Genomic DNA, 72,089 nt, shown 5'->3' with positions numbered 1-72,089 from the left:
CAGGAATGTTTCGCTGAGCAGCTGTGGTTGCAGCTCCAATCCTGAAGGAATGGCACAAACAGTTTGAAGAAAGGTCACCTTTTGGAGAAGATCTTGGGGTTCTTGCAGAAAACCAGGATCTGGAGACTGGCAGGTTCTGCGCAGTTAGAAACAGCAAGTCCTGAGGCACGGATCGGGGTCTGGAGGCCAGATATCTCAGAGTGGAAGCGTGGGGACAGAAAACAGGATTAGTGCGAGCAGTGTGAACAGTTACTCCTTCCCATAATTTATCAGATTTGCTTTGTTTAAGAAAGAACCCCCCCCCCCTTGAACTGCAGCAGTGCCTCGATAGGTAGCTAGAAGGAGCAAATACAATTAGTACAATATTTTACATGCTTTAAATGTACGAATATGTGATCTGAGATTGAAGTTTAAAGTCTATATGAACTGCAGCAGGATGCCTCGATATGTAGCTAGAAGGAGCAGAAAAGGCAATTAATACAATTAGTCAAGGAACTGGTTTCGGTGGTGATTTCGCCATGCCAGAGGAACCCATGCTAGCAGAGGCAAAAGTTGCTTCTAGATTGACATCCTTGGGTGTGAAGAAGCATCCGGAGAGCAGTGTGTTGCAGCGACATTTGTATCCGAGGTGGTGAGTCCCGCAGCAACATTTGTATCCTGAAGTGTGGAGCATTTCCTTGAATGTCTCCGAGGTAGTAAGTTAAATGAAACATTAATTGCGAGTAGCAAATGTGATGTGTCAACCTGATTAGTAACCCATATCGTAGGGCGTCATAAATCGCATTAAGCGAAAGCCATCGATTTTATAGTAGAATTTTGAGTAGTCAACATGACCGAGCATGACTGAACTGCAATTAACAACTGATACTGTAATCTGATGAATAATGACTATGTGAAAAGAAATACTAATTGCGCTGAGTAAAGCAATAGTAGAATTCCGTAATAGTATTTTTAGTATTTGACCTGACATACAGAGTGGGGTGCACTGTAATGTAGACACACTGGGGGTACAGAAAATGAAGTTACTTAAGATTTACGTCACTGTAATAGCAACACTACTTTTTACGTCAGGAGTCTAGTTAAAACAGCCATTTTCCCTTCATTTTGAGGTGCTGGGCACACTCAAGACCCACTCCTGACTAAACTAACAATTGTGCATCTATGAAAGTGGGGTGCAATGTAATGTAGACCTAATGGGGGTACAGAAAATGGGGGTATAGCCGCGTGGGCCACCGCTCCCCCCTGCGACTAGGAACAGATCAACCAGTTGTCGAGGTAATTCATCACTCTGACGTGCGAAGATAGCGTCTACGCACTTTGAAAACGTACGGGGAGCTAGGGAGAGGCCGATCAGCAGCATGGAAAACTCGTAAGCATTGCCCTGACAGGCAAAGCGGAGATATTTTCTGTGCTGTGGTCAAAGGTGCTTCCACCAAGTATTAACTCAGGGGGTGGAGACTTATCCAATTATGATTTTTCAGTTCTGTATTTTTAATATATAATTTTTTTCTCAATAAAAACTTTTTTCCCCTTAACAATGTGGAGTATGGTGTGTACATAAGTGGGAAAAAATACTTATTTAAATGCATTAAACTCTGAGGCACTGACACAACAAAATGTGAAAAAAGTTCAAGGGGGTGTAGACTTTCTAGGCACAGTATATGCAGAGAGTAGCCTATTAATAATCGAGCAGGATTCTATTTGCAGATTTCACATTTGTGAATTTATTTATTTATTCTCGTGAATAACAATCACTCAATTCTGACAATGACAGCACCCTTCCCCCACGAGAGGACAGAGCGCGCATCGCCAATGCAGCAGTCCCAAGTCGATGAAAGATCATCCCAACATTAATTTTTGAAAACATACACATACCTCAATAGAACTTTTTCTCCTACGCGGTGTCTCAAAACATTCAGCATGTTTATGTGGTTCCACGTCTGACGCTCCGAGATCCCTGTTATTATCAGGACGTAGGATCAAAGGTGATGGAGTCCAGTGTGATAAGTTAACAGACTCAGCTGAAATGATGTACTAAAATTCTGTTGTGCATTGGTTAACTTATGCGTCACGGGGCTGTGTCTGAGAACGAGCTGAAACAGTTCTAGAAAAGTTTTTTTTTTTTTTTCCACAAGCAAGGTGACGCAGTCCTGAACTTGACGTCGTGCATTTGGAGGAGAAGTAGCAATATGACTAAATTTACAGTGGCTCTCAAAAATATTCACCCCCCTTGGACTTTTCCACATTTTATTTTGTTACAGTATGGAATCAAAATGGATTTAATTAGGAGTTTTTGCCACTGATCAACACAAAAAGTTCATAATGTCAAAGTATAAAATTAAATCTATAAATTGTTCTAAATTAATTACAAATATAAAACAGAAAATAATTGATTGCATAAGTATTCACCCCCTTTGCTATGACACACCTAAATAAGCTCTGGTACTGGTATTGTCCTTAGAAGTCACATAATTAGTTGAATGGAGTCCATCTGTGTGTAATTAAGGTGTTTCACATGATTTCAGGTTAAATACACCTGTCTCTGGGAGGTCCCACAGTTGGTTAGTACATTTCCTAACAAAAACTACATCATGAAGACGAAAGAACATTCAAAGCAAATCTGGAATAATGTTCTTCAAAAGCACCAATCACGGGTAGGAAATAAGAACCTTTCCAAGGCATTGAATATCCCCTGGAGCACAGTAAAGTCCATTATTTAGAAATGGAGAGCATATGGCACTGTGAATCTGTCTAGAACAGGCCATCCTCAAAAATCTATCCAGGCTAGAAAGGCATTAGTCAGGGAAGCCACCAAGAGGCCCATGGCAACTCTAAAGGAGTTACAGTCTTCCATGACTGAGCTGGAAGACACTGTGCATACGGCAGCAATAGCCCGGGTGCTTCAGAAAACTGGCCTTTATGGGAGAGTGGCAAAAAGAAAGCCATTGTTGAAAAAAACTCACATCAAATCTTGGCTAGAGTTTGCCAGAAGGCATGTAAGAACATAAGAATATAAGAAAGTTTACAAACGAGAGGAGGTCATTCGGCCCATCTTGCTTGTTTGGTTGTTAGTAGCTTATTGATCCCAGAATCTCATCAAGCAGCTTCTTGAAGGATCCCAGGGTGTCAGCTACAACAACATTACTGGGGAGTTGATTCCAGACTCTCACAATTCTCTGTGTAAAAAAGTGCCTCCTATTTTCTGTTCTGAATGCCCCTTTGTCTAATCTCCATTTGTGACCCCTGGTCCTTGTTTCTTTTTTCACGCTGAAAAAGTCCCTTGGGTCGACACTGTCAATACTTTTTAGAATTTTGAATGCTTGAATTAGGTCGCCACGTAGTCTTCTTTGTTCAAGACTGAACAGATTCAATTCTTTTAGCCTGTCTGCATATGACATGCCTTTTAAGCCTGGAATAATTCTGGTCGCTCTTCTTTGCACTCTTTCTAGAGCAGCAATATCTTTTTTATAGCGAGTTGACCAGAACTGCACACAATATTCAAGATGAGGTCTTACTAGTGCACTGTACAGTTTTAACATTACTTCCCTTGATTTAAATTCAACACTTTTCACAATGTATCCGAGCATCTTGTTAGCCTTTTTTATAGCTTCCCCACATTGTCTAGATGAAGACATTTCTGAGTCAACAAAAACTCCTAGGTCTTTTTCATAGATTCCTTCTCCAATTTCAGTATCTCCCATATGATATTTATAATGTACATTTTTATTTCCTGCGTGCAGTACCTTACACTTTTCTCTATTAAATGTCATTTGCTATGTGTCTGCCCAGTTCTGAATCTTGTCTAGATCATTTTGAATGACCTTTGCTGCTACAACAGTGTTTGCCACTCCTCCTACTTTTGTGTCGTCTGCAAATTTCACAAATTTGCTTACTATACCAGAATCTAAATCATTAATGTAGATTAGGAATAGCAGAGGACCTAATACTGATCCCTGTGGTCCCTGTGGGAGACTCTGAGACCAAGTGGAAGAAGATTATATGGTCTGATGAGACCAAAATAGAGCTTTTTGGCCTCAACGCTAAACGTTATGTTTGGCGCAAGCCTAATACAGCACATTATCCTGAGAACATCATCCCTACCGTGAAGCATGGTGGTGGCAGCATCATGCTATGGGGTTGCTTCTCTGCATCAGGGCCTGAAAAGCTTGTGAAGATAGAGGGCAAAATGGATGCAGCAAAGTACAGAGAAATCCTGGAGGAAAACCTGTTGAAGTCTGCAAGAGACCTGGGACTTGGGAAAAGACTCCTCTTCCAGCAGGACAATGACCCCAAACATACAGCCAAAGCCACACTGGAGTGGCTTAAAAACAAAAGGTCAATGTCCTGGAGTGGCCCAGTCAAAGCCCGGACATCAATCCAATTGAGAATATGTGGAAAGAGTTGAAAATTGCTGTTCACCGAAGGTCCCCATCCAACTTGACGGAGCTTGAGCAATTTTGCAAAGAAGAATGGGCAAAACTTGCAGTGTGCAGATGTGCAAAGCTGGTAGAGACTTATCCAAATAGACTCATGGCTGCCAAAGGTGCCTCTACCAAATATTGACTCAGTGGGGTGAATACTTATGCAATCAATTATTTTCAGTTTTATATTTGTAATTAATTTAGCACAATTTATAATTAATTTAGAACAATTAATTTTCACTTTGACATCATGGATTTTTTTGTGTTGATCAGTGGTGAAAACTCCTAACTAAATCCATTTTGATTCCATGTTGTAACACAATAAAATGTGGAAAAGTCCAGGGGGGGGGGGGGGGGAATACTTTTGAGAGCCACTGTATGTTGCTACATTTGTGGATTTTGAGCATGAAGTTTACTGGAACAAGGACGGTTTGGTGACAAAGTGACTGGAATGAAGGACTGGTGAAAAATGAAACATGCAGTGTTTTTAAGATGGAACGCATATTACTCAGACACCTACCTGGCTTGTTTAAAAGTACAGACTCGGGACTTTCTAATGATGTATTCATTGTATTTATGCGGTACACCTAGCAGGAAATATGATCACCTGAAGTTAAGCCCCTCATCATGTGATATAGTTCACACAGGAGCTGTATGCACTATGCGGTGCAGTAGCTGTCAGTACCACACCGTAGCGTATGTACTCGAATATCATTTACATTATGGCCAAAATTTTTGCATCAGCTAACAGAACATTAGGAGGCAGACATAATTAAAAAAACAAACAAAAAAAAACCTTTATGAACATAATTTCAATATTTTATTTAACATCATGCAATCTAAGAAATTACAAAACGGTATCTCAGAAGTCTACCAGAAACTACAATATAGTACAGTATTTCATGTTAGACTTCGAAATGTTACATTTTTCAATTTTTGGAAAACTACAAAGTGATATGTAATTTCAATATGTCAAGATAGCATCAATAATTCTATAGGGCATGATGCAAAACGCAATGTAAAAAATACTGACTTGCCTGCCCTTGTATGAAATATGGGAGGTACTGCACACTTCAGGGTGCTTGGACACCTCTGTAGACAACATTTTCATTCATGATTTTGCCTGACAAGCACGTGTTGTCAGCACTTGGCTGTGATTGGTTAATCCTCCAACGGTACTGCTTGGCAGCCATAAAAAAATCGCTCTAGATTCGATTTGAGTGGTACTGCTCAGTGTCATCGGGGGACTGGCAGTATCGTCCTGCACTGATCTGTCCAACACCACATGAAAGCAATGGCAGCGATACAGACAGCAAAATTCCTCTAATGCCGCCCTGTGCCTGTCTATCCCGGGCTTTACAGTTGTTACAAAAGATTACAGTAGAAAATATTTCATTATAGAATATCCTATTACAGATAAGGGCAGTTATAAAGTGCAGTAAAGTCAGTAGAAAATAACATCAATTTCAAATAAGAGCTCATAGTAAGCTCATAGTAAGTACGATAGATGGATAAGAACGATTTCAAATAAGAGCAGTTACAAAAAAATGTGAATACAAATACCTATAAGAGTAAAATCAAGTACACAATACAGGAAATAGTTACAATTAAGAGCAGTAGTAGAATACGGCAAGGTATGGAGCAGTTCAGTGCAAGTACAATCTGATGCAAGTACTGGTACAATTGGGTGACATATATAGACCAGTATAGTTGAGAGTTGTGAGGTTTACGGAGGCTGTCTGAACAAGTGTGTCTTGAGGAGGCGACGGAAGGTGGTCAGGGACTGAGCAGTCCTGATATCCGTGGGTAGGTCATTCCTACACTGAGGGTGGAAGGGTGGAGAAGGATTGGGCTCTGGAAGTGGTGGAGCTATATATTTCATGCAAGCTTGCAAGCTTTATAATATTTGCTGTGACATGGTCAATGTTGTCCTCTCACAGTACATCTCAGTTCTTTAACTTGGCAATCCAGTGCTTTTGTATTTCCTGTGTTGATAGTACAACATGGTAAGTACTTGACTTGAAAATGCATGTATTAGACTCCCGGATGTAGTTAACTTCCCCCTAATCTATTGCCTTGGAACCACGTTCAATCCAATTGAGACACACTGAGCCAAACACTGGCAAGATTTGATCAGCAGTGTGAGAAATTTAAATCAAGCCAGTAATGTGTTGGTCCCACCAGAGCGGTTATATGACAATAACACCTGCAAAAACCCTCAGGACTATTGAATATAATAGGCTGTTTTTACATATTTAAACCCTACCCTTTTTTTAAAATCAGCCCAGATGTTTTGTACAAGCTCTCTGCTTTGGTTACTCAAGTACCTACATAAGCTAATAATGTCCATATTTTGTATCCACCTATTACTTCCATTGCTTTACTCAACAAAGACGGTTCTTCTTGACAGTATTACAATTTTTTACTTATTTGTAAAGAGGATCCTACAAAGGCTAGAGGAACTAATGTGTTTATATTTCATATGATTTTCATTTTGGTTCTTTTAAAATCTCCATCCATCTATTTGCATGCATGTAAACATGGCAGTATCATGAATGACACAGTGTGTACTGTTCCATACATTGTGATTTTATTGTTATGTTTAAGTGATATATAGGTTATCAGGCACAGGGTTGAAGGGCAGGCCTAACCAAGGACATGCATAAGAACAAGCCTCTTTTAGGACACCACTTGAGAACCCTCATGCTCAGTCATTGATTTTTATTGGCACACACTCATTAATTAACACAGACGTTCAAACTAGAGTTGAAGGGGCACTACAGTTTCACATCAGTGGAGACACAGAGCCCCGCACCTTCACATCAATTGGAGCTGCAGCCACAAATCACAACTTTGTGTGACAGACGATTGAGTGATCAGGATTGGCTAGGGTCTTGGGGACAGTTGCAGGTCAGCGCTCGTGGCATATTTTGTTTTTTCTGCAGTCATTCAAGATCTCTCTGGGGTCTGCCAATGGATCAAGGTAGCTGACAGCAAGCGTCCAAGTGCAAATACTGCAGTTCATCTAAAGCTCTTACTAGGGCTGTTTTTATCCCTTATTGGCAGTGTCCCAAAAGAGTTTATTAAAATCATGGTACTTTTCAATTTATTTAAAATTGTGCACACACTGTGTACAGACAAGGCCTCCCATTTGAATGCCAGTGTGTGTATTTATTTATTAATTTATTTAATCATTACTGCTATATAACAAAATGGTCGAAGTTTAAGATACTTTTTAATCTAAAGTTATAGATCATTTGTCACTGCTGTATTAGATCCCAGCTCAGCCAATTTAATTTTTGTATATCTGTATTACTCACATCTTCTGACATATTTTTTTCTAAATATTACAGATTTTATACTCTGTGTTTATACAGACATTTCCTTTATTCGTGGTAAAGTTGAAAAAAAAAAAAAACACTGAAAGCTTGAGGCATTGTTGGTGTTACATTGGGAACTGATCTTTAGCTAAAATGACAAACAAATACAAACAAGAGTCATGCCAAAGGTTTCGTGAAAGACGCTTATTTTATCTATTTTGCTTATAAGAATGAGGAAGGGTTTGGCAGTCCCAAAGAGTTTTAATCATTACCCAGATTGGAATGACCTAGATCAGATTAAAATGTTTTGTTTCAGCTTCAGTTGGTTAAACATTGATTTCATGAAAGTATGTAATATCTGGTGATAGACAGTGAAATAAAGTTAACCCACAAAAGTCTCATGTTCTTGTTCAGTTACTATGACATTGTGATGGAATGTTTATGGACAAGAAAAATCTACATACTTTTAACACAATAAATGATCTGACCTTTCAGATAAACTGAGCCTCCTGTCTTCAAAGGCGCGCTCATCATGACACAGTCATTGCTCCAGCTTAGTGAAGTGCAAATATTATTTTTCAGGCGATGATGGTTGGTTTGTACTTCTTTAGTTTAATAGTAGCCAAAATAATAAAAGATTTAAAAATATATCTTGGAGATTCTAATGTTGCCTCTCTCTGCACAGAAAGCAAAGGACGTAGGGTTTAAGTAATTTACAATCAAAGAAAAAACACAAATAAGGTCTTCACAGCATGTAAAACATTCTCAGTTGACCATGGGGATGCAATGGTCACTAGGCGCTCATCTGTATGAACAGGGATAGGAAGTGTCTTGCTGTGGAGGGTAGATGTTATCTTTTTTTAAATACCCAAAGAATTTCCTAGTCACAAAGCTGGAATTGACAGAAGCCATCAGTCACGCTTAATCAGACATGTTGGAAAAAGGTCATGCCCACAATTCATCACAATTAAATACTGTTTACGTTGGTCTACATAATGTGAAGTTAAGTGAGGAAGATAGTTTTCTACTAATAAGGGAATTCTATTGACATATTTAGAACTACACTGAAACTACACTGTTAAATTATATATATATATATATATATATATATATATATATATATATATATATATATATACACATACACATACACACACACTGCTGTGCAGAAGTCTTAGACATGTTGCATTGTTCTACTCTGATGCATTTTGAGCATCAACAGCTTACTACTATTATAACAAATTGGCTTGCATAAAGAAGGAAAAACACTGAGTGAAGTAGCTTGCATCACTTGATTTTCAAGGTGTGGTATCCAAAGCATAATCAACAAGTACAGAGAAACATCATCTGTAATTGACAAACCTAGGACTGGAAGACCCAAAAAAGCTGTCTAACAAGGATGAGCAATACTTGAAGATAATATCTTTAAAGAATAGAAAGAAGACAAGTGTTGACTTGACAACAGAACTGGAAGAAGGCACAGGTGTCATTGACCATACAACAGCTGTCCAAAGCACCTTTGACCATTGTTCCATAGTCCAATTTCTGTGTTCTTGTTCATATTTTAGCCTTTTGGTCTTATTCCCCTTTAACAGAGGTATTCTTACTGCAACACATCATTTAAGTCCTGATTTCAAGAGTTACCTTCGTATTGTTGATTTGATTGTTGCTTGGGATAACAAAATACTGAGCTCAAGTCATGAGATTTTATAAAAACGCCATGTGCTCAGCGTTTGGTATTTGAGTTGAGTTAAAATTGTCAAAATGAGTTGATTAAGAATCTGTATAAATAACCATTCGAAAATACATGATTTTAATTAATGCAAGAACAGCAAAATATACGCCCATGCCCCGCTTGAGTAATGAAGATCACCTGGTTGCTATCGACATGATTGACGCGGCCTGTCTGTTAGAGAAGTTGCCTGGAGAATGATATGTTCTATGTCAACAATCAGCAACTAGTCCAGAGAAACCAGGAAAAAAGCTCTGTGAGGGACAGACCACATCCTGGAAGGCAGAGCATCACCACACAGGCCCACCACGTCATGGTGAGTGTTATGATGACTGTTACGATGTTCAAGCCAACCAGTGGGGCAATGGAAGTGTGACGATGTGGGGAGGAATCTCCTTTAACACAAGAACGCCTTTGGTGCAACAATACATTGATGAAGTCCTTGAGGCAACAGATTTTCTGTTCCTGCAAGCCAATCCAGAAGTGTCAATTTTCCAGCAGGACAATGCAAAACCATACAGTGCTAGGATTACAATTGCACAACTTCAGGAAAACAATGTTGAGGTCTTGTAGTGGCCAGCTTTTTCTCCTGACCCGAGTCCAATAGAACATCTGTGGGACCAAATCACCAGTGCCATCCACAGGAGACAACTGCATCCAGTCAACTTTCGCCAGCTGGCTGCAGCTGCACAGGAAGAGTGGTGGAACATCCCACAGCAGTCTATCCAGAGGCTGACCAGGCCTTCGTGTCAACGCTGCCAGGATTGTATTAATACTCAGGGAGGTCATACCGACGCTAACTTTGTAATATTTTTATTATTGACAGTGTGCACGTTTCATGCTGAAAACTTATGATTCTTTGATCTGTATTTTTTCACATTTTCACTGATTTTGTTCTAATCTCTGTTTAAAATATCTAATTAAATCCATTAGATCTGAGTTTTGCGTTTCTTTTGAGCATCAGTATTTATTAGGGCTGCAAGGAAGGGTACATTTTGACCTTCGATGGTTCGGAATACATTACAGACGATGGTACTAATTTGCATAATTTACGGGTGATGTCACCATAGCTACTTGTTTATATTTGATAGAAAATTCTATTATTTTACAGGTAAGCCATATAAATAGAATAAAACATTAACATGTATTTTAAAGATATGTTATATAGAACAGTAATTATATTTTTATAATTTAAGTAAAGAAACACGTTGTTTATTTACACAGAATTGAGGCTGCTTGTGAGTCAGCTTGCATTGCAGCAGCACGAACTGCAGTGGACTTAGGCAAAACAAACGCAATTTAACAGTCACCGTTCCAAGCAGGTTATCAGTCATATTCTACTACTACTAAAAATATTAATAATAACCCTAACAATAATATGAACACGCGTGTCAAGTGACCCCAGAAATTGGTTATGACTCCTTGATAGCAGAGGGATTTCGAGACATTTCTTTCAAAACGGCTTATTACGCTATACAACGCTTTGCTGTCGAGATGGCGAATGAAGAAATGAAAGGTTTGCCTCTCGATAACATGTATACCACCTGCAAAACTCTATAGCCCAGAGAGGGTCTGGTTCGGTTTGTCACATCAAGACGCACAAATGTCTGACTACCTGTCCATGTAGCAGCATTGCACAACTTATCTAAGGAGGCACCATGAAGGAAAGCCCACGAAGTTGCCTGACCCCTGGTAGAATGGGCCGTAATGTCCCTCGGTAATGGGAAGTCTGTCTGTTCATACGCCAAGCGTATCGCATCTGTCACCCAATGCGTTGGACGTTGCTTCGATGCAGCCCGACCTCTAGAGCGGGACCCATAGCAGACAACAGCTGGTTGGACTGTCTCCAGAACGCGGTCCTATCCAAATAGTAGCGCAGAGCCTGAACTGGGCATAGCATGTGTTGTGTACGGTCCTCCTCTGACTCATGCCGGGGAGGTCTGAAAGTTTCCAACACTACTGATTGGTTAATATGGAATGAGGATACCACCTTTGGCAAAAAGGAAACCTCACTTACTCGTCTGGCAGACGTAGTGGCTATTAAATATGCCACTTTCAATGAAACAGGGCGCAGTTCTGCTGACGCCATGGGCTCAAATGGGGGACCCATAAGGGCCTGCACTACAAGTTCTAGATGCCACTTGGGGAACCATACTTTTCATGGGAGGACGAAGCCTCCGAGCCCCTTTAAGAAACTGCACTGCCAGGAAATGTGCCCCAGGGGACACCGAGTCAGTTTTTTCATGGCACACTGATATTGCTGCCAGGTATACCTTCAAAGTGGATGCTGATTTCCCTGCATCAAACAGGTGTTGGAAGAAGGTTAATATCGTCTCAATTGGGCAAGTCACCGGATTGGAAAACCAGTCTTGGAAAACTTTCCATTTATATGAGTACTGGGCTCTAGTGCCTGCGCCCTAGCAGACTGTAGTGTTTCTACTACTGCTCTGGAAAACCTCGTCTGAATAGACAGCTCTGTTCAACGGCCAGACCCAGAGTTGGAGCTGTGCTGGGTTCAGGTGCCATAATAGCCCCTCCACTTGGCTCACGAGGTCCTTGCACAGTGGGAGCTGCCACGGCTGATCCGACAACATGTCGGAGAGGAGAGCAAACTAGGAGCGTCTCGGCCATCTGGGTGCAACCAGCAGAACCTGTGCTCTCTCCACCCTGATCCTCTCTAGTGTCAGGGGTAATAATGGTAGTGGAGGGAACGCATACAAGAGCCCCTGTGGCCAGGGGTGAGCTAGCGCATCTGCTCCCAGGGGACCCCAGTCTCTCTCTATGGAGAACAACAGGGGGCAATGAGTGGATTCGGCTATGGCAAAGAGGTCGACTCGTGCCGGCCGAAACCTCTCCCAAATATGTTCCACCACTTGAGGATGCAGCCTCCACTCCGAGCTGTCTGGAGCTCCTCTGGACAGGAGGTCTGCTGCCCTGTTGTCCACACAGGGGATGTAAACCGCCCTGATAGAACGCAAGTGTCTGTGTGTCCATCACAGGAGTCTGTGCGCTGCGTGGTGAAGGCCCGTTGAGTGCAGACCGCCTTGGTGATTTATGTATGCTACCACTGTGATGTTGTCCGTCCGGACCAGCACATGTTTGTGTGCTAATTGCTGGTGAAAATTTAATAACGCCAGACTTACTGCTTGCAGCTCTTGCGCATATATGTGCGCTTGCTGCCAATGTCCTTTCCACTGACCTCTTATTCCTCTCCCGTTCCAGACCGCTTCCCAGCCCAGACTGGAGGTGTCTGTAGTGACCACATCCCTTCTGTGAGGGGATCCGAGGGGAGATCCGAGGTGCAGATTGCCAGGACGGAGCCAGCACTCCTGTGTCTTCCGGCATTGTCTGGACACTCGCACCAGCCGGTACCGATCTCAGACCGGGTACACCTTGAGCATATTCACCCAGGTTTGAAGCGGGTGCATTCTCAGCAGCCCTTTTGGAAGGATTCTTGAGGCGGCTGCCATCAGCCCCTACCACCTTTGATATAGTTTGACCTGTAGGAGAGCGTCCTTTCTGAACAGGGAGAGTGTGGTCTCCAATGACCGAAACCTGTCTTACAACAGTGAGGCAAGCATGCTCACAGAGTTCAGTTTGAGACGGTACGAAGTTGTTCTTCTGTTGCTGTATTGAGAGCCCCAACTTCGCCACATAATCTATGACTTGTTTTGTGTGCACCTCTGTGTGTGCTTTTGACTGCGCGCAAATCAACCAATCGTCCAGATAGTTTAGGATCCGAATACCCCGCAGCCTGAGTGGAGCCAGTGCTGCATCCATGCACTTTGAAAATGTGCAGGGTGCCAGCGAGAGGCCAAATGGCAGCACGCAGAATGCTGCCTTGAAAGGCGAAGCGCAGATATTTTCTCTGCGCGGGATGGATCGGGACATGGAAGGAGGCGTCTTGCAGGTTGATCTATGTGAACCAGTCACCCTGCTGGATGGACTGGAGGATACGTTGTGTGGTCAACATGTTGAACTTCCTTTGCTTGAGGAACAAGTTGAGGACCCTGAGGTCCATAATTGGTCTGAAACCGCCATCCATTTTGGGCACCAGGAAGTACCTGGAGTAAAAGCCGCTGAGGGCATCGCTTGGACTTACCAAGTGTACAGCGTTCTTCCTTCAAAGATTGGCGATCTCCTGTTGAAGGAGTATCGCCCTCGCTGGTTCGACGGTGGTGAGAAGCACACCCTTGAAGGATGGCGGACCTATGCGGAATTGTAAAGCGTATCCATGTCTCATTGTCGATAGCACCCAGGTAAGCACCTGACGGTAAGCCGGAAGGCGCGAAAACTTGGAGGCGACCTCTGTGGACTTGTGGGACTTCTCAAGGTTAACATCAATGGTCACCCCAAAAGTCTGCCCCGGTATAATGGGGGCGTCCAGTAGCGCCACCTTCTCGGTCTCCATGACCTTGGCTTGTGTCAGCCATAAATGCAGATGGGCGGCCACCAGCGCCGCCACTAACCTCCCTGATGCCTGATCTAACTCCTCTATTAGGTCGGTCATCGCCTTAGCCACTGCCTGGAGTTCCCCCGTGTCTGCCTGTGTAGCCCTCACCTGCAGTCTCTCTGCCAACTGATTCTGGTATTTACCAGTATGGCCTTGGCATTTGCTGCTTGGGCCAACAGCGCTGCCAATGCGTAAGCTTTTTTGAGCATCGCATCTGTCGTTCTGCAAGGCTTGGATGGACAGGTTGGGTCTTTATCCCCCTCGGTGAAGGTGGAACCTTGCACCAAAACCGTGACCGTGTCCCCGATAGTGGGGAATATGCTTAGGCCCGCTTCTTGGGCTCCTGCAGTAAGAAGCAGAGACTCTTCTGTTCTGGAGGCTGAGGGCGTAGATGCTGGGTTGCTCCAGGAGGAGCACACCAGTTCCACGAAGTCCTGGCATAGGGGGAGGGCATGCTGTGGGTGCCCTTTTTGCTGGCAGAAGCAGTTCCCCTTTCCCTCTTGTTCTTCCAGCCAGGGAACGTCCGTGGCTGCAGCTGCACACTGAATTAGGGGCTGGAACTCTTCCATCTGCGACACGTGTGGCAAGGGTGTTACGGAGCCTACCACCTTGGCCTGCCCGATGGAGGCGGCTGGGTCCAAGATGTCTGATCTGGACACGGACAAGGATAGCTCGCCTGGGTTAGGGTGTCTAGGCAGAGGGGATGGGGAACGAGACTGTGAGGGCTGGGGCTGGCCGGTGGTAGGGCGCAGCCTGCCCTGAGATTTCAACAGGGTCTCCATCATGGTCTGCTGAGCCCTTACAGTCTCTGCCAGCTCCACGAAGCGCCGCTCGGCCGAACTTGGGCACCTTCGAGGCGACTGTGATGGTGCACATCTGCGCCTGCGTGGAGAAGGGGAGCAGTGTCTGAGCCACAACCATCTGTCCCTTGGGGAAGGGGAGCGGTGCCTGCGTGGCGACCACCTGTCCCCTGGTGAGCATCCCCTCGAGTGGTACTGCCTCGGGGGTGACCATCTCGCCTGCCTTGAGAGGTGTCTGCGCCTCTGTACCAGTGGTGTGGTAGGAGAGGGTGACCCAGATGAGCGTGAGAGCTCCCTGGTCACTGTAGCAGGGGGTGTCCTGGATGACCTCTGCGGAGGCTCTTGGACCACTGATCTCATTCTCCCCTGGTTGGAGGAGAGAGACTCTGCTGGGGATAGGGCTGCTCTCCGTCGCTTAGTTCTCCTCGAGAACTTCCGACATGGAGAGCAGTCCAGCTCACCTGCCAGTGCCTTGGCCGCTCACCTGCGATGTTCGTCCTGCCTGGGCAGCTTAGCTGAGCACCGGTCACAATGGTGGAAGCCAGCTGAAGACCCAGTTGACTGCACTAACATGTTTGCAGTTTTTTTTGTTGTTTTTTTTCAAACGATCAGTCGGTGCCGAGATCGGCGTCGAGGCGCGCGCTGTCAGCACCGCGGTCGACATTGAGATGCACACGGTCAGTGCCGAATGGGCGGAGCCGAATCGATCGACGCCGATGTTGATGCCAACGTGTAGCGTGGTCGGAGCCGGACTGTATACGGCCACGAAGCTATTCCCAGATGAGAGAGAAAATAGCGATGTGCTACTGTGAGGAACCGCAGCAGCAGAAGAGGTGGTGGACCCGGGCTCCATCTCGGTTTGGACCTCTGGACTGGGCAGCCGAGCAGGAAGAATGGAGGACCCCATGCGCGGAGCCTGTGGTGAGTTTGGGCACATTCAGGAGGACTGCCCCTATGGCGACCCCCAAAATGAGGAGGCTTGGAACCATGGTCTGGTTGGGGATGCGGCAGAGTGGTTCTGGGCGAGAGACCAGACTCCTCCAACACCCAAGAGGGAGGATCCCGAACAGCCACAGCCCAAGCCTGCCCCAGCAGAGGAGGAGTGCCTGCTGGTCCCACCACAGCCACCGGAGGAGAGCAGCTGGGAAGCCTTCCTCCACACCATAGGGGTGACACAGGAGTGCTACCTCTGTGGGGAGTGGGGGCACTTTCCACTCAACTGCCCCCTCCCACTAGAAGAACACCTGCTGGTTCTGCCACCTACACCAGGAGGGGAGGAGCCCGCGCCTCAATGCGTCTGAGTGGGAGGATCCCTCGCATCCTGCGCCTGAGTGGGTGGAGCCAGAGCATCCACAGCCCAAGAAGGGAGAGCCGGTGCATCCACAGTCCAGGTACCCACCAGCAGAGGGAGAATGCCTGCTGGTTCCACCTCCACCTCAATGGGAGGACTGCTTGTCACTCCTACCCTTACCAGCAGAGGGAGAATATCTGCTGGTTCCACCTCCACCTCAATGGGAGGACTGCTTGTCACTCCCACCTCGACCAGCAGAGAGAGAATACCTGCTGGGTCTGCCTCCACTGCCATGAGAGGACTGCTTGTTGCTCCCACCTCTACCAGCAGAGGGAGAATACCTGCTGGTTCTGCCTCCACCGCCATGGGAGGACTGCTTGTCGCTCCCACCTCCACCAGCAGAGGGAGAATAACCTGCTGATGGCACCTCCACCTCCATGGGAGGACTGCTTGTCGCTCCCACCTCCACCAGCAGAGGGAAAGTACCTGCTGGTGGCACCTCCACCACCGTGGGAGGACTGGGAGCCGCTCTCACCTCCACCAGCAGAGGGAGTATGCCTGCTGGTTTCCTCACTGCAGCCAGAAGGGGAGCCTCCCGAGAGTCCGTTGCTGCCCTGCCTCGCACCGCCCAAGGATGCCAGCTTCGCATTGCCCAAGGATGCAGGCCTCGCACCGCCCAAGGATGCCTGACTTGCACCGCCCAAGGATGCCTGCCTCACTTCATCCAAGGATGCTACGTCCGCATCGCCTGGGGCTGCCTGTTGTAGGGTTGCAAAATGAAGTGCAGAGATGTTCAGAGACAATCAATCACAGCGATTGTTGTGTCAAAGGTTTATTGCAGTGGCCATCAAACAACAGAGCGCTCCGGAGAATAACAGTCACTTTATCAGTAACCAGTGTATTCTGCCGGGGTAAAGCACGTACATTGGTTATATATGTTTCACACAAAATTCCTCGCTCCTATCAGGATTTGGCACGCAGCTCACAATTCCTTTGTCCTTACCCCCTAAACTTGTCTCCTCTCTCAATTTAACCAACGTAATCAAGCTTTTGATCATTCCTCATGCATGATTCGTACTACAACAGGTCATCTTTGAATTAGCATAATCTTTGAATTAGTCAACCATGATCTTTTTTCACTGAGAGAGTAACACACTTGACACTGGAGAAAGTTCAGTGTCAGTAAGTACTGAGATAGTTGTATCCGGGTCAATCCTGTACGTGATTGTTCTAATAGGGATAACTTGCATTGAAAAAATCAGTTCTTGCTGTTGGGATCGTTAAAACCGATGTTCGTTATAGTTAGCCTGTATATATATGGGCTTGTCGGGGTACAGCAGGAGGAGAGGGTTAGTAAAAATACTGTATATAGTTTTGACAAACATACTGCTATTTTCAAACAATAGGGTTCAATCTCCCAAAGCAGCTGACAAAGTCAAGAAGGAAAACTGAACCCCAATACCCAGAACTACTGGCGACGTCACTCACAGTGCTTACTGGGAGTAAGAAGCAGATAAAGGCTGATGTCAAGGTAAGGAAAGGTGAGATATATAACATCAATTACCTGTGGGAAAGAGGATGGGACCGTACAAACTGGGTGATTAAAGAGTCCGTGAAAGGTAACCCAAACTTAATATTAAAAGAAACTTATAACTTATATTTGGATAAAATTCACTAGATGTGATAAAAAAAAAATGACAAACTCTGTTAGAGCAGATGCAGTGACTTTTTATTGTGCTATTAAAAAATTGACATCACGGAGATGCTGCAAAATAATCTGTCGATCTTGGGCAGGTGTTGTGACTCTTGGTCTCCCAGTTCGTGGCCTGTCATTGACAGAGTGTGTCTGGTTATACCATCTTGCCAGGTTTGAAATTGTTGGCTGTGCGCACCCAAGACGGCGAGCCACAGTACGCTGCCCTAGTCCAGCCTCCAACATGCCGATTGCACGAAAGCGCTGCTCTCTTGACAGACGTGGCATATTGTTTTTTTTTTTTTGCTTTTCTTTATTGCTTTTATTCAAGCTTGCAATTTAACAGCTGAAATCACTCAATATCCAGTATCCAATCAACTGTTTCACTAATTAGGTGATTAAGTGCATATGCTTGTCATAGTCACTTAAACGTGTCAAGGTCAAGGATGAATGATAAAAAGAAACCAAAAACATTTCATCAGTGTTCATAATTTATATACTTTTTTTTTGTTTGTTTTGTTTGTCTTGAACACCACGGGGAATCAACGCGCGTCCGTGCTCATTGTAAGAGACTGAAGTAATTTATTTGAGAGTCGGGTATATTTTTTTACAATAGTGGTGTACGTCTATATATATTAGTGCCTTGCAAAAGTATTCAGACCCCTGACCAATTCTCTCACATTACTGAATTACAAATGATACATTGAAATTTCGTTCTGTTCGATATTTTATTTTAAAACACTTAAGCTCAAAATCAATTATTGTAAGGTTACATTGGTTTTATGTTGGGAAATATTTTTAATAAAAATAAAAAACTGAAATATCTTGCTTGCATAAGTATTCAACCCCCAAACATTAATATTTGGTAGAGCCACCTTTCGCTGCAATAACAGCTTTAAGTCTTTTGGGGTAAGTATGTACTAACTTTGCACACAGTGTCGGAGTGATTTTGGCCCATTCTTCTTGGCAGATTTGCTCCAGGTTGTTCAGGTTGGTTGGACGACGCTTGTGGACCGCAATTTTCAAATAGTGCCACAGATTCTCAATGGGCTTGAGATCAGGACTTTGACTGGGCCACTGTAGGACATTCACCTTTTTGTTCTTGAGCCACTCCAATGTTGCTTTGGCCTTGTGCTTGGGATCATTGTCCTGCTGAAAGATGAATTTCCTCCTTCAGTTTTTTAGTGGACTGAAGCAGATTCTCTTGCAGTATTTTCCTGTATTTTGCTCCATCCATTCTTTCTTCAATTGTAACAAGATGCCCAGTCCCTGCTGATGAGAAGCATCCCCACAGCATGATGCTGCCACCACCATACTTCACTGTAGGGATGGTGTGTCTTGAGGCATGGGCAGTGTTAGGTTTTCGCCACACATAGCGCTTTGAGTTTTGGCCAAAAAGCTCTATCTTGGTCTCACCTGACCACAAAACCTTTTCCCACATCGCAGCTGGGTCACTCTCATGCTTTCTGGCAAACTCCAGACGTGTTTTCAGATGGTACTTTTTGAGTAATGGCTTCTTTCTTGCCACCCTTCCATACAGGCCAGTGTTATGCAGAGCTCTTGATATGGTTGACTGGTGCACCATTACTCCACTCCCAGCCATTGAACTCTGTAGCTCCTTCAGAGGGATTGTTGGCCTCTCTGTGGCTTCTCTCACAAGTTTCCTTCTTGTTTTAGTGCTGAGTTTTGAGGGACGGCCTTTTCTTGGCAGTGCCTGGGTGGTGTGATGCAGCTTCCACTTCCTGATTATTGATCCAACTGTGCTCACTGGGATATCCAAACACTTGGATATTATTTTGTACCCTTTCCCTAATCTATGCATTTGTATTACTTTATCTCTAACTTCTGTAGAATGCTCTTTGGTCTTCAATTTCCTTCAGATTCACAGCCTTACCAATGATCCTTCAACAGTGGGATTTTTATCCAGAAAATGTGACAGCAACTTTAATGGTTCACAGGTGGAGGCCAATGGTAAGGTAATTGTGTCCTCGTTAGGGCAATTTCTTTCATCGGTGCAAACTGGGCGCTTCCACAGCACAGGGGTTGAATACTTATGCAAGCAAGATATTTCAGTTTTTTTTATTTTTCTTAAAAATATTTCCCAACATAAAACCAATGTCACCTTACAATAATTGATTCTGAGTTTCAGTGTTTAAAAATAAAATATCAAACAGAACGAAATTTCAGTGTACCATTTGTAATTCGGTAATATACTGAATACTTTTACAAGGCAAGTGTGTGTGTGTGTGTGTGTGTGTGTGTGTGTGTGTGTGTGTGTGTGTATATATATATATATATATATATATATATATATATATATTATATATATATATATACCACGCTGTCGGTAGGGTCGGTTACCTCAACCAAAGACAGTAAACAGGAATTATAATCTGGTATTGCACTGTGGCAAACTCCAAATGTAGTCTTTTGGGATATACTGTAATTACCTTACACTGTAATTCTCCGACATCCACTAGAGGGCTGGAATTTTTTTTTTTTACCTGATCTCCTTCACTGTTCTAGAGAACAGTGCCCCTTGCTGGACCTGTGAAGACACATGCAACAGATTAATTACTGGAGGATACGGTGTCCTGGATATAAGGAGGACAGAAAGGACTGTGTTAAAAAGGGTTACTTACCTGAATGGACCATTGTAAGAAACTTGGTTGATATCAAGTTAAGAGAAACTGGTTCCTGGACTAAAGAAACCATAGTTGTATTTACTGATACTTAGTAATTGGTATAGGTATTTAAGTTACTTTTGAACTGCACTCTGTAAATTAATAAAACTGTTGCAACTGAACCCTGTTCTCCTGACCAATCCTTCACATCATGTCACAGAAACCCTTGGATATTGGTGTCTGAGTACTCATGATATAAAAAACTTTCCTACTATATATATATATATATATATATATATATATATATATATATATATATATATATATATATATATATATACAGTACTGTGCAAAAGTTTTAGGCAGGTGTGAAAAAATGCTGTAAAGTAAGAATGCTTTCAAAAATTGACATGTTAATAGTTTATATTTATCAATTAACAAAATGCAAAGTGAGTGAACAGAAGAAAAATCTACATCAAATCAATATTTGGTGTGACCACCCTTTGCCTTTGCCTTATATATATATATATATATATATATATATATATATATATATATATATATATATATATATATATATATATATACAGTGCCTATAGAAAGTCTACACCCCTCTACACTTTTTTTCACATTTTGTTGTGTCAGTGCCTCAGCGTTTCATACATTTAAATGAGGATTTTGTTCCACTTATCTACACACCATACTACACACTGTTAAGGGGAAACATGTTTTTATTGAGAAAAAAAATGTGTTTTAATCAGGAAATGGCTTAGCTGTCCGATTGTATAGTTAGGTAACCTGTGTTCAGTTTTAGTGCTTGTGGCAGAGCAAAGCTCTGCTCTTTAGAAATTGGCAGGGATGGGGTTAACTTCCCCTACCTGCCTGGGTTTATTATGTTCAGGTGGCTGGGGTTGATTAGTTGATTAGGTTGATTAACGATCAATCAGCGCCCAGCCACCTGATATAAAAGGAGGCCTCTGCTTCTCATTTGGAGAGAGGGAGCTGAGGAAGCAGGTTGGTGTTTGTTTTGTGGTTTTTGAATTTTCTAAATCCAGTGAAGGCATTGCCCAGCCTGGAAACTTTATTTTTGTGAGTTTTGTTTTTGCTTTATTTGTGTTTGAGTATCTGTTATTTTGCCCTTGTGCACTTTATTTTTGTTTATTTATAATAAAATAGTTATTTTTTTGAACTGCAGTCTGTCTCTGGGCCTCTATCCACTCGCCAGCCTGCCACAGTGCTCTAAAATGTTTTATTTATTTTTGTGCATAAATAAATGGCGCAACTGCGTATTTAAAATCCACTTCCTGTGTGTTTGCTTAGTTTGTGTGTTGAAAAGAACTTGGAGGCACTCAGGCTCCACTACATTATATATGTCTGTACTAAGCACAGTGGAAAATTAGATTAATTTATATTGCCATGTCATTGAAGACCACTATTAGTTATAAGTTGCCATGTGGAGTGAGTCATACAGGATCCTTCTTCATGAGGGTGACGTGCTAGATGAATGAGCTGAACCTCCTCTTCTCAAGGTCACTGCCAGCCCTGCATCTGCGTAGCCTCTCGGCCTCCAATCGGTCACTGATCACAATCGGATGCTATGAGCGCAGCTGGCAGTCGTTATAATGAAGACATACGATAGACCAATTACCCTGTCACTAGATATTTGACATGCACTCTTGCTTTGATTAATTATTTTGAAAAAAGTCATGCAGTTAGGATGTTTCTATTTACAAGTATAACTGGTACTGTAATTTTCTCAGTATAATGCCCTTTCTCAATATTGCATGTATAATTGACCAGCCTAGGGTTTCACCCCTGGTAGTAAGATGCTCTACATGTATAACATGCACCTTTTTGTAGAATAACTTAACAAAAAACACCATAGTATGTTATAAGCTGATATACCGAGTACCTATCTTTCTTCAACATTGTTTACAGGATTGTATGTTCTACCCTAAACATTATGGGGATTTTCTTGGAACATGACTGAACTTTGCCTAACAAACATTTAGGGTACCTCTTTATTGCAATGCTTGGTATTCTAATACTACTTTGAAATATAACCACATTAAATTAAAGGCTGCATTAAATGAACAAGTCTTTGAATGAGTACTGTGTCTTGGAACCAACAATGTCAATAAGATAAGCATCCAGTTACAAACATGCACAACAGGGAAACTCCTCAACAGATGAAACAGTTCTGATTATTACTCCTTCGTAGTGCTTGCTGATATGTTTTATAGGTTACTCAACTTAGAATCACACCCATAAGCAACATGGATTTTCATGTTTTGTATTATGGTAGCTTTTAAAGTCTCTTATTGGAGAAAACTCTTATAAACGTTTACCTTGATAAACACACTAGGAAGCATAAGTTCTATTTTGGGTATCTCTGCTACTTCATTTAAGGCTGCTCTGGTAAACAGTCAATGAGAACTAGCTCAAATTATAGGCGTTCCAACCAGTTCTTCCCATTCCAAATTGAAACCAGAGGCCATCTGTCATTTACGCAACACGGCACACCCCTGATCACACTACACAGTTCTGACACAGTAATTATTTCATTCTTTTGCTATGCATTTAGTGTGCTTTACTACCGGTGACTGTGCAATGCTTGTCTGTACTTTGCCACGTCTACCATATGCTTATACTTTGTTTACTTGCTATGTTTTCACCATGGCAAACCACAGTAAACGCACATGCAAAAGAGCCATCATCTAGGTTCTGCTGTGTCCATTACCTTATTTTCCAAGCTTCCAAAACATATTAAAAATGAAAATTATGTAAGTCTAACGTAGAGCATTACATTTCAAAACTTTCGTTTATTCAGGGTAGATAACACATTCTGAATTCCCCTAACATTTAAGTTTTATCTTTCCCTATTTACTACTGTATGAATAGAAAATTCAAACATTTCCCCTGATATTGTGACAGCCTAATTCAAGACTGCATCACCCAGTTAACTTTTATAGTGCAATAGAGGCACCTGTAGCTGTCATATGTATCATGCGAAGACTAATATTAAATTGACATCACCAATGAGCAAGCACAATGGGAATCTCAGTTTTCATTTTTTTCATGGGTTGTTTCCATGAAAATATATTTTGGAAAACAGATCTGTTTTATGTGGCTACAGCTTCCTCCGTGAGTTTCAGTTTCTTAGGAATGAGTTATTACAGGTACAGTTTATGTATTGTATCATTTTCACTTTACAGCTCACCTCCACTCTCTCACTCTTGTCTGAAAAGAAGTCTTCACCAATCCCTTCATATCCTTTCACTTCAATCTCTCCAGCATCTGGGAACCACATGGTAGGAGGGGAGAGGGGTTTCTCTTTCTTTTTATCACTGTAACTGATATCGTAGCAGCAGACAAAGTAGAATCTCAAAACTCACACAAATGTGTTTTTAATTGAAAATATATACTTGCCTTCTACTTAATGGGAGGTTTTTTTAAGGTTATAAAACCATAGATGCAGGATTTCTGGTTTATTTAATAATATCTGTTATTTAGTGTGGAGCATGACACATATAGGACTAAAATGTCCTTCAAAGGTATTTCTACGTGCTATAACATTGATTCAGCCAGTAACTGGTCAGTAGTTTAGTATCAGTTTGTAGAAGGTAATATAGACCATGAGATACATTTTCTTAAGTGATACTAAATGTTAAAGTGAAATTTTTTACCGTAATTCAATATAAAACCATGTGTCGGTTCATAAGAGGTTCTTTTTAGTATATTTTCTCTCAGTTCTATATTCATTCAAAAAGCTATTTCTCTTTTCTTTTGTAGCCTTCAAATTCATATTCCTCATTTACATTCCCCCCCCCCCTCCCTGAATGGAATCCAAATTAAAAGGAGAGCATGTTTATCCCATGAACAAACTTGTTATGGGTCAAAAAGTTTTTAGCTGGTTGAATTTGCTGGTTTATAGTAGGTGTCATCGAGGCAAAGTTATTCACCCAGCTTTGGAGCTCTGCTACCTCTGCTCTACAAAAAATAATGAAAGTAATGTATTGAATATGATACTCGGCAGTAACATACCAACTGTCCCACTGTTCAGGGGGGCTTTATTAGTAGATTATGCTACTAACCTCTTTTCTGATTACACTTTTCAAATGATATTTCAAACACATATTCATCTATTAAGCAGCAGCACAATGCAAGTTGCACACAGCTTAGCGCTGTCTACACAAACAAATCTTGTCAAATTGCATTTTACAATATTTCGTACTTCCTAATTTATTTGTCTAACCGTTTGTTGCTTTTTCCTACTGCTATTTTTTACTGCACCCTTTATCTTTTAATATTTGTATCTTTTTTTTATTGTCACTTCCTTTGAAGGACATGTTATTTCATTAATTAATAATTAGTCTTTTAGGCCCAAGTAAAGGATTGAATAGTGCAAGCACATTGTGAAACCTCAAACAGTGTGAAGCATTCTTCCTGTGTATGTCATATTGAGTTATTAGCCCTCTGCATGGTATCATCTGCAGTCTCTGTGTTTCCGGTACATCCCCCCCCCCCACTTCCCTTAAGGGGAGAAAGAACTATTTTGCTTCCATGCTCTTTATATGCTTACCACATGGCACCTGGATAAACACCCCTGCGGCTCTCTGACTCAGGGCCCTGGGAATGAACAAATTTGCTCAGCGCTCTGTTGACCTAGTCTTCCAAAAAACTTTCATGCAAATGTGTACGCTTGGCCAGCAATAGCACATAAAGCCAAAGATGCATATAACTACAGAATGGGAAGACAGGCAAAATGGAATGTCAATTAAGCATTTCAAACGGCTGATTTCAATAGATTTTCTTTTATTGTTTATTGCTGGGTTTTCGTTGGAATATTTTGTGACCAGTCAGTCCAGGAGGTTTTGTCGTGGTTCTTATAGTAAACATACCACAATGAGTTCCACTTTTGTAAAAGTTTGAATAAAGTACTTGCCAGGTCTTTCAGTAAGGGATAAACAATGATAAATGTTGCATCAGTGAAAAATAATTCACTGTTTCCCGTGCTTGAGACACTGTGGATTATTTTCTTACCAATTCAACAGTTTGAGTTGTTTATGCTACTTAAAACTTCTGACTTGATACTTGTTCGATAATGAATTTAAGTGACTGTTCATTTGGCAATTGGACTTGGCTTTTGCACTTTTGTTGTGGTTATTGTGGAAATGTTGTCATGAGTTCCTCAGTTTGAGTTTGAAATCCCATGTACACAGACAAAAGTGTCTGTTGTAAGTGAAGATCGTAGCGAGGACTATGTTTTAAATGTTGAACATCAAAGTGGCATAAAAATGCAAAAAACAAAGGCATGTGAAACGAGAACGGAGATTAAAGTTATTGATTGTTTTGAGGATGAAAACCTAAATATCATTGCCAGCAATCGGTTTTAGAGAATTATTTAATTAGTGACGATGAATTACGAAAAATTAAAAAATACAAAATTTCACTTGTTTTCTATACTCCCAAACAAGGCACTTAATCCATGTGAGAATTAACTTGGATAGACTGAAGGACATTTGAAATATTCCCACTGAAAAACTTGGAAAGTGCCATGTTTTCAAAATGGGGCAGCCTGGACCAATCAATAGGGACCAAGCTTTTTATGAAGCAATGAGTTCAATTTCAAACGGCAGGATCAGGTCAAGATTCAAGAGGCTGAATGCTCAGTGTTACACATGTGACACTAAGGTTTTCTATTTTTGTAAAACCTGAACTGCAGGCAGTTTAGACACCTCACTCTCATCTTTTTGTTTAATAAATAAATGTATGTATGAGGCAATGTCATTGCATCATGATTAAGGTGAGGAATGCTTATTGAAGCTTTGATATGTATTTGCACAAGCATTCTTCAGAGCATGCTTTCAAACGCTTGGTCTGATTGAACCACACTTCTGGAGCAGATGTTGCCTTCAAAGAAGCTCTAACACATGCTCTTCCATGAATAGAACCATCTATATGTATATGTAGAATGTCTGATTGAATGAAACCATTTCTATCGCTTTAGTTTAATTTCACAGGATCGCTATGACAGTTCTAATCAATTTTAAATGGGTGTCTTTTGACTCCCATTTAATCTTCCTGGCACAAAATAAATGGAAAAACAAGTTTTATATAGTTAGTTTATTCACTTGGCACAACATTTCAGCAGTTGATCGCATCCTCATGGTTTAATAAAAGGTCCTTGTTTTATTTAATGGGATTTGGATATTTTTGATCCTAAGGACTTTTTGCTGCGAGGTCTTCTTGTTCTGCAATAATGACTCTCTTTCATAAGTTGTTGGTACAAACCAACATACAGTACTTCTACACACTGTGGTAATGTAGGGAAAACTATAGTGCATCTGTAATAATGTAGCCAAGATGTTATAGTTCCGATATACTGATTTTAATTTTATTGTATTATTTTTTATATCATTAAAATCTTTGCTACTTTACTATTTTATTATTAAAATTATGTATAATCTTAAGCTAGCCACTTTTTTATTAAATATTTTACTCTTTAAAAAGCATAGGCTCTGAGACATTGGCTAATAACAGCCTTGTCACTCAGTGGTCCACACGATTGGATAAGAGGCCCAGCAGGCTATGTTTAGCTTGTTAATGAAACACCTTAAATACCTGAATATGCAGAGAATGCTAGCAAAGGTTCCATAAGTGATGTAGCTGAGAAGTGTATTACTTAGACTTGATGATGTTTCAGCTATTGACACAGCTTCACTGTGTAGCCCAACAGCAGGATTACCCAGATGTCAGAGGCAGGCAGTTAGTAAGCAATTTATTTTCTACCCTCTTTGAAGGTCTGGCCATTCCCATGAATGTGTATTTAGCCCTGTGTTAAAACATAAATTCTACAGCAAGAAATGACTGCAGAAAAAGAAGCAAACCTTTAAGGAGCAACTTGTTATGAGTATGAAATTCCAGAGTTATCTTTACTAATGCATCTTCTTCTTGTTCAGAATCACTTTGGACCATTTTCGGTTGCAGTCATCCCACCCTGGTGAAGTCAGTAGTTTAAAGCATCCTGTGGCGTCAAATACTTTTTTTTCTGAAAAAGAGGTGTCACAATACAGCATTTACCGCCTTTAAATGAACAGTTGATTAGTTTTGTTTAACTCCACTCAAAACAGCAAACCACTAAACTAATGAAATATACTAATATGAATTTCTATGCTAGTATTTATTTTGTAGTAAAATACACTGAAACTGCTTAATCTAGTTAGTTATCAAGTGCTGAAAAAGTTAACACCAATGCCCTAGCAAATTCGATTTCAGCTCATTGTTCTGACTTGTCAATTGTGTATTTCAATGCAGTAGGTGTGGGTAGTGGGTAATGGAAAGCTAAAGATAAACCTGCACAACCTACTGCATTTACTTGTGTGTTTTTAAAGTGAGGCACGAGTCCAAATACACACCCAGGTAACAACACTGGTTACCAAGATCCCAAGGGTCTCTCATCACAGGTCCTAATCGGAGAACTTTTTGTACACTGCAGCAATTAATCTAATTTTAACAGTCAATTATTTGTGTGTTTTTAAAGAAATGCTTCATGCGATGAGAATAAGATAAATGGGTTTGGTCACATAACTAGAAACAACTTGAAAAACACAAATATTTCTCTGTTTGTAAGACTTCAGTTATTATCGTTCAACTGGCTAGCTACCCCCGGCACAATAATCTTGTGCTGCCTGTCTTTTTATTTGTGAAACAATATTGCCATCTTGTGTGGAAAAGTTGTATTTCATGTAGCTCCATGCTTTACACTGCCTTTTCATCACGTTGTTTAATGATTATTAATTAATACCAGTTTTAAGAAAACAAACAGTAAAGCAATCTATGTAAGTTACCTGTACCATTTTAGGCAATGTGTTTGTTAATAAAGGCTTTAGAGACAAACCTGCCTGACAAATCCTCAGTCAAGTATTATATAGCATGTTATTCAGTGATAGGCTGTTGTGAACAGGGCTTGAAACTTTGAAAAGATTTCATGATTTGACAAAAAATATTGTAAATTACAACTATGCTTACTGCATGATATCAGTAACATAATGCTGTATTACCATCACACTTAAATGTACAGCTATATACTGTTTATATTTGTTGTTTACTGGGGTACAATTATTTGTTGTTTACTGGAGTACAATTTAATGAGTACAATGAGTACTATTACATGAAATTAATTTTAAATGCAAACTTTAAAGCTAATTTTCATTGTAAAACACCTGTAGGGATAACAGTATTTGTATAATGGAATGAAGGAAACCCTTTCTGATAGTAAATATGCACCCATCAGCTACAATATTTTGGTTATAACACTTTTTAAAGGGAACAAACAATTAAAGCACCAAACCTGTGTATCAGTGTTGAGATACACATTCCTAAAGACACACGCCGGTCAAAAGGCAAAAAACTAGTTGTGAAAAAAATCAAGGTCAGTGTATATATATATATATATTATATATATATATATATATATATATATACATACATACACACACACACACACACACACACACACACACACACACACACACAACACACCAAACAAAAAAAAAAACAAAAAAACAACCAGTAAATATGAAATAGGGGAGTGTGACTTCCCAAGAGCAGAGGTCTTGAAACAGTTAATATTCGGTCAAATTTGAGATTTCCAGTTCTATAAATCTGAAATTGAGTTAGTCCACGGTATTTATTAGTTAATCATATTTGGCTAGTTTTTAAATATTTCTTCTAAAATACAAGTCTCTTCTAGTAAATTAGTCCACCAATAACTAACATTAAGCTGACTCCAGTTCCATGTATGATCACTGTACTATACCCAAATATCTAAAACATCACTACTGTGAAATTGTTTTTGCAATCATATTTGACTTTACTTATTGCTTGCTTGTTTCGTGTAAGTTTGTCCTGTTTTATTATTGTAATGTGTATTAGTGATTTGTTGGTTATGCTTATATTTTGTTATATGCTGCCATCAACTGTATACTATACACCAATGTTGCTATACTACATGTAATCAAATGTCAGATTGTGAAAAAAAAAAAATATATATATATATATATATATATATATATATATATATATATATATATATATATATATATATATAATATCTGGGGTTTATGTACCAATACAATACAGTATATAGGCGCCACCACATTCATGTAATTTAATATTATATATTTATATATATATATATATATATATATATATATTATATATATATATATATATATATATATTATATATATATATATATATACACTACACACACACACATACACATACACACAGCTCTGGAAAAAATTAAGAGACCAGCAAAATTATCAGTTTCTCTGGTTTTACTATTTATAGGTATGTGTTTGTGTAAAATGAACATTTTTGTTTTATTCTATAAACTACTGACAACATTTCTCCCAAATTCCAAAAAAAAAAAATATTGTCATTTAGAGCATTTATTTGCAGAAAATGACAACTGGTCAAAATAACAAAAAAGATGCAGTGTTGTCAGACCTCGAATAATGCAAAGAAAATAAGTTTATATTCATTTTTAAACAACACAATACTAATGTTTTAACTTAGGAAGAGTTCAGAAATCAATATTTGGTGGAATAACCCTGATTTTCAATCACAGCTTTCATGCAGAGATTCATGGAGATTGGGCTGGCCATGACAGGGTCTTGATCTGGTGGTCCTCCATCCACACCTTGATTGACCTGGCTGTGTGGCATGGAGCATTGTCCTGCTGGAAAAACCAATCCTCAGAGTTGGGGAACATTGTCAGAGCAGAAGGAAGCAAGTTTTCTTCCAGGACAACCTTGTACTTGGCTTGATTCATGCATCCTTCACAAAAACAAATCTGTCTGATTCCAGCCTTGCTGAAGCACCCCCCAGATGAGTCCAATTTTCAGCTTTGCCCAACACCTGGTCATCTAATGGTTAAACGGAGACCTGGAGAGGCCTACAAGCCATAGTGTCTCGCACCCACTGTGAAATGTGGTGCAGGATCAGTGATGATCTGGGGGTGCTTCAGCAAGGCTGGAATCGGGCAGCTTTGGCATGAATCAAGCCAAGTATTGATTTCTGAACTCTTCCTAAGTTAAAACATTAGTATTGTGTTGTTTAAAAATGAATATGAACTTATTTTCTTTGCATTATTCGAGGTCTGACAACACTACATCTTTTTTGTTATTTTGACCAGTTGTCATTTTCTGCAAATAAATGCTCTAAATGACAATATTTTTTTTTGGAATTTGGGAGAAATGTTGTCAGTAGTTTATAGAATAAAACAAAAATGTTCATTTTACCCAAACACATACCTATAAATAGTAACACCAGAGAAACTGATACTTTTGCAGTGGTCTCTTCATTTTTTCCAGAGATATATATATATATATATATATATATATATATTTAGTTTGGGGAAAACATTTTCTTAAAAACTCTGACCTGTGATTAGCATTCTTAGGTTAAAGATTCAGAAATTGCATAATATATATTCATTGTAATTTAACTTCAGTTTTAAGCATCACACACACACTTGCATATGTTAATAATAACATTAAAAAAAAAACAATTAAAAAGTGATGTACAATAAGGGCATCTGTATCCAAATTATCCTCCATATGAACATATGAGGATGCCCCTAGCATTTTGTTTTTGTATTATCTCTGGTGGGCATAAACATTTATCCTGAAGTTAAAAGGATTTCTAATACATATCAGTTAACTGTGACTAATCTTATTTTGATAATACCTACTCACAAATACTTTACAGCACACATTTCTAATCTTGGTCATACATGCCATGTTAAAATGTATTATGGTAATTAAAAAAAAAAAAGATATCTTTCTTACTTTTAGTAATTTAATGTTAATCATAATACAAAGGCACACAAATTATTATTAAAACATAATTCAAAAATACATGTCACACATATAGTAATAAAATGATGGAACACATGAAGGAAACACACAAGTGTAATTATAGCTATAATTCATTTACCAGCATTCGACACGAACCCTTTCAATATAGAAGATATGTGTAATTTGCTACATACTAAGCAGATTTGTGTCATTTAACTACTGTACTGTAATAAAACCCCTTGCCCAAGAATTCCGCTTGAAAGAATAAGCAAAGAAATCAGATGTGTCACTGAGTTGTGGCGTTCAAGTGCTGAGAACAACAATGTGATTTGTCTATATAACCATCAATACCAGGTAGTCACCTAATGCCTTTATGTATTTATTGTCAGTATTTTCAAAACAATATAAAACATTTCAAGAAAAAGACCCCACACCATTTCATCTAGATACCTTCATTATTTGAGAGACATTACTTCAATTTTGACTGTGGTCAGATATGCCAATTCATTCGCTTTTGAAAGTGCTATTGTGCAGGAGAAGCCTTTTTGTTACTTAGAAAAAGAAAAAAAAATACTTTAAAAAACAGATATGCACATTTAGCACACGGGAACCCGTTTAATATCGTAAAAAAAGATTATTGCAAGTTGCATGGGTCAATCTGTACCTGCATATTACTGGAGTGTGTTCAAACAGGACATGTACTTCTATAAAAAACAACACTATGACGCAACTGCAGGGGAACAGAACTCCTCTAAAGTAACCCAAGAAAGTGCCTTACACAAACTGCAATACACAAATGAGAATGACAAAAACAAGACTCTTACAATAGTAACCCGGAAAACGGTTTTAGGCTGAATATGTAGCTGGTATAAATTTTTAAACATTGAACTAAAATAAAAATATATAAAATAAAAAAGTTCCAACAAGTTTTTTTTTTTTTTTGAAATGTGTAGATATTGGTGTTCACATTTTAAGTTGAGGTACTGTTAAGGCAATCTGCTGCTTTGAAGCCTGTCCCTGCGTTTCTGTCTGCAGTTAAAGGCGGCTGGGAGAAGAACTACGGCTCGTGGAGGCCTGCAGGAGACAAAGCAGGGAAGGTTCAGGTCAAACTGAAACTGAGAGGCATGGAATTGCTATACATCCCTGACATTTGTATATATAAAAGCTGCATCTCTCTTTTGCAAGTCAGTTTCAGTGGGCAAGACAGCAGATCAAAGAGTGATAAAGGACTGATAATAGCCATTAGCTGGTGCTTCTTTATACAAGAATGCACAAACTACTGGTGTTCTCAAAAGTGATGACTCTTTGGGCCATAACGGAGAACAGACCTTTCTGAAGATTTCTAATCCAAACTTTATTGGGCAATCGTTGAGAAAAGGGCTTTACATTATTACTGACCCCCCCCCCCACTCACTCAATATGCAAGTCATTAAAATAGATGCATGTTTGTGGTGAAGAGATACATTGGTTGATTTATTAACGGTAAACATTCTCAGAAGCTAAAAATCAAAAATCAATGTCTTCGAACGCTGGCCATCTCTGCAAATGTGATGCGACGCTGACTTACCAATGCACGAGACGGACTGCTACTTCGGGAACGAATGGGGCTGGAGCTCCTGCTTCTCCTTGGTGACCACTAGAGATACAGCACTCTTACTTTTATTCATGTAATTATTTGTATTTCTTAAATGATTTATGATCATTCAGCACTGAACAACTGCCATATGTGACATCAGAAGTATCCTTGGTAATAACGTTCAGTTCTCTGATATCAGCTTTTCAAAACAACTAGACACTTTACTAATTCTGCGTATTTACACAGAGCCATCTAATTTGGCATGTAGTCCAAAAATGAAATAAATTCAAATGTATCAGGAAGACCCTGTTATTTGGCATTTGACTCATTGAATAACACTAATTAGCTGTTGATATGTAAATAATGCATCATATTTGATAATACAGGCAGAGTACAAACTTTTCTGCTAGTTACTCTTTTGCTGTAGCTGAAGGTAGAATAGGAGTGTGGGTTCACTTACCAGAGCTCCCCTCTTTGTGAAAGCCTCTCCCTTAACAATCACATTATTGCCCTCCATAAGAGCAGGCCACACATGGTATGCTACCAGAGGAGCGGTAAACTCAGAGTCATAGCTGCGTCGGTACCTGGAGGCAAAAAAAAAACTCTCTTTACCATGATTCAATGAAAATAAGTTATATGAACTTAAAGACCAGTGCCACTATATACTGGTTCTAACTGAAACAACAATGGCCCACAGGCTAATTGCCTCCATGGTCATCATGTAACTGCCTCTTACTCACACCAAACCCTTTGGTTATGCCACCCCACATAGTAATCTCTACTCTGAATATTTCTCTATTGAACACTTTTTGCGGTAGATACAAAGACAGTGAAAGAAAGCAATGGCCGCCTGTGATGAGTGCACAGGGATCCCTGAAAGTAAAAAGCAGGATGGTCCCTATCAGGGTTACCCCTACATCAAGGAATCACACATCTGTGGTAGCCTGCCTCAGAAGTGAGTTTGTCACCTATCAAGCGACACCCTCAGATAGGTGTTCCCTACAGAAACAATGGGGGGGTGGTTGCTCTGTCAGCTTACTTGCTCTCACTGTAGAGTTCTCCATCAGTTGTGAATGCAAGGTCCAATGGTGGCTCCAGGGTCTGCATTGCAAAGGCCAGCCGGCACATCTCACGGATAAAGCTGCTGATCAGGATGAAATCAATCTCCGGTGGGAAGGAGATCTTGGGATTCACGTTCATGGCACGGATCACATCCTAGAGAAAAACAAGGATCTTGTACAGTAAGTCTCACTGTACCTGTATCGTACACACACAAAACAAAGTATAACAGCATCTGCACAGTTACTACAGGATGTGACCACATTATTTGGAAGTACTCACTCATAAGACAGAATGCATAAAATGTCTTATCAAAATGTTTGTTTAATCAAACAGATTTCATTATTGCCTAATATTTTATGATTGAGTGTTTGAAGATTAAGTACTTTGTGAAAGTCCCACCCGACACAACTCCCTGCACAATGTTCTGGGTAATACATCCACTTTTCCAAAAGGTACTCTACCGACACAATATTTACCAGCAGATATTTCTTTATAGAAACATTTGTCCAAGAATGCTTGTTGGAGAGGAACAAACCTTTAATTGTACAAAATATATTTCATGGACACAACTGTTTATTTGTGTTAAAAAGGAGATAATTTTGCACAGCAATAGCTGGACCATTGTTTGACCTGTAATTTATGAACAAGGGACAACTAACAACTGATTTCATGTTAGCACATACATTGATACTTGACTGAACATCATACAGATCCAGATTGCGAACAATGTAGTCCAGCACGGCATCATCCAAGCTCTCTTGTCCAATATGAGTGGGAGATAGAGTCTTTCTGACTCGCAGTTTGAACTGCCTGAAGGCCATCTTAGCAGCATGGAAAGACTCCTATATTCCGAGAAAAGGAAAAATAATATTACGCATAGTTTTGAAGAAAAAGTGCAAATAGCACAGAGAAAAAGTTGGTCTGTACCAACTTAAGGTATCATTATGTTAGTTTACGTATCATAGATTGAAGTGGAAAAGCTCTATTTTTAGATACGTGTTTCTTGTTTTTGTATTTTATTTTACATTGTGTAGTATCATCAAGCAATATGTTTCCTGAGCAATACAAACATCATGTAAGAACCATCTACCAAAGAAGTAAACAGCAGCAATGTTAAAACAAAAGATGCAAACAATAATTGCTTTCTCAGTTTTCAATGAAGCTTACCACGGTGGAAATAAATATTATCCTCTGCACCATCTCAAGGTCGTAAATGTAGCGGCTCAGGAGGTTCTGGGCGTCCAGGCGCTCGTTAGCATAAATGTCAGTGAAATGTGTTACCAGTCGCGAGTGTCGCGAGGCGTTGGTGAGCTGGGCTCGAGTCGGGGAGTCACTTCTCAGGAATGGGAGAGGGCTGGGGGAGCGACTGCGTCGAGGAAGGGGGCTTGAAGACCTGCTTCTTGTGATTCTACAATAGAGATACAGATTCGTGAAATGAGGGTAAGTACAAACCTTAAATTTCTCCTTGTCAAAACATGTGGGAATGTGACTGGAGCCAAGAATTGAATAAATGCATAATTAATTAATTAGGCTCCAGCCAAAGGTATATAAAGTAGGTGTTCACGGATGTTAGTTTAGAGTTAGTAGGATTAATGTTGGTTATAGAGGTGGAGGTCCGTGTTGCATGATCCGTGTTGTGCTGTCTGTTTGTTTACATTGTTTTTGTAAAACCTTTAGTTTTGGCCCTTGTGCCTTTCGTTTTGTCAAGTGTGTTTTTGTTAGTGTTTGTACTGTGTTAGTTTTGTTTATTTTTATTAAAGAGTACAGTAGCACATTAAAACTGCAGATTTCTGCTGCAAGGAGTTTGAGCACAGTCAAGACATGGGCTCATATGAAGACAAATAGCATGAACTCTACTATCGGGGTGAGGTGAACAGTGGAGGAATGGCTTCTCAGGGAAAACCAACCCCAGCCACCTGCCCAAAACAGCTGGAAGGAGAACGCACTTCCACGGTGCCTCGGCTCTGGAGAGCCTGGGCACTATATCGGGTGCTACCCCTTTCAGGCTAGAAAGGAGGAGCCACCTGCCCCGAAGAGGAAGATGGAGAGAAATAAAAGGGGGCGGGACAAGAACGTTGAGGAGCAGCAGTGCAGGTTGGAGCCAGAAGGGGCTCCTCTGTTTTAGGAGTTTTGGAGACATTGGGCACGTCCATGGGCAAACCCCCTCTTCAAGGCGGTCTATGGCTAAGAGATGGAGCCATGTGAAGAATGGTTCCACCTCAAGGCTCTCCAACCGGCAAAGGTGGATTCCTCCACCTTCCCAGTGTTTCCTTCCCCCTCCTTCCTTATCATGCTTGAGACCTCAGGTTGGTGCCTCGTCTGTGGGATGTCATGGTGAACTGTCCCCTCCAAGAGCGGGAACAGCTTCAGGCTCAAGTGCTGAAGAAAGGGAGGGGTGGTCATTTCCAAAGACGAGTAGAGAAGCCAACTCCAGCGCCTAAGAAGGAGGAGCCGTCTTCAGCTGCACATCCGGAGTGCCACCTCCACCAAAGCCCGTCCATCAACCCGCCCACAAGACTCCTCGTTGGGAAAAGAGGGACATGAGGGGAAGGGGTTGATGTTTCGGGGGGGATGTTGCGTGTTCCACGTTGTGCTGTCTGTTTGTTTACGTTTGTGAGTTTTTGTAAAACCTTTTTGGCCCTTGTGCCTTTTGTTTTGTCAAGTGTGTTTTTGTTAGTGTTTATATGGATTAAAGGTGCATAACCGCATTATATCTGCAGTTTTCTGTGTCTGAGTCTCTCCCTGCCAATACCTTCTAGGCTGTGATGCTACCGTACCACATCTCAATCCCTGAAGTAAGGGGACCACTACATTAATATGGAGAAGTTATTGCATAAAATATAACACAAATGTATTTGATTATTGATGAGATATAGATAGAATAGTCTATCTTAGAATAGTCTATCAGAATTTGTTTGTCTGCTATATGAATTTGAAATATGTTATATTTTTAAGACATGATATATTCATGTTTAGAATATATTTTAAATAGATCAGAAGTGTTCAACATATAACCTTGATACAAAATTGATATAGCCTATATATTTTCAAATGTTGACCAATTTTAAAAATCCTTATTAATCCAGTCAAGTTTAATGTAGTTCTACCAAAGACCGTAGTAACTTAAATGTGCTACTTATCATTGTAATAAAGGTCATCTAACAGGTTTTCTAGATACAGACAACACCAGGATAAATCATTTGGCCTCGGGCTCAGTCCTGATTTTCATTATGTATATAGTCCTCTGTGTTCCTCCTTCTGTCCTCAAAGAATACTTTCTCAGAGAGGTCAAGTCTTTTTCCAGTTAGTACTGTAGATGTCATTTACTAAGATACAGTCCTGCAAGGTGAGACTTTGATACTTACCTGTCCTGAAGTAAGGATTTCTCTGCAGTTAGGTAGGACACTTCATCCTTTAGCATTCGTATCTGTCTCTCAAAGTCGTCCAGAACGTCCAGCTTCCTCTTGTACATATCAGCCTGATCACGGGAAGCCCTTAGACTACAACACACAAGATGAAGTGGCTCAATAAGACTACGGGGCAGCTAATCATCTAGATCTACTATGGACTGTATGTTGCCTACTGGATTTAGGTGTAGGTACAGTAAATTATTAGGGGCCGATGTTAGGATACATACACACACAGTGATTTTCGGCTGTGTTTTGAATGCTTCATACGTTGCTGCAGACAGTTTAATGAATGCTTCATACGTTGCTGCAGACAGTTTAAAAAGAGAGTATGTTCAATGAATCGCACTATTTGAACTTGAACTACATGCAGGACTGTTCTGTGCACCTGTTCGTTTACATTTTTGATAGTTCTGCGAGATTTGTAGACTTCAGACAGTCTCAGCTGAAAAAGCATAACTAAAAAAAAAAAAGCCACACCCTGACATTCTTCTGTAGAGCCCTAGCTGTATACATGCAAGCAAGCCTAAACTAAATGAATTGTTTCGCTATAGAGGACAATGCTCCAGCTCAACATCCTGACGGCTTTAAAAATTCCTGCAACAGGCTGTCAGGGTAAAGTCAGTAACGTTGGATGGTGTCTTTTATTAATCATTTACCTTACTGAGCAAAGTTTGTTTACTAAAACAAATTCTTTATTTCAGTATTTAATTTGCATTTAATCAAAGTGTATCTTAAGGAAACAGTTTTAGAAATGCACCAAAACATTTGAAATTGTTTGCATAAGACAAAATAAAATAAAAAAACTTTAGGTTATTATCATAACCCTGGTTCTCTTAAATAGAAATGTAACCAATACCATATGGGTATTTACCTCCTAAAAACCTGAATCCTGAATATGATATGCCAAAGCTGCTCTCTGAGCCAGTGACGCAACAAATGCGACTGGTAGGATACCAGGATGCTGTTATAATTACCTTGCCATGCAGCAAACGCACTGGCTGAATAAGCTCTCCTGAGGATCACCTCAGAGACTCAGCATTGCTTGTTAGCGCAGGCAGCGTCCTTAGAAAGGAGTGTTATATTAGGCTCCAGGACCAGGCAATTAACAGTATAAACTCTGCCGACAGGAAGAGCTTAGCTGTAGGGGACGTGCTGTTGGACTCCATGTCCTCAGATGGGAACACCAGCTCCTGTTCTCCTCCCTCATCAGTGGCGGCGATGGACAGTATTTATTCCTGTGGCCAATCTGCACTCGCAGATCCTTGGGGTCCCAAGGGGACAGGCAGGGCAAGAGACGCAAACATTCCAGCAATAATTCAGCAAGAATGGTTCCTTGGTAGGAAGACTGTGAGGACGGTTTCCTGTGTGTAGGCTAATTTCTCGGGTGCGTCGTCCACTCTCCCTTGACGCAGCCACCTTTCTGCGAGGAGTAAGGGTCACAAAGCGCTCCTTAGAGCCGCGGGATAACCTCTTCTCAAGCGTGCGCTTGAAAAAACGGAGATAAAACTTTCAGACGCTGCGATTAGCCAGTGCCTCCTTGGCATACTCTGGCCCCAGGCAGGAAGAGCACCTGCCGTGCTTGTCCTCCATAGGCAGACTGGCCTTGCATGTTTCATAGGGATAGAAACTGGACATGTACAAGTGCTGTCTCGATCTGCTTAAAGATATTAATCAGGCGGGTCAAGATGCATCCATTTTTCTAAGACAGTAAAACCACTTTACTTACTCAGCCTTCAGCTGAAGAATTTCATCCTCTGAGGCTAGAAGTGTTGTTGCAGATCTGTTCTTCATGTCATTAAGTTCAAACTCGCCATCTGCTAATCTACAACAAAAGAAACATGTGGCCATGTGAAAAAAAGTATAACACATAGACCAGTGGAGGCTAAAAATAAAATAAGAAGTATACATATATACACAGTTATATATATATATATATATATATATATATCTATATATATATATATATATATATATATATATACACACACACACACATATACAGTGCCTTGCAAAAATATTCAGACCCCTGACCAATTCTCTCATATTACTGAATTACAAATGGTACACTGAAATTTCGTTCTGTTCGATATTTTATTTTTAAACACTGAAACCCAGACTCAATTATTGGAAGGTGACATTGGTTTTATGTTGGGAAATATTTTGAAGAAAAATAAAAAACTGAAATATCTTGCTTGCATAAGTATTCAACCCCTGTGCTGTGGAAGCTCCCAGTTTGCACCGATGAAAGAAATTGCCCTAACGAGGACACAATTACCTTACCATTGGCCTCCACCTGTGAACCATTAAAGTTGCTGTCACATTTTCTGGATAAAAACCCCACTGTTGAAGGATCATTGGTAAGGCTGTGAATCTGAAGGAAAATGAAGACCAAAGAGCATTCTACAGAAGTTAGAGATAAAGTAATACAAATGCATAGATTAGGGAAAGGGTACAAAATAAAAAGTGTTTGGATATCCCAGTGAGCACAGTTGGATCAATAATCAGGAAGTGGAAGCTGCATCACACCACCCAGACACTGCCAAGAAAAGGCCGTCCCTCAAAACTCAGTGCTCAAACAAGAAGGAGACTTGTGAGAGAAGCCACAGAGAGGCCAACAATCACTTTGAAGGAGCTACAGAGTTCAGTGGCTGGGAGTGGAGTAATGGTGCACCAGTCAACCATATCAAGAGCTCTGCATAACACTGGCCTGTATGGGAGGGTGGCAAGAAAGAAGCCGTTACTCAAAAAGTACCATCTGAAAGCACGTCTGGAGTTTGCCAGAAAGCATGAGAGTGACCCAGCTGCGATGTGGGAAAAGGTTTTGTGGTCAGATGAGACCAAGATAGAGCTTTTTGGCCAAAACTCAAAGCGCTATGTGTGGCGCAAACCTAACACTGCCCATGCCTCAAGACACACCATCCCTACATTGAAGTATGGTGGTGGCAGCATCATGCTGTGGGGATGCTTCTCATCAGCAGGGACTGGGCATCTTGTTACAATTGAAGGAAGAATGGATGGAGCAAAATACAGGAAAATACTGCAAGAGAATCTGCTTCAGTCCACTAAAAAACTGAAGTTTGGGAGGAAATTCACCTTTCAGCAGGACAATGATCCCAAGCACAAGGCCAAAGCAACATTGGAGTGGCTCAAGAACAAAAAGGTGAATGTCCTACAGTGGCCCAGTCAAAGTCCTGATCTCAATCCCATTGAGAATCTGTGGCACTATTTGAAAATTGCGGTCCACAAGCGTCATCCAACCAACCTGAACAACCTGGAGCAAATCTGCCAAGAAGAATGGGCCAAAATCACTCTGACACTGTGTGCAAAGCTGGTACATACTTACCCCAAAAGACTTAAAGCTGTTATTGCAGCGAAAGGTGGCTCTACCAAATATTAATGTGTGGGGGTTGAATACTTATGCAAGCAAGATATTTCAGTTTTTTATTTTTCTTAAAAATATTTCCCAACATAAAACCATTGTCACCTTACAATAATTGATTCTGAGTTTCAGTGTTTTAAAATAAAATATCGAACAGAACGAAATTTCAAAGTACCATTTGTAATTCAGGAATATGAGAGAATTGGTCAGGGGTCTGAATACTTTTGCAAGGCACTGTATATATATTCTATATATATATATATATAATATATATATATACTATATATATATATATATTTAAATTCATATATTATAATAATTACTTATATTATAGGCCTATATGTTTCATGATGTTTTGTAAAACGTAAATTATTTTGTTTTCATATGTTTTGAATGTATATATTTGTTTAGTAAAAAAATAAAAAAAAAAGAATATTAATAGCCTAATAAATATGAGGGCACATTAAAATAATGTGTTCTCTGTACACATTACATTATGTAAAAATATAGATACTGAATGTACAATCATGGGCAGAATTAATTCTAGAGGGGGGACAAGGTGTAAAACTAGTCAGGGTAACATGCTTCTGTATTGCATAATTATTACACTTCTAAGCCTCATTTACAACTCAGACCAAAGCTGGCATAGGTCTGGATGGCAGCAGAGATCCTTCTCATTTTCAGGTTGTGTTTACATTTGTCTATCTTTATTTAATTCAAGAGCTCAGACTGTGCTGCACAGTAAGGGGAACTTAAGAGTACACTTTAGCTCCTGGCTCCACGTGTATAGAATTATTTTAACCACATAGGAACTTGTAGGAATACAAGTTGAAAAAAGCAGTCAAAGTGTGTTTTATCAACATACTTGAAACAATTATAAATATACTTTGCAAAGAACAACAACCACAACCAAGTACAGCAGGAAGTGTAAACTATAATACAAAAAATGTCACCAATTGACATACTGCAGTAACAAAGTGCATGTTAAACACACTGCTCCAACCTAACTGAACTATTAAAAACAAACAAACACAAACTTAAACTGCATGATACTATGATAGTCATCATGCATAGGCTTGGGTGGCACCAGAGCCAGAACACTAACAGATCTAACTAGAGGATTACAGTCTTGTAAATGGCCAGCAGCAAGCTATTTAATTATACTCAGGTTTAAACTTAAAGGGTACATAAGGATCTTTTTTTTTATTTTATTGTGTTACATGTTCCCATGTGTTGCTACAACTGTTTACGTAAGGTGTGTGTACTGTTTTAACTTCAACTAATTTATTTTACATTTTGACCACTTTTTCAAACTTTGTCCCTCCTGGTTTTTGTTCCAACTGAACACTAAATTGCTTAACTGGACCAATTAAGCTTCTAATAAGTGCTTCATTGGTCCAATTAACTAATTTAGGGGACAGTTGGAACAAAAGCCAGGAGGACACCGGCCCTCCAGGACCAGGATTGGGCACCCCTGGTCTAAAGCAACGAGAGATAGTGCAGTTAAGCGATACATGTTGAGCATGCAAATGGAAAAGGGTGTTTGCAGTACAAACGGGCCTTTACACACCAGACGCGATGTAATGAGTGACACGAGAAAATCAATAAAACCTGTGCTTTTCAATAGACCTTATTCACGGCAGACTCAAAACGAGGCTTGGCGTGCAGCTGCTAGCTTCCGGCCACCGATGTCTCCAACTGCAGTGGAGAGAAGTTACAGCGTTGCACTGTTGCTTTCTGTTTTGTGCTTCTGATTTAAGAAATAATCAGTTGAAAGATATATCATTTCATATTAATTAAAGTGCTGACTGTATACAGAGGGCATGATTATTATTATTTTGAAAAGGAGGTGGATGGGAGCAAAGACTTGTGAATCATTATATTAACCCTTACAGGTTCACATTACCATTTTGACTAAGGAAAATTATTCTAATGGTATGTATTGTACATATGCATCACAAACATATTTCACTGTTTTAATATATGTTACTTTTTAGAAAGTTATTAATTGTATCCCCCTGTGCACACTGCCCTTTTTAGATGTTAAAACTCCAAATTTTGTACATGCATTATTTAATTATGTTTTATTTTTGCTTTTATAAATCACAAATTTGACTACATTTCAGTAGTTTCATTTTTTTTTTTTTTTTATTTGAACCAATCAAATGCAACGTTGCCTAAATCTATAATTAGCTTAATGTTCCTACAACTCGACCACTGCCTGGGAAATAATCCAGCTCTTTGTTGTAGTTCCTCTGGATCGATCACAGCAAATACCCTTACTCTTGTTTTATTGTGTCCAGTTGCAGACGTGCATCACTCAGCTGTGTCTCCATCTTCTGCATTTCTTGTTCATGGGAATTAGAGAGTTCTCTGATCTTTTTTTCTTTCTCCATGGATTCCTAAAAATAAAATAAACCTCTATAATTTGTAAGCTTAATACTTAGAGAAGAAGCACCAGTAAACAATCATTGTTGTGCAATTGTTTTTTTGGAAGATAGTAACCAAACATTACAGGCTTGGTAAGAATGGGGAAATGTAACAGTCTGCAAATAAAACTATGTGGTAAACAAATAATGGTAAAATAATAATGTTGTCATAAGGGGTGTTCCTAGCTGAAAAAGACCACATGAAGGGTGTCTAAAGGACCTAAATTATTTGGGTTACCTGTATCAGATTTAGGCTGGTATCAGTGGTCACTCCTGATGAACCAATGAAGAAAGAAGACCCCAGCCATGGCAAGAAACGGGATTTAAGGGTGTCAACTCCTGCATACTGGCCACCTGAAAGAGAATGTTATATATGTTCTGTGCATTATAGGACAACATTATCAGAGGTTCTTATGTCAAATGTATTGTCAGTTGGTTGTTGCAGGTATTCGTAAGACAAAAAAAATAATTCTCCATTTATCACTAATTAAATTTTGGCATTTTGTTGAAATGATAGCTGTAACAGTCAAGAGATGATAGACAAAGAGAAGAAGTAGACTAAAAGCATCTAATCAAGTGTTCATTAACATAACTATCCAACCATTCTCAGAAATCCGATGCAATAATTATATAACACGAGGAAAAGACATATTTTAATAAACAGTTACCTGCAAGTGTGTAATAAGCCACAGGGTTTAAAGACTTGCCAGATGGTTACATCCCAAATAACTCAGCTAGAAAGGCATATATTCTGAATTTTGGTGCGACTGAATGCACTGTCCTTTTATGTCAGCTGCTTTTTTTTTTTTCCCCCTTCACTTTAAACACCTGTGTGTTGCTACCCGTCAAACCTGTACTACATAGGGGCTGATCCACGTGAGGAAGGGGTTAATATTTCATTGGTATTAATAAACAGAGTATTTTTCAAAATTACAATAATTCCTGGAATTTATTATTTTTTATATATTTTTTTACAAGAATGATTTATTTTTGTAATACATTTTCACATAACGATTAACAAAAGTGTGTAATTAGCACTGCTAAAATCCATAGTCCTACATGTTATTGTTGTTGACATCCATATGAAGTCCTTGATCGTTTTAATTTGTAGCTTTCAACATGGACAAGCAGACACACTTTAAAGTTTTAGATACGCACTCTATAAGTATCCTTACAAAAAAATCTAATCCGAAAAAAATAACACGATTTTCCAAAATAATTACATTGTAAAATCCAAACATGCACCCATAAACACAAACACACAATGGTAGAATATGTAGTAATACTAAAAGAAACTTAAATCAAAATGTTTCTCAAATCATTTTACTAAATATCCAAAGATTATATGACAATATGTTCTATGTAACATAAATAAACAAACAAAATAGAAAAGAAAATTGAAAAATATGATCAACTTAAATTACTTTTGTAAATACATTATATATTGTCAGTATATTAAATAGATATGGTCAACTGTGGTCTAAGAATAATTAAGTCTTGGCGGTTTGAAAGGTAAACTGGGAGAACAAGTTTGGGAATAAGGTGGAGAGAAAGTGGTGAGGGATATCATCTCATAGTGCAATTGCTAATTCACTTGAATATCACAATTAGACTAGGTGACTATCTGTCTACTTGAGGTTTTTAAATGTTTTCACTGCACTTTGCATTACGTAAAAAATGAAGAGTTTGAAACAGTCATACCTTCTCTTGCGGTCAGACTCAAGATTGTGAAAAGCTGTCCTTGAACCTTTGAGGTCAGTTCCACAAGTTCACAGCACCGGTTCAAGTTTTGGTCACATGATACAAGCTGTTGAAAAGTAATTGTGATAATTACTGTGTATACTATTCTAATAAGCATGACAATTCATTAAATCAAGACAGGGTTAATACTGGCATCACACAGCTTAAAAACTTTCTGGGGTTGACATTGGTAAGTGATAAGTGAAACATACTGATCCTCTACACAAATCTATAACAAATGATCTGCGGTACTATTTGAGCTTTATCTATATATAATATATATATTATCTAGGAATATATATATATATTATATATATCTATACTATTATATATATATATATATATATATAGATATATATATATACACACACACAAAAACACACAGTGCCTATAGAAAGTCTACACCCCCTTGAACTTTTTTCACATTTTGTTGTCTTCGTGCCTCACTCAGTTTCATGCATTTAAATGAGGATTTTTTTCCCCACTTATCTACACATCACGCTCTACACTGTTAAGGGGGAAAAAGGTTTTATTGAGAAAAAAATTATATATTAAAAATACAAAACTGAAAGATCATAATTGGATAAGTCTCCACTCCTCTGAGTTAATACTTGGTGGAAGCACCTTTGGCAGCAATTATAGCTGTGCGTCTGTTGGGATAGGTCTCTACCAACTTTGCACACCTAGATTTGACAATATTTGACCATTCTTCTTTACAAAACTGTTCAAGCTCTGTCAAGTAACTTGGGGAACGCTGATGGACAGCAATCTTCAAGTCATGCCACAAATATTCGATTGGATTTAGGTCGGGGCTCTGACTGGGCCACTCAAGGACATTTACCTTTTTTATTCCTTAGACACTCCAGTGTAGCTTTGGCTGTGTGCTCTGGGTTGTGGTCATGCTGAAAGGTGAACTTCCGTCCCAGTTTCAGCTTTCTTGCAGAGGGCAGCAGGTTTTCCTTAAGGACTTCTCTATACTTTGCTCCATTCATTTTCCCTTCTATCCTGACAAGTGCCCCAGTCCCTGCTGATGAGAAACATCCCCATAACATGATGCTGCCATCACCATGCTTCACATTTGGGATGGTGTTCTTTGGGTGATGCACTGTGTTGGGTTTGTACCAAACATAACGCTTTGCATTTAGGCCAAAAAGTTCCATTTTTGTTTCGTCAGACCACAAAACCTTTTGCCACATGGCTACAGAATTTGTATTTATTTATTTATTTTTTTTTGCATACTTCCAACGGGATTGAAGGTGGGCATTCTTGAGTAATGGCTTCCTTTTTGTCACACTACCATACAGGCCAGATTTGTGGAGTGCTTGGGATATTGTTGTCACATGCACACTTTGACCAGTCTTGGCCATAAAAGCCTGTAGCTCTTGCAAAGTTGCCATTGGCCTCCTGGTAACCTCTTTGATCAGTCTCCTTCTTGCTCGGTCATCCAGTTTGGAGGGACGGCCTGATCTAGGCAGGGTCTTGGTGGGGCCATATACCTTCCACTTCTTAATAATTGTATTGACTGTGCTCCAAGGCCTTTGATATTTTTTTTATACCCATCCCCTGGTCTGTGCCTTACAACAACTTTGTCCTGGAGTTCTTTGGAAAGTGCCTTGGTGGTAATGGTTGTCTTTGCTTTGAAATGCACTACCCAGCAGATGGAACCTACAGGAACTGCTGAATTTATCCTGAAATCAAGTGAATCACTACAATTTAACACAGGTGGAGGCCACTTAACTTGGTGAATGATTTTGAAGGTGATTAGACCCAAGGTAATTTAGAATTGTTATTACAAGGGGGGTGGACACTTATCCAACCAAGCTATTTCAGTTTTTATTTTTAAGTAATTTTCTACAAATTTCTAGAATATTTTTTTCACTTGGAAGTTGTAGGGTAGGATGTGTAGATAAATGAAAAAAAAAAACCATTTTAATGCATTTTAATTCCAGGCTATAAGGCAACAAAAGGTGAAAATTTTGAAAGGGGGTGTAGACTTGCTATAGATTACGACTTATATATATATATATATATATATATATATATATATATATATATATATATATATATATATACATACACATACACATACACAACACACACACACACACACACACTATGTGTGTGTTGGATAAGGTTAGGGGAATGGTAGGCTTGTTTGAGAATCAGTAGGCAGATTTAGTTCAGCCAGATCTTTATTGGCCTGTATTGGGATTTAGACAGTATATGGGGGAACATCCTGTTGTGTGCTCTAACACCATGCTGGTATATTAGTTAAAGTCTGGTCCTGAGGGATATGTGCCCCCTCATTAACACAACTTCCTGGTCTTGCAGCCAAGTTACCCACCAATCCCAAATTGAGAGCAGCAAATGCATCCAAAATGGTTTGTGTATCAGTTGCCTGTTTCCTTGATACCAACTAAAAGTGCTTTCTTTGTACACCTTCACCTGGAGGTTGCAAACAAAGCTGCTGTGTATAGTTTCAGAATAGAGAGCATGCACTGGGTGCTCCAATAATCATAACCTGCACGACATGGAGTCCAGGGCAACACCGCCAGAAGGTACAGTTAAACTGACAATTTACAGTTAGTTCATTTAATATTGTGGATATATATATTAATTTAAAAATGAGTATACTGTATGTACATATAGGTTTACTTAATAATTTATTAAGCTCTTACATAAAATGTAATACCTTTGCAATAGTACTACAAAAAGCAATACATGTATGTGCCCAACATACTGCATTGCTGCAATGTACTGCTAAACAAGCTCCATATAATAAAAGATGCAAATATGTGATACATAATAACAGCAACAATAAATCACAGCCTTCCCTCAAAGTCATCTGTCATCATAAAGCTTGCAGTTAAAATGTGTCACAATGCACAGCACTTTTTGTTTTGGGTTTTTTTTTTTTTTTTTTTTGGGGGGGGGGGGGGGGGGGGTAGTTATGAAAGATTCAGTAAAAATAGAATCAAATCAGGCAATGGCAACATTAACAGTTTACAATTATCACACATTATATAGATGTGTGAGAGAGAGAGAGAGAGAGAGAGAGAGAGAGAGAGAGAGAGAGAGAGAGAGAGAGATTACTAGGGATTCCATATAATGTGAACATGTATGCATAAAACATAAAAGGTTTGGGATATTTTTTGGAAAATGTTAATTTATGAATATAATACTAAACCATATAAGTTGACTCAAAATAAATTCCATAGTGACAAGTCTTTTAGTTTAACTTTAATGGCTGTTTCAGTCCTAACAAAGCTGCACATGCCTTTCCAAAATGTGCGAATATTAGTACAAGTAAAAAATAGATTCATGAGGGTTTTTGACTCCTTATTTCAAAATGATTAAAATGTGAACATTTGGCTAAATGAGAAACAACTGGGCACGTTTTGTGTACGACTTAAAAGTGAGTCTAACTATTTTGAAATACACAATTTCTAAGGAATAGTCTAAGCTTTATTCCAATATATTGTCAAATAAACTATTCCAGAAAAACTGACCCCTGGTCACAATGACCGGATTCCTCATCAAACTGCTCCTAATGCGTTTACTCCTTCTGTCAAATATAAACAAACCGTTAATGATAAAAAAAAAAAAAAAAAAAAAAAGTCTGTCGCGTAAATTTTCTTTTCAAAGTACTGCAGGTTGCTTTTAATTCAATGAATTAATCCTGAAAGGACAGCATTCATTACAGTTCTAAATTCCTTATTAGGAATGGGGAGATTATAATGGTTAATACGGTCCTGACAAGATAACACATTTCCTTCATTATCAAGTAACTCTACTAAATGGGTTCCATGTTTTTGAAAGCGGCGATCTATTCCTTACAATTATGTTCTCGTTATTCTAATATTATCTCGTGTGTGTGGAGATAAACTGTGCACAATGCAAAGTTTCCAAGCAGTGAGTGGCTGTTCGTGAAATGTACATAACTTTCGGCACAGGGTAGTTGTGTAGCGTTAGTTTCACGAGGAATGGTTTCTCAGTCTCCTTGACAACAAGCGTCCTTAGTAACCAGGAAAATCCATTCAATCAACAAAACGCATCCTTATCTACGCTGTAGGCCCTATGAGATTTTTTTTATTTTTTTTTTAGTAACATTTAACCGATGTGCTATTGGTTTGTACCAAGTACCAGAATAATAATTACCGCACAAAATAAAATGTCTAAACATATCATCTAAAAAATATATTATTATTACGTAGCAATTACGCTTAAACCTGTACTGCATTGTGTACATTTGCATTTAATGTAACTGCAGCTACTGAAATGTGAATGCAGTTTAACAAAGGCATGCTTAAATCGGCGTTGCAAAACGATCTTATGAAAATCTTTGAACTTTTCTTATTTCATTGCTAAGAAGGAAACTACTGCGATTATCTGTGACTTACGTGATAGTCTTTGTACCATGCTTCAAGTTTCTCTTGTAAAACACTATAAGCTGAAGTATTCACCAATCTTCTCAGGGTGTCAGCCATTGCTAGTTGCTTTCAGAACCCAGGATGAAGCACACGGCTCGTCCAGCTCCCACGGCGTGGGATACAATTTAATCCTGCCTCAATTCTGCCTGGCATGGGCGGTATTTATACGGAGAATGATTACACACGCTTTCGTTTACTTTCTTCTGATGCCACGGACGCCAAACACAAGCTTAGTTGTAGCAACGCGATTTCCTTAGTGGAATCCCTGTTGATTTAGAGCCATCAACACCGAGGAATAATTCAGTTTACACATCCCTGTAAACATACGTGTGTCATTTTGCAAGCTGGTTAAACTCGCAATGTCCAGACGGCTTGATGGACACACTTTTGTGATGCAAACATGCTTACGGTTAACATATTTTACTCAATAAACTAACGTTTTCACGCATTTTAATTACACACATCACAATAATTGTAATTCAGCCATACACTTACAATCACAATGCAGTTCATAATACATTTACATAATTGAACTGGTTTACAATCAATTGCTAATTTCTAAATACAATGTTGCAATGAATGAAGTATGGATCGGTCATGTGACCAAGTTACCAATGGGCCAATGGTTCTCTCGATGGGTTGCTGATGCTCATTAGCTTGGTCCACAGGACATTCTCAACACGTGGTTTTAACTGCTTTGTTACAGAATACTGTATGCATGCACTGAGCAAATATAGGCAACATTTACACATATATGTACATACGCCTCCACGGGCCTTGAAATACAAAATAAAAATTATTGAAAAATGACTTTACTGAATTAATATATTGTACGTAATGAAATTGCAAAGTAACATAAATACAAACACCGTACATGACTGCAGAGGCTAAATTCAGGACAGCAGTATTATTTGTCTAATTTCTCATTGCAAAACATTCACAATAATTAACAAAATACTATTGCCTGCTAATATCAGATACAATCAACGTTCAGAAACAAACTCGCACATTCAATAATTTATCGTTAAATAATACCATCATATTGTTAAATAATATTGATGTCTAACATTTGCTATTGTTCAAAAAGTTGTTAATAAATTCACAATATAATTTAGCTACTCATTGATGTAACTCAAAGTCCAAAAGGTTTGTTGCATCTATATATAAGTACCATTTAGGTACAGTATATAACTTTTTAAACTACAGTACATTATTTTCTTGCTGATATCGGGTGGTAATTCAAAACCTAAACAACAATGTCATACATGTGATTTCGGCGAAGCTGAGCTGCAGTGTCCCACATCATATTAACTTACAATATAATGTTGATCATCCTGTGCACTCCAGTTTGTTTACTTTGTTCACTGACAAAACATGTGCCATAGTATCAAATTCAGTTCCCCATGAAATATGGTTTCACTTGTTTTCTTAATATAAGAGTCACGTTATGGGCAACGCAGTGTTTATATGTGGTGTTTATATAGAAAACGTAGATATTACAATTCAACTTAAAAAAGCATTATTTTTTTATGTTACGTTTTTTATTTTTGCTGAATCGTTAAAAGCGTATGGCGTTCGTGGAAGCTTAACATGAATGACAACATCTGCGCGTATCCGCGGAAGAGTCAAAATCGCCGGGAACACGCTTTGATTAAATGAGCATGCGCGTGCGGTGTCAAGCGAAAGATTATTTAGCGCATGTGCACAACAAACAGAGGGCACTGAATTTCATGGGAACTGAATTTGATAATATACATGCCTTTCCCTTAGTCAAATATATTGTCGGCTATTGAATAATAAATGCATCTGAACTCCAATACAGTAAAATAAGCACATTTAAAACTCCCATATCTCCAGTACAGAGCAATACCTCAAATCCTCGGCTCATTCTTATTTTGGCTTTTCTTTTTTTGGGAATGACCATAACATTCCAGGCACATTAGTCTAGTCTATTTGTTCCCTTGGAAATAACCATCTACGGTTAAAAAAATAAATCATAGTAATAAAAGCTAATGTTATATTTGCCTTATATAATTGAATAATATATATATTTAAATGAATGGGTTAACAATAAAACAAGTAATGTATCAATCTAATTGTCAATTTATCTTCTGAGGATATTAAAGTTTTCCACTCAGAATGGTTTGTTCCAGCAGGGTCAGAGCCAGCTGTCAAACTGTGGCTGAAGACGACGAGGAACATGGCGTCTGAGCAGGTCTGTGAAGGGAATGAAACTGAGATTGCTTTAGCTATTTCAACCTAACGTTTTCTGAATATTATGGTGTATTGGTTATTAAGGAATGCGACGGTTAGTGTATTTAACTCTACGGCTGTAAAACCTTATTTTTAAGTGAATTATGAATCTGTTTTGTTCCATATCCATATTCAGTCACTCGCTGTGTTTTAAATTATAGAAAACAATGCTAGTCTGTTCTGTTTTATTACTGTACTAGTATGCGTATCATGTTTTTGCATTTACTCACACGGCTTGCAGACAATGCATTTGAATAAAATGTATTATATGTATAGGGTCTAGCTGTTTGCTTGTAGATTCTGATAATGACAGTCCGCTACTCCGTTATATAAACAAATTATGTGCCAAACGGCGATAGAGACAAAGATGAGCAAATTCAAAAGGAAATACTGATTTATTTATTTATTTATTTATTCGATTGTACTAGTATGAGAGTAATCTATTACATTGCCTCTCCATAGGAAAGCGCCAATGGTCCCGTGAAGAAGTCTATGAGAGAGAAAGCTATAGAAAGGAGGACTACAAACAAGGAACACAACAGTAACTTCAAGGCCGGGTATATCCCCATTGAGGAGGAGAGACTTCACAAGACAGGCCTGCGGGGCAGGAAGGGCAGTTTGGCTATCTGTGTTATTGTCCTCCTCTTTCTTCTGGCTTTGATCAACTTAATTGTAAGCGATTGGAATGCAGGTTATACTGTATTCCTTGCATGTATCAAGCTGCATAAAAACTTAGGGCCAGAATTACTTAATGTTTTCTTCCAGTATAGCACAGCATATGCACTGCAATTGCATGACGGGATAATAGATATGCCATCTGAAACTTGAAACTCTTAATCATAAGAAGAAAAAAAAGAAACTTGATTAGATTTAAAAAAAAAAAAAAAAAAAAAAAAGTTTTACTTTACAAGACATGATGTCACATGCCATATTGGAAAACTATTTCAAAAATGTTAAATACATTTCCATGACACATTGTAGTGTGTATTATTACCATTACAAAACTAGCAAGATATAGACAGGTGCAGAGTGAGATTCTAAAATAGATATATTTCCTCTAAAAGAAAGTTAATGTGTTTGGGATTTGAACCAATCTATGAGATCTGAATTGCACTATTTTATTATTTTTGTTTTTAGTTGGAGGGAAAAAGCCTTAATAATTGAGAGGGTAAAATGTAGGTGTATTTCAACATGATAACATGAATATCAAACATTATTTTAATCCATTAAAACAGATCTTAAGAAAAGTGATGTTTGTGTTAATTTGAGGTCAATTTAAAAAATAAATAAATAAATAAACATGAATATATAATATGAGAAACTATAAACAAAGGTGCTGGAATTAACAGCTTTTTTTAAAAATAATTTTTGGTACTTATTGTATTTGCTTTATTCTTCGATCTACACACCCCAGACTATCGTAGCTCCCTTTGCAGTGTGAAAAAGTCATACTCTGTATCTAAGAGTTAGGATTTTCAATAAACTGACAGCATTGCATATAATAAGAAGGCACTGTATTTTCATTGCAGATCACCCTTGTTATCTGGACTGTAATCCATATCGGCCCCAATGGCTGTGACAGTATGGAGTTCCATGACAGTGGTTTGCTGCGGTTCAAGCAGGAGTCTGACATGGGGGTGGTGCATCCACTGCACAAGAGCACGGTGGGGGGGCGGAAGAATGAGAACCTTGTGATTACTGGCAACAACCAGCCTGTGAGTGGGCTTATTTAACCATGTTTCATTAGTGCTATACTTCCACTAGACCGTTATAAATCACATATAGGGAACTCTTCAGATCAGTGCATGCTTATCTTCTCCATTTGAGATGTTCTCTGTTTTTCTGTGCTGTGATCCAGGACTAAGCGTGGATGCAGTCCACATCTTCCTTCAGCAGATTGGAACGTTCGAAAGTTTTTAAAGCAGAAAACGCATAATTAAGTTTCCTTTTAAAAACTTTTTATACACACAAGTGCAGTTTAAAAAAAAGTTTTTCACGGCTCCCGAGCGGCACATCCAGTAAAGCTAGGCTTCTCAAACTTGGTCCTGGGGACCCCCTGTGGCTGCTGGTTTTCATTCCAACCGAGCTCTCAATTACTTAACTATACCCTTAATCTTAATTGAACCGATAATTTGCTTTTTGCTTAATTATAACTTTTTACTTGTTTTCAGCTCTTAAACTGTTGCAGTTCAAGTTACTTATCAAATGTTACAGCTACTTTGGAATATGCAATTGTTCAAGAGCTGAAAGCAAGTAAAAAGGTTTTAATAGCAGGTAGGCTATGTGTGTATCTTTCAGCCACACATACACTTCAAACTATTATATGTCAATTTAAAATTTATTTATTGTGTGCAGTATATGTAAGGTACTGTATGGTATCATAACTTGTAAATTCAGCAATATTAACTATTTTGTTGTTTTGTGTTACAAAACAGTTGGGTAAAAAAAAAAGTGTGCTAAATTACTTTAGTTTCAACTTAAAATCTTTTATTTTCTGAATTCTACAGTAATGTGTACAGAGAAGGCATGATTTGTGTGTTACTGTATTATTTACAGTAGCCTATAGGCTAAAGTGAAACAATGCACTGGATAGTCATTGGATTTTACTATTTGTATACTATGTACTGTACATTCATTAATGTAATGTGTACAAAGAACACAACACAGAAGTGGTAGTTTAGCGAAAAGGGAAATGCATTTAAAATAAGCAGTATGAATCTAAATCCACAAATGCCACCACGATAATTGCATTTATTCGTGATTTTTTTTTTTATACCACAATTATCATTTCATACATTTTCAATATTGTCCCAACTCTTCACTCAACTGGCAAATAATATAACACATTAAAACAAAGTTTGAGTTTTTTGTGTGGGTGGTCTGATAAGGGCTGGAAATATTTCTAAAGCAGAATGAATATTTTAGAAAAAACTATGAAGGCTGAGGATATGCAGCTTTTTGACAAATCAAGTTATCTTGTAAAGCTCTTTGATGGTGGTCCACTATGAAAGATTGATTGATTGATTATGCTCATTTGTGAAGTGCATTCAATTAAAAATTGTATGGTACAGCATGAAATAACTTTGTATTTCTTTTCCAAGGTTGTGTTTCAGCAGGGAACAACCAAGCTCAGTCTAGACAAAGAAAAAGCCTCCATTACCAGTGATCTTGGAATGTCATTTGTGGATCCCCGAACCCAGAACACACTCTTCAGCACAGACTACGACAACCATGAATTCCACTTGCCAAAGGGGGTGAAGGTCCTGAATGTGCAAAGGGCTTCCACAGAAAGGGTTTGTCTTTCTCCTTCCTACTTATACGGTGGAGGAATATTTCAGTGAGACAGACCACAGCGAGGACAATCTTATTATCTTTTTGGTCTGTTTTAATCTTTGTGACAGGCATTATAGTGTATTACCTTTACAAGGTGTGTATGCGTAGTAGCTCAAGATCTCCTTGTGTTTAGACAGCTAAGCAATATCTGTGGAGCAACAACTTGTACATGTAACCCGTTGTTTTAAAAAAGTTTGAAAGTTAGCTTGTATGGGTAATGGCATATGCTTCAGAAAAATGCATTCTGATACAGTTTTTCAGAGTCTTGTACGTCACCTGATCTTCTTCGTGGATCTGTCTTTTAAATTAATACCCTACATATTTTGTTTTCAAAGTCAGGGTTAGAAACTCACGCTCGCCCGCTGCAAATTAAATCTGATGAGGACTAGTTGATGTCTGTGTCCCAGTAGTCCTCTGGGCGAGTACTTAAAACAAATGTACAGATATACTCGCATTCACAGTCTTGCGATTTAAAAAAAAAAAAAAAAAGGTATTTTCTAACGCGTTGTAGCAGTGGTTAATGCGCATTCATAATGCTTACAAAAGTCACTCGAACTGAAACCTCCCTTCATCTCCCCTGCAATGCCAGACCCACTTAACATGATGTTTGCGTTTGTGTTCTCCCTCTGCGTGGGAATGCAAAGTTTATTGGGTGTTTTATTTTACTGAAACACGTTGCATCTCAAAAAAAAAAAAAAAAAAAAAAACTAAATATTTTAAAACTAATGAATAAACAATTATAATAATTAACATTATCGTAGTATGTTGCTTAAAACATAGCACAATATATTCATAAAGTTGAGTTCCTACCTGTAAAAAACAGTAACATGTCAGCATATTTTAAGTGACTGGAAACTGAAATTACTTTTTTTAAATACACTTCTCTTATACCATTACAGTACTAATGAGCGATAATTAGTTTGTTTGAAGATCTACTTTTCCCTCATTTGTCTTTTGTGTTTTTTTTTTTATGCTCTCATAGTATCCAACCTAGTAGATTCAGCATCCATCAGTTCTGGCAGGTTCTACTGTAACTTGCTGAATCATTTTTCTCTCACTGCCACCTAGCTAAGAATTCCATCCTGAGGGCTACAGTGAAACGTAATGTCTTTAAATTGGGTCTTCAGTGAAGACCGCGTGTGTACATTCATTATTGTAGGTAGTAATTCATAGTTATTTAATCACTCACAGGCTGTAACTGCTAACTCCACAAACCAGCCAGCATATATATATATATATATATATATATATATATATATATATATATATATATATATATATATATATATATATAAAAAACAGTGTTTTTTTTTTTTTTTTTTAGGAAAATCAAATTTTAAGCCTATTTTTAGGGACCCCTAACTGTTATTGTTTATTCTAACTTTGGCACTTCACATTAAGGACTAGTAAGTTTACATCAGGAATAGCAAGTTTCAGAAGGTACTAGTCCTTCGGACAAGTACTACAATATTGTTAGTTTGTAAGCCTGAAAGTCACGTCGGGCGTAAAATGTAAAGAGTAATGTTTTTTTTTTTTTCCCCTGTAATGTCGTGTGCCATTATCGTGGTAATTACTGTTTATGGCGAAGAGACTCGATCATAATCTTGGTTTAAATCTTAAAACTGGAATTCAGTTTTGGCCATAACCCTGCTTGTGTGATTTGCTATAATAATGTATTTTATAGATAACTTCAACTCGCATAAACATTTTGTTCTTTTATTTTTTTTATTGTGATTTAACAAATATTGATGTAAAATGGGTTGACAGCTCTACATTTTTTACGTTTTGGTATCGAAAATGCAGTTAAAGTGATAAGACAGCAACACAATGAATATAATTTTCAATACATGTGATATGTTGACTTTAGCGTTTTCCTTTAGTACTTTTTTTTTTTTTTTTTTTTTTTTTTTAAATCTATTTTTCAGTTGAAATCAGGTTTGATAGAATACCTTTGGGGTCCAAATACCACAGCCACTGTTTAAGCCATTTAAATAAGTAAGCCCTGCTGGCCTTTTTAATAGACAGAAATGCAGTCAAGACACTCGCATGCACTGTGAGCAGTAAGTATGACAATCACTGGCAAGGTGGTGTAGGGTGTTGCAGTTTTGCTGTTCAAGTTCCAAAGTTAATCAATTTTTCTGCCCTTCTGCCAGATCACTAGCAATGCTACAAGTGACCTTAGTATTAAAGTTGATGGGCGTGCCATTGTGCGTGGAAATGAAGGGGTGTTCATCATGGGCAAAACCATTGAGTTCAAAATGGGAGGAGACATGGAGCTAAAGGCTGTGAGTAATGAATGAATGAATTCTTTCATGTTACAGCCAAACCTGCTTAATATCACTGGTATGGCATCCTCTTAACATGATCATCATATTGAAATGCCCCTGACAGAATAAAAAGTCAAAGAAACCATTCCTGATTATATTAGGTTATATACTGTATCTGATGTCCCACCCCAATTGAAAGGATAGCTAACTAAAGCCCCTTTCACACTGGCACTCTTACGTGGGTCCGGACCCAGGTTCTGGCTGCCTGGGTCACAATCCCACGTAGTGTAAAAACACGTACCTGGGTCGTATCCAGGTTGACCTGGGTCCCACCGACCCACCTCGGGATGTGGGTTGACATGCTTTGACCTGGGTTGAGACAAAATGCGGTCATTCATAAGCCAATGAAATAACAAATAGTCACGCCTGCGTGAAGGTTTCACTTCCGCAATGAATATTTATGTTTATTCTGCTTAGCTATATTTTTTGTTGATTTAATACCAGCATGAGCCAGATTGCAGCAAGGATGAAGAAACATTTGGGCTGACGTTTCAATACAGAGAAGCTTTGATACATGCATTGTGAACTTGTGTCTGTCAACCCTGCTTTATCAAAAGCAGTGTGAAATCATACCCAACCTGAATAACACCGGGTCCTGACCCGGGTAGGTTGCAACCCGGGTTGAGCAAGCCAGTGTGCCAAGGGTGTAAGGTGTAACAAATCCATATTTGTACCTTAAATCAATAGTTCAATAGTTATTTTCTCCTATTGAATGTGGTACTTTCCATGTACTTTATACTTCAGTTTGGAATATATTAATGAACATTATTGGAAATAATGCAGTCCTTGTGCATTGTGCTATGAAGGTTCACACATTCATATGTCCTACTTGTTTTGTCAACATTTTTTTGCACTTCAATATTTCTTTTCATGTATTATGCTACTATTGTGTATTATGCACTTTTCAGTGTATTTAATATATTATGCATTTAAAAATATGATGCATGATGCATTTTTCTGTATTTAAAGTATTATGGATTTTCTTGTTGTTACCGCATCTTGTAAAGCGCTTTGATGGTGGTCCACTATGAAAGGCACCATATAAAATATAATAATTTATATTGTGTATTATAACAAGCTTTATACAGGATATATGCATATTAATTCTGACATTAACATTTTTAATTTTTTTTAGGAAAACAGCATTGTTCTAAATGGAACAGTCATGGTCACTTTATCCCGAAATCCAAACTCTTCCTCGGGAGGGGAGCTGTTCCTTGAAGAGAAATGGGAGCGTTACAAGCTCTGTATGTGTGCGGATGGAACGCTCTTCAGAGTTCAGGTTAAAAGCCGCAACATGGGCTGCCAAACCTCAGACAACCCCTGCGGTGCAACTCGCTGACAGCCAGCGTGGCCGAGAAATGAAAGGTTTTAGGAAGAAGACTTTCTGTGCTGATAAGAAACCTGATGCAGGAAAATACATTATACCCAGATTATACTTTTTTTTTTTTTTTCCTGAGTGCAACCAAAGACTTAACTAGGAACTCTGCTTCAATTAAAACCTTTTTTCAGAACTTAAACTAGGAGTTTTGAATGAATGCATGCAATAGCTTTTGTTGACATTGGGAGGTATTATATATTTTTTTGTTTGTGTGTAATATAACAACAATATTATAACTTTTTTTTGTGGCAGTAGGAATAGCGTATTTTTTTCCCCCCTGAAACATTTAAAGATTTTTCATTAAAATGCCTCTCTGACATATAAAATGTGGCTGGTCCATGGCAAGTGCATTTGACCACCATTTTCCCATGTACTGCACCAGTGTGTAACATACCTTTGAATTAGCTGTGTGTATGTATGTTACTGTGTTAGCTTTTCCCTCACACAGAGCCTTGATTTTAATGACAGAGATAATTTATTGTAAACAAGACTTTTTTTTTTAATTATCATGTAACTGGGATTTATGGACACCTGCACACAAGTTGTGCTTAAAAGTGCCAACCTGTAGGTTATCTGTGGTAGAAATGTACACTTTATTGCACTATGCTTCAATTAAGCCCATCACTATTTATATAGCTAATACTATTTTCCTTGCACGACATTTTTAGTCTATTATATTTACAAGCACAGATATATGTATTGCTACTAATACTAATAAATGTGTTGTAAACAGTGTTATAATTCATGAATGCCTTGATTTTATTTTACTGCCATGCATTATTGTGAAGAGTTTAAAAGGAGTGATGTATTAAAGGATATTTCAGTTTTCTAGTTGCAGGATGGTGCTTGTTGCATTGTGTAGTATAACACTGTCTTGCTGTGTTGCAAGGCTAATATGTTTCTATCTACAATATGTACAATATGTATTTATTTTTGTGCCATTTTAAGTATTGGTATACAGCAACAGTTTTACTATAAGGCAGTGTCAAATTTTTGTCTGAAATAAAAATGCACACATGAGACACTGAGAGAGACACCTTTTCCCAGGATTAAATGAAAATGATGGCGGTGCCAAAGCCATTATAAAGTAACGCTATGGTGGTGCCATAAGATTGTATTTAATTTAGGCCCTTGTTTGTCTGCTGGAGTTGGACTAAGGTTAGTTTAAATCATACATCCATTTGAGAACTTGCTTGCCACTGATTATCCAAGACAGTTGTGTTTTTTTTTTTTTTTTAATCATTGACAGCACACAAGACGCAGTACTTCTGTACATTTTCAGTCAGGTGCAACGTAATCCAACACAGTGCAATCACAGTGCCTTTGGTGCTGTGACAGTCTCAATCGGGTGTATAGCATGTACAGTCTTTGACAGGTCTGTTTTCTAAAAGTACATGTTATCATATTACTTGCACAGTTTATAGATTCACAACTGAAATACATTTACAAGAGTGTCAAACAAGCTTTCAATGTTTGTGCTTTTAATAATAAAATAATAATAAATGTGTTGTTTTTGCTTGATCTTTAAAAAAAAAAAAAAAAAAAAAAAACATTACAAAGTCCAAAGACTTTATCAAGCTAAATTCCCTGTCTCTCTAACTAGCTGGTAATTAGTAGCCTAACTAGGTTTGGTGTTAAAGTAGCTCACTATAAAATGTAATGAAGCACCCCCCCCCCCCCCCAGATTTACAAAATCACATTTAATTGATATTTTTGTACTAGTACATCCACATAATGTATATTGTACAGTTAGCACTTTTTATTATTTGGTAGAGGTGATATACTTTAGTAACGTATTAACTCGAGCATGTGAATCATTCCACAGTACTTGCTGCTCAGGGTCATGCTGCTGAATATGGTATGTAGACTTTGGTCCTGTTATGGCTAGTTTAAGGGTGAATTCTTAGGAAATTGCTCAGCTGGTATTTTACTGTAAAGGAGTCTCCACTCACAAGAGGATCTGTGGAAATCTTTCCATAAGGAATTTTACATTATCAGTAAGTTATAATATATGTGGTTTACTATTTATCAATGTCAGATGTTCAGCACTAGTCATACAAGTGAAGGTTTTAAATATGTATTCGCTTTTAGAGTAAGTACTGTCTAAAAAAACATATATAAGTGCAGGTGTTTGTTATTATTTGAACCTTAAAAATAGTTGTTTTTAACAGCACTAGAAAAGAAACATCTCAAAACCTTCATTTTTATTGACATCTCATTTGCCCTCCAGCAATGTAAAGGTCATTATTCTTTAGCCAAGGGAACATATTTTACACCCATCTGCTGATTGTATTTGTGCTACAACAACATTTGTGCATTATCAACCTGTGCTTTTTATTAGGATGTTAGAAATATGGCAGAATTTCATTGCAATACAGTGTTAAACTTTTCTTCTGTCGCAGGACCAGGTGCAATGGCAGGCTCTTGCCTAGAAGTATTTGTTATGGCCATCACTCTCATCTTTAGTGCACCCTCAGAATCAAAACCAATCCAAGACCCTCCTGCCCTTCCTTGTGAGGCTCCCTGCTGGTGTGATGGACTGTCTCTGATGAACTGTTCATCCTCTGGAATATCTGCTCTCCCCATGACAATACCAGAGTCAGTGGCAGTGCTTGACCTCACTCACAACAACATCATGTCTCTGTCGCTGCCTGATTCTGAGAGTGGCATTGATAAGCTCAAACATCTCAGGCTTGGATACAACAAAATCAGTCACTTGTCTGTGTGTGTTGTGCATGATTTGACAGTTACAAACCCTGGGTATACACCTCTACCTGGCTTTTCGAAGAGGTTTGGAAATGGAGTCAGAAGTGCTTGTGCTTCTAATCTTGAGCTGCTTTCAATAGAGAGAAACCATCTTCAGAACATTCCAAAGGGTAAGGAATCAGTTTATTACTAAAACAGGGACAGTTAATTAATTAAGTCAGTAACCAATTGGCTTTTATTTTATTTCTGTATAAACAAAAAAAAAAAAAAATCAGCTGATTTCACATTCCCACTCTCCATATATTGACCATTTGACAATGAACACCACCACAAAATGTTAAATGCTACTAAATTTCAAATGTTCCTACGATGCTCCTTTTCAGGCCTCAGTGTTTGATGTATATAATGTCAATTTTCTACAGACAATGAGCCGCTGCAGAGGATATTAATACTATTATAAACTGTGAAATGGTTTTGTGTATGTGTAGGCTATTTTTAAAATATGTTTTTAGGTTAAATTGTGTACTGGACACCTTTAGTCTACTTGAGGTCTGTGGCAGAGCAGAGCTCTGCCCTATATAGATTGGCAGGGATGGGGTTAAATTCCCCTACCTGCCTGGGTTTATTGTGTTCAGGTGGCTGGGGTTGTTTGGAGTAATTAATGATCAATCAGCACCCAGCCACCTGACATAAAAGGAGGCCTCAGCTTCCCATTAGAGAGAAGGAAGCTGAGAAAACAGCGCTTGCTGTTTTTGGTTTTGTGTTTTTTTTTTTTAAATTTTCTAAGCCAGTGAAGGCATTGCCCAGCCTGGAAACCTTTATTTTTGTAGTTTTGCTTTTGTGTTTAAATATCTTTGTTTTTGCCCTTGTGCTCTTTTATTTATAATAAAAGTATTATTTTTTTGAACTGCAGTCTATCTCTGGGCCTCCATCCACTCGCCAGCCTGTCACAAGGTCCTTTAAGGTCACTTCACTCAGAATCAGGGTCCGGTGTTAGAATTTTTATATTTAATAACTACTAGTTTAAGTGGGGAAAAATCTGCCTCCCATTAAATATTTGGTAGCAACTAGTAAAACACACAAGTGGGTGGGTTCCTTGACAATCTGCATATGTTTTAGAGTAGAAACCTACATTCCTAAAGCTCAGATCAATCAAACATACATGGTCATGGTCAGATTAGCAATGTTTTAAAGAAACAATGTCTGTTACCACAAGAACAAATGTGATTGCACTGCAGGGTTTGGAACTGTGCATGAACTATATGCCATTTGTATACCCCATTCATTACAGTTGCTATGATGCATGTTTGCAGGTAAGGGCTTGTGAAGCGTGTTTATGCAGCAAACAAAGTACAAGGCTGAGCAGGAAAACAGATGCAGAATGCAGATTTATAAAGCCAAAAGACAAAGTTGATTAAAGGGTACTGTTTGTCCATTTAGAATCGATGCTGGCAATTAAATATTATGTGGACTTTGTTACATTGTAATTGAATAGTGTTGTAGCTAATGGTATTTATGTATTTTTTATCTGCTATTGTTTCTATATAATTGTTATATTACTGTTTAATATAGAACAGAAGTAATTTGTGCATGGATGCTTTCTACAAAAAACTAAATATAAACAGTTTATTATTGCACAGCATCAATGACACTTGATATGTTGGAAGGTATGCTTTTGAGCTACCATATACTGTAAAGATATCAAAAGATATGAATTGCTTCCTGGTAAATGCCACAGTCTCATTGTTAATATACAGTATGTGAAGCATGTTAAGTCCCCAACATAATACACTTAAATTATCTGATCAACACTTTTTATTGTTCACCAATCAAGTAATGTATGTCATGGTAAGATAAACTGAGCAATCTGTTAGGTATTTTTATTAATGCTATAATTCTCTTCCCAACAATGTGCATTCTCACCTGTAAGAAGCGTTGTCACAGCAACTAGATTTTTTTTTTTTTCTCTGCAGGACAGTTGTTTCCATGGTAAACAAAGGCATTACTGACTCAACTCTGGCACTAGATTAGTCTACCTGAAGGAACGTGGGCTACTGTATTTCAGTCCACCATTTAGCTGGGTCAATTAAATAATTAAGGTATAAAAAAGTAATGCAATGGAATAGAGTAGGAGACCCATCTATCTAAAACAATGACACCAAGTTACTAGAACTAAATATTGCTATGATTTTTACCATACTATATTACAGTAACATTTTTAAATGCAGGCATTGAATAAAAATGGTGTCTATTTGACAACTACTTTTTAATCTCAGAATTTATGTTTGGTTGTGTAATGGACCCATGATTTATAAATGACCAAAAAAGTATAGGCATTTTTCATGCCATCCAAATGTAATTTTCAAGCCTTACTGAAAGTCTTCTTCAATCATAATGTGTTGCTATCCTTATGATGACTTAATTTTATGCTAAAACAATTACAATATCCCAGTGATACAAAATCAGTGATGTTTATCAGTTTTATTTGTTTTGTCATTTGATACTTTTTGCCATGAACACAGTTTTCCCAGTCTGTCCGAAAGTATATTGCACAGAGGGGTTAATCGCTCTTATGGTTTCTTACTGCCTCAGGTCTTGGACATTTGCGTTCACTGCATGGTATTCAGCTATCCCACAATCGGATATCTGCAGTGCACATGGAAGATCTTCAAAACTGCAGCAAGTTGTCAACTATTTACCTACAGCATAATCAGATTACCACCATTGATCCACTTGCTTTCCAGGATTTAAAAGAGTTAAAGGTAAGCATCTGCTTTTTTAAAACAGAAGTTGTTGAATCCTCTTTTCTGCAATAGTTATGTGTGTTTTGTCAGACAATTCCCATGCAGTTCAGATTTGACACTCGTGCTGGAATTTTACATCTAACCATTTCCTCCAACAAAAGCTAGATTGATTAGACAGGTCACTCAATCAGGCTTCAGTATTTTGGTTAAAGCTGGTGCTGAGAAGTCCTATTTATGCATAGCACAGAAAGAGGGGACCAAATCACAACATCATGAATCACATAAATTCTCTTAACTTGCAGAGTTCTGTGTTGTTATGATGTATTCTTTAAATGAGCAGCCTGTGCAAAAATGTCTGTATTTGTTTTTCAATTTCTAGGTACTGAATCTCAGTAACAATGCATTGACAACCATTCAACCAACCGTCTTTGTTTCTTTAAGTAATCTTCAACTAGAACTTGATGTGACAAATAATAATTGGATCTGCGATTGTGATCTTCTGGCTGTTAAAAAATGGATCACCTTTCTCTCAGAAGGTAGACAGCAGTCTTGGTGTATTGTATGTAAGGAACCTTCACAATTATCCAGACAGGACCTTCGAAACCTGGAAGATTTTGAGCTGTTTGGTGAGACATCTGTCCATGAAACAATCTTGTCTCAAGAAGTGCCTGCATATGTAGGAAAGGAATCAGTACTTCCATGTAGTGGCAACCAGAAGCAAGGTAAAGAACCACTAAGACAATAACAATTACAAGTGTTCCTGAATAATAGTTCTCAACCTTTTTGTAAAACAGTAAGAACAAGCTTCTATATTTTACTTCAGTCTGTGACATATTAACCTTACCATGCATTAAGTTGTACAATACGAAATCACTCATACAACACCCTGACGTTTGTGATTGTTCCCAGGAGACATCAGTCCTGAGACATATAACTTTAACAACACAATTATACATTTAAAATAGGTGTATTGATATTCTGCAAGTGTATCCCCACTACATCATTATTTTCTATTCTGTTCTAGATTCAGATGTGTTATACTGGTGGACACCCCATGGACAGATTTCAAAAAACAGCAATGGTCATTTCAAGCTTAATAACATTGGAAGTTTGGTGATAAATGGTGTTCAAGAATCAGATGGAGGGCTGTATGTATGTATCTTTGGAGAAATCCAGCCCAGAATTTCTGTTCTTGACGTCCGTATCCAAGAAAACAATCCTGTTAAGTTAGTCAGAAAGAGCAGAAACGCAGACTTTTTAACCAGACAAGGAAGAACACATTCAGACTTTGTTTTGGCAGTCTGCCTGTCTGTCATCATCACCTTTCTATGCGCTTTTGCTCTTGGTGTAGTTGCCAGGCCTTTTCTGGACCACTTATGGAAAAAGATCCATCCCCAGAAAGAGTCTGCAACCGGACATATATATGAAAATGAAGGTTTTGCAGAGGAAAGAGAAACTGGGGGGAGGAAAGAACAGACCATGCACGACGAGATACATATTCCAGTAATTAATGGAGATGCTTCTGGCAGCACACCACAACCCAACACTCCACATTATGTTACCATCTGTCCGCTTTTATCCAACTCAGAAAATCAACAGGATAGATCATTGGAGAGCTCAAACAATGAACAGGCATTACAAAAGGAGTCTAGAGAGATCAATCCAGACCTAGAAGAAGATGTACCAAATGTTTCTTCAAGTCAACTTCCAGCATCAAGTTGGAAAAGCCAACATTTTAATGAAGTACATGGTAATCGATCGGGCAACATAAACGATGACTCCCATACGCACCGTGAAAGTAAAGAGATTTCAATAGCATCAGAGCACAGTGTTTCCTTAGAAAATGACACTCCTAGTGAAAAGCCAAATGAAATACATCCTGTTTTAAATGATTGTTTACAAGATGATCCTCAAAACCATCAAATAAACCATTTCGATTCAGATGTAATAATGGAGCCTCCAGATTGTAAAGAAGTAAAAGAGCACTCTGCATTTAACTTAACAGAACGTGATACGCAGCACAATAGGGAGGACATGGCTATAACTTTAAGTAAGCAGGTCAATGTACCAAATCTTTCTCAGACAGAAGCGGAAGACGTGGACTTTAAATTTAGTGATCTGCGTTCAAGAAATGATCCATGGGAAGCCTCCAGAACAGATCCTAAAGGATCTGATGAGGTACTTCCCACCCAGCAAGACACCAAGCAAAATGTTAATTTCTCAGATGCCTTTGATGTTCACCCTGAAGCACTTACTGATCAAAACACTAGTGACGAATGTGAAAATGAATCTTTTGAGTTTCAAAAGCAAGGACAACACTTTCTAAATGTCTCACATCTGACCAAAGGGAAAGACAGTCCATCAAACTATAAGGAAAATGAATATGAGCTTGTGTTATCCAATAAGCAGCTTACAACTGAAGGTAACCCATCACAAAATGCCAGGATGGAAGACAACAGACTAATCACATCAAACACTGAAGATGTAACAGAAGAGGAAGATATCAATCAACAAAAAGGTTTTTTTAATCCAGATGATGACAACAGTCATTCAAATCCACCTTCCGAGTTTGGGAGTGACAGCGGAGATAGCTTTGAATTCAGTGATTCCTCCAATACAGAGTATGGCAATTTGTTAAACTTCAACTTAGCTGATCAATTAAAGACTGAAGTATGGCCTTCATTTGGAGAATCAACATCTTGCATACTAAATACAAATCAGGCTCTTTTGGATGGAAATGCAGAAAAGCCCAATCATGCTTTGCACCAGGCAGCCAGCGACAATGCGTTGCCACCTAAAGGTGTGGAGGATGTAAATCAATTAGACACCATGTTCCCCGAATTCATCAATGAAAGATATGACTATACAACTGGCAGCAAAGCTGACCATTCAGAACATCAGACCTCAAAGGAGACAACACTGGAAAATGTTTTAATTAACCAAGAAGCTCTGGATGTATATGATCCTGTACACAACAGAGACACAGATACATCAGTGGAGCAGTGGCCAGACAAAGATGGTGAAAGCACCAAAGAAGTTAATATCCCTGTGAGCAGCACTGGTTTCTCAGCTGATGACACTATTGTTTTTGACAATCCTGGTTTTGCAGAAAGTGATTGGTCTACCACCTGGAAATCACTGCCACAGTCACCTGTTGTCCAGAGTGACACTGGTGTTGTGGAAGATCAAGAAACATTTGTGCCAAGTGATATTACAGGTAATAGTGGCATTCAAACTTCTGAGACACAGAGTGAGGATGACATTTTAATCAATTCCAGTCCAGTAACAGAAACTGATCTCCAGACAGAAGATGATCATGCTACTAAACTACTTGCAATACAGCCATTTGAGTCTTTAAAAACTGAACTATTTCCTACTCAGCCTTGTGACTGGCGTTTAACCAGCAAATACAGTGCAACCCCCCGAGACAACAGCACTACGAAACATCTCCACGACAAACGCTCTGTCACGTCTGCAGAAGATGAAATAGAATCGGAGAAGAAATTACCACACAGTAAACAAAAACTAGACTGGGCAAAAGGTGGATTCTTTGTTCAAAAGAAAAAAGTAATTGATAACTTTACTGCTGCTTTCCACCCATCCTCTAAAACCATTGTGAAAACCGCAAGTCCAAGCAAAGAATATACAGAGTCAATTACTACACAAGTTGCAAATATGACCTTCACATCCTTAGTTAAAAAGAATGAAGATACACCAGCACACACCAATACCTTCCTGACAGAGGAATATTCACCAGAACTCTCATCAGAAACAGTTCTATCAACTGTGAGATACAGGGAGCAGAAAAAGGTGCCAGTTTGCAACGAGGGAAGTAATGAAACAGTAAAGTATCAAGACAGTCCCAGCAAAGAGAACATACGTACAGACAATGGGCAGTATCACGCTGGAGAACAAGGATGTAGAATATATAATCCCATGACTGACTACCCAATAACTGTGGGAGATGAAGCATTTGCAGAAAACTTTACTGCCACCAGAACAAAGACAACTGAAACCAGCAATGTTGCTTTTGTTTTAGAAAGCAGTGATCACAAAGGCAGTGAAGTTTAAGTTAATTGTCACTTTGACATAAAAATATTCAATAATTCTGCACAAGTTTTAAGTTTTAAGTTTTAATATTAAGTGAGAATAGCTTGGTGATGAAAGCCCCACCCAAATCATTCTACATACCTAAAAATAAAAACATTTAGGGGTCCCACTGCACTTGTGAGATTGCTTGATCATTAAAATCTTCTGTATATTTTAAGAGACTTTTATCTATTTAGGGATACAAAGAAATAAATGTCCCACTCTCAGGCACACCGTTGCAAGGCTGAATAGGCCACATTGATAGTAAACTGTACCTGTACTGTACTTCAGTATATGGCTTGTAACTACTTCATTGCCTACAATATTTAACAATTTATGAGTAAATAAACATGGTAAAATAACAAGGGTGCACTTATACAAAAACTCAAAAGCTACATAGAGAACAATGGGCTCACATTCTGCAATTTATAACAGTATATTATTGTTATTGACTCTACAATATCATCTACGTGTATTCCGTGAAAGTGGTGTGTAGATGGTAGCTTTATGGTACTTTGAATGTTTGATCATCTCAGACTGTATATCAAATCAACAATAAATTAAACTGTAATAAAACTCTCATATGCCACTTATTTTCTATTGGTATCATCATAGGCCACCAGTTCTTAAAAGCAGTCCATATTACATATTACATTTCCAATGAGCAGGTATTTGACCAACTTAATGGCTATTATTCCAACAATTTATGGAAATAGGGTCTGTTGTAATGATCGAATCTTGGCGAATATCGACATGGTAAAACTGTATTTTTGTAGTAATGTTAATAATTTAATCAATAAATCAAGCCCAGGTGAAAGAACTGATTAATATAGAGTTCAGCAAAGGTATTTACAGCTTTGGCCAAAAGTTTTGCATCACCTAGAGTCTTAAAAAAAAAAAAAAAAAAAAAAAAACTACTATAGGAACATAAATTTAGATCTTTTATTTAACATCATGTAATCAAATAAACTACAAAATGATAATCACAAAAGTCTACCAGAAGCTGTAATAATAGTACAGTATTTCATGTTAGATTTTGAAATGTCACATTTTTCAATGTGTGTGTTTTTTTTATATGGAAAACTACAAAGCAGTATGTAATTCAATGTTAACCTAACATTATTCAGCAGGTTTTATTCACAGCTGTAGATCATTAAAATATAACTTCTGTAGTTACTCAAAGATCACATCAAGGTGATGAGAGTGCTTAAGTACATTTGTTAACAGAAAGCACTCGCACATTCTTAAAAATGCCCTTACAAAATTGTTCAAGTTTGGAACATATTGTAAAAAAAAACATATAAATTTGGTGCGCAGCATTTGAAGTCCTATCCAGTTAAACTCAGAGGTCCTATTACCTTACTTCAGGTTCATTCACACGGTTTTAATGAATTGTTTTGATGCCGCACAGTAACATCAACATTACAAAAATAACACTTCTGGTCTTGGGTGCTGTAGAACATGCTTATCCAGTCATAAATAAAAGTCATTAAATAAATACCACAAAATATTTTTTTTGGTCAGACACTGGGATATTTAACCTGGGTAAAAGAGAATTCTCTCGAAGAACCAGAAACTTGCAACATATAATTGAACAAGTGCTTTTAAAATTTGACGACTGACTACATACAGTATTTAAAAAAAAAAAAAAAAAAAACACACAACACAACTATTACATGCATCATACTGTACACATTTTACAACTATGTATCTTACACTCTGAATACAGAAGACCTAATAAGTCATGTAGCCATGGTCTTAATATAGTGTTTAAATACATGCAAGCTACTTTTTTTCTTCTTTCATTTTTATTGCACAACATTTCTTGTAAAAATGTATGGTAACATAAGGGATACTTTTTTTTTTTTTTTTTTTTTTTTTTTTTAAATCAAATACTTAAAGAAAAACTATAACCCAGCAAAGCAAATGCACAACAGCAATAAAATGAGCTTGCTAAAAAGCACCCTACTATTACAACTTGAATAAGGCATTGATAAAAAGAAAAAAAAAAAAAAAAAAAAAAAGGGCTTAAACTTTTTATAAGACAATTGTGCAGTACAATTCAAAGAACACTCAGTACATTTTTTTGAACACCAGTTTATATAAATATTACCTCTTTATTGGCACTGGGAGGACCTGTTACAACACTAAAACACAGAATGTTGTCTTTATACAACAAACACATTGTTTAAAGGTAATTTCCTTGATCAGTTGGTTTTATTTATATGCTTTCTTCAGTATTAGCATATGTTGCATGGCTCATGAGCTGAGCATTGCCAGCACTAAAGCAACAACGCATGCAACTTTTTTTTTTTTTTTTGTCAGTCCCCAAGCAGCTACAATCAAAATCTCTACTGACTTGCAATCATTTCTACCAACCACATCTATTTGTAACCAGTGTGTTTATTGGTAAAATAAAAAGAACCAATTGAGTGTATTTTAATGATCCAACACTGCCACCATTTATCACTGTATCAATCAGTAGAATTTTCCACAAAGAGTGATTTATCATCATCACTAAAAGACAGTAAGAATATATTTGTAAGGGCAGTTGAATCACAATATGGTAATATTAAGATTATTAAAATATACCTCCATGTTTACTAGCAGATGGAATAGCCGAAACCATATTTTACATCAAGTAAAACATCAGGTACTGGTTAGAAACAAGAAAGAGACCAGTGAAGAGCATTTTGTAACAAAAAATTATAAAAGACTTAATAAACTGATTACAGATCACTTCCCTTATTAAAAGGGAGACATGTAACTCTATTACTTGGCCCTCTTAACTGTATCTGTACCAAGGTCTTATAGTTAGAATCTATTTGATCTTTTAACTTGATTAACCAACACTAAACAGATATGAAACAGCGTCATGAACAGCTATTTCAGCAGCTATGGAGTTGATGCAATACGCTCTTTTTAGGTGCTAGGTGCTTTTCTTTTTAACCCATTGAGGATAGGCAATGGATCTGAGTTCAACTCCACTCTAGTTCAAATGTAGTTTCCTTTCCATAGAAGTAAATCCATGTATTGGAACACAAATGACTACTGCATAGGGCTACAGCAGCTTAAAAATTGACCTAATTTTGTCATTAATCACAAAAAGATGCAGCGCTTATGAACAGCTCGGGAGGTGCATAGTCAAACAACAAAATGTACACATTCACAAAATAAAGATTGACCGCACTGTCAGTCCAGAAATGTATTTAATCATTTCAGAGAACAAGAAAATGACGTCTCGACCGCAAGGTCTTCATAGGCCACAATAAAACTATGGTCTTTGGTGTTTGGGTAAGGCAAGAGGAAATGCATTAAATTAAATGCAAGTACTAAACACCTACTGTATGACCCAGAGTGAGATTTCCATATGTGACATGGCTCAGTCCTAACAATGTATTGCTGCAGCAGAGCCAAATAAACCCAGACCATAAACTGCTACAAGTGTTCCTTATGTCACTACTGCGAAGTGTGCATCGTGCTGTGTAGTTTTTCCTTCACTGATAAAAAAATAAATAAATCATCAGAAATTTAGTTGTGTGGATTTACATTTTCACCCCAAGTATCAACAATAACCATTTAGAACTGCAATAGCATTAGATAATTAAAAACGACTTACGGATTTAAAGAAAACACAAAAAATAAGGAATTACAATAGACTAATCTGTATATTTTATTATGTTTTGTTTGATTTTTTTTTTAAACAATGTATTAAACAGCCGAATACAACTTAAAAAGAATAAAGAATTACATAAGCAGAAAGTTATTTGTTATGTTCCATGGAATGTTCCTACAGACCACAAAAATGCTTTTTTAAAATGTGTATTATATTAGTACCTTCAGGGACTGATTAAATGTATATATTTGTGCAAGTCATTTCAAGTGGGGCACACTAAACTTGACAAATATTAACAAATTAATAATGGAACTGGATGACCGAATGTATATATATATATATATATATATATATATATATATATATATATATATATATATATATATATACATATATAGATATATATAATATA

At 38.3% G+C, this 72,089-nt stretch overlaps 2 protein-coding genes across 5 annotated transcripts; one reads left to right on the top strand and one right to left on the bottom strand.

Moving 5' to 3' along the window:
• Nucleotides 1-26,819: 26,819 nt before the first annotated feature.
• On the bottom strand, nt 26,820-49,495 carry spata18 (spermatogenesis associated 18). Of its 3 annotated transcripts, XM_041224866.1 has the most exons (12): nt 49,199-49,493; nt 44,760-44,865; nt 43,297-43,412; nt 42,913-43,031; nt 38,977-39,072; nt 37,206-37,340; nt 35,008-35,248; nt 34,524-34,682; nt 33,818-33,993; nt 33,239-33,362; nt 32,770-32,838; nt 31,230-32,276 (listed from the first exon to the last, which is right to left on the bottom strand). In XM_041224866.1, exons 1-12 carry the CDS (start codon nt 49,283-49,285, stop codon nt 32,238-32,240), a joined length of 1,467 nt encoding a protein of 488 aa, XP_041080800.1. In that variant the 5' UTR covers nt 49,286-49,493; the 3' UTR covers nt 31,230-32,237. The 3 variants fall into 3 exon arrangements, with proteins under 3 accessions (XP_041080810.1, XP_041080800.1, XP_041080819.1); XM_041224876.1 differs by lacking the exons at nt 31,230-32,276; nt 32,770-32,838 and adding an exon at nt 26,820-27,385 and having other exon boundaries at nt 49,199-49,495; XM_041224885.1 differs by lacking the exon at nt 32,770-32,838 and having other exon boundaries at nt 49,199-49,494.
• A 1,842-nt stretch (nt 49,496-51,337) lies between these two features.
• Nucleotides 51,338-60,027, top strand: sgcb (sarcoglycan, beta (dystrophin-associated glycoprotein)). 2 transcript variants are annotated; one of them, XM_041224852.1, is made up of 6 exons: nt 51,338-51,443; nt 51,944-52,153; nt 53,011-53,196; nt 54,583-54,774; nt 56,968-57,099; nt 58,277-60,027. In XM_041224852.1, exons 1-6 carry the CDS (start codon nt 51,429-51,431, stop codon nt 58,481-58,483), a joined length of 942 nt encoding a protein of 313 aa, XP_041080786.1. In that variant the 5' UTR covers nt 51,338-51,428; the 3' UTR covers nt 58,484-60,027. The 2 variants fall into 2 exon arrangements, with proteins under 2 accessions (XP_041080786.1, XP_041080778.1); XM_041224844.1 differs by lacking the exon at nt 51,338-51,443 and adding an exon at nt 51,452-51,536.
• Nucleotides 60,028-72,089: the final 12,062 nt, after the last annotated feature.

Source organism: Polyodon spathula, chromosome 2 (assembly GCF_017654505.1).
Source record: "Polyodon spathula isolate WHYD16114869_AA chromosome 2, ASM1765450v1, whole genome shotgun sequence".
Classification (NCBI taxonomy): domain Eukaryota; kingdom Metazoa; phylum Chordata; class Actinopteri; order Acipenseriformes; family Polyodontidae; genus Polyodon; species Polyodon spathula.
Note: the sequence above shows the minus strand (reverse complement) of the source record. Positions and strands in the feature narration are given on the sequence as shown.

Coding starts and splice junctions, on each gene's coding strand:
- spata18 (XM_041224866.1), bottom strand. CDS start 49,285: ATGGCTGACACCCTGAGAAGATTGGTGAATACTTCAGCTTATAGTGTT. Junction 39,073..42,912: donor CTGGACACAATAAAACAAGA/GTAAGGGTATTT, acceptor CTTTTGTTGTAG/ATTAGCAGATGGCGAGTTTG. Junction 33,363..33,817: donor GAACTCTACAGTGAGAGCAA/GTAAGCTGACAG, acceptor TTTTGCCTCCAG/GTACCGACGCAGCTATGACT.
- sgcb (XM_041224844.1), top strand. CDS start 51,507: ATGGTGTATTGGTTATTAAGGAATGCGACG. Junction 51,537..51,943: donor GGTTATTAAGGAATGCGACG/GTTAGTGTATTT, acceptor GCCTCTCCATAG/GAAAGCGCCAATGGTCCCGT. Junction 52,154..53,010: donor TGGCTTTGATCAACTTAATT/GTAAGCGATTGG, acceptor TTTTCATTGCAG/ATCACCCTTGTTATCTGGAC.